The sequence below is a fragment of the Mytilus californianus genome, unplaced genomic scaffold, assembly GCF_021869535.1.
Source record: "Mytilus californianus isolate M0D057914Y unplaced genomic scaffold, xbMytCali1.0.p SCAF_6, whole genome shotgun sequence".
NCBI classification, from domain to species: domain Eukaryota; kingdom Metazoa; phylum Mollusca; class Bivalvia; order Mytilida; family Mytilidae; genus Mytilus; species Mytilus californianus.
The window spans coordinates 3408679-3469626 of NW_026262712.1; the positions used below are offsets into that span (position 1 = coordinate 3408679).

General features: G+C 32.7%; 2 long non-coding RNA genes across 2 annotated transcripts; one reads left to right on the top strand and one right to left on the bottom strand.

Annotated features, from left to right (window-relative positions):
- Nucleotides 1-24447: 24447 nt before the first annotated feature.
- Nucleotides 24448-25351, bottom strand: LOC127705645 (uncharacterized). Its single transcript, XR_007983925.1, has 2 exons — nucleotides 25201-25351; nucleotides 24448-24604 (listed from the first exon to the last, which is right to left on the bottom strand). It is a non-coding gene; the product is annotated as an uncharacterized LOC127705645 (long non-coding RNA).
- A 29599-nt stretch (nucleotides 25352-54950) lies between these two features.
- LOC127705139 (uncharacterized) lies at nucleotides 54951-56534 on the top strand. The gene is made up of 2 exons (XR_007983707.1): nucleotides 54951-55696; nucleotides 56472-56534. It is a non-coding gene; the product is annotated as an uncharacterized LOC127705139 (long non-coding RNA).
- Nucleotides 56535-60948: the final 4414 nt, after the last annotated feature.

The following is a 60948-nucleotide window of genomic DNA, read 5'->3' on the forward strand; positions in this document are numbered from 1 at the left end:
ACATTGATGCCATGTTTGGTTTCATTCCATTCATTGTTTCTTTAAAAGAAGACATTTGTATGTATTGTCCTTAGGGTCCTATGTTAAATGAAGTCCCCCGCTGGCGGCCATCTTGGATGATGGATCAGCTTCAAAGTAACAACACTTGGTCAACACCTCATAAGGAACATTGATGCCATGTTTGGTTTCATTCCATTCAGTGCATCTCTAGAAGAAGTTCAAAATGTAAAAAGTTAACGACGACGACGACGACGGACGACGGACGCCAAGTGATGAGAAAAGCTCACTTGGCCCTTCGGGCCAGATGACCTAAAAAGAAATACTGTTTCATCAGTCAAAAAAGAAAAACTGTAACATCAGTCAAAAAGAAAAATATGTTACATCAATCAAAAAGAAATACTTTTACATCAATCAAAAAGAAATACTTTTACATCAGTCAAACAGAAAAACTGCAACATCAGGCAAAAAGAAAAAAAATCTGACATCTGACATAAAAAAAAATACTATTACATCAGACAAAAAGAAATATTGTACATCAGGCAAAAAGAAAAACTGCTAAGCTAGTAAAAGAAAAACTGTATCATCAGGCATAAAACTATTACATCAGACAAAAAGAAATATTGTACATCATGCAAAAAGAAAAACTGCTAAGCTAGTCAAAAGAAAAACTGTAACATCAGTCAAAAAACTATTACATCAGACAAAAAGAAATATTGTACATCAGGCATAAAGAAAAACTGCTAAGCTAGTCAAGAGAACAACTTTATCATCAGGCAAAAAGAAAAAAAATCTTACATCTGACATAAAAAAAAATACTATTACATCAGACAAAAAGAAATATTGTACATCAGGCAAAAAGAAAAACTGCTAAGCTAGTAAAAGAAAAACTGTATCATCAGGCAAAAAACTATTACATCAGACAAAAAGAAATATTGTACATCATGCAAAAAGAAAAACTGCTAAGCTAGTCAAAAGAAAAACTGTAACATCAGTCAAAAAACTATTACATCAGACAAAAAGAAATATTGTACATCAGGCATAAAGAAAAACTGCTAAGCTAGTCAAGAGAACAACTTTATCATCAGGCAAAAAACTATTACATCAGACAAAAAGAAACATTGTACATCAGGCAAAAAGAAAAACTGCTAAGCTAGTCAAAAGAAAAGCTGTATCATCAGACAAAAAACTGTTACATCAGACAAAAAGAAATATTGTACATCAGGCAAAAAGATTGATTGATTGATTGTTGGTGTTTTAACGCCACTTCTAAGCACCACTTTTGGGCTATTTCGTGGCGGTCAGTTTTTATTGGTGGAGGGAGCCGGAGTGCCCGGAGAACACCACGACCTTCGATAGGAAAACTGACAATCCTAGTCAATTAAGATTGGAGTCAGGTGTACCCGCACGAGCGAGGTTCGAACTCACAACCTCAGTGTTGACTGGCTAGTGATTACAGTAGTAGAACTACTTAGACCACTTGTCCACCGAGGCCCCCAGGCAATAAGAAAAACTGCGAAGGTAGTCAAAAGAAAAACTGTATCATCAGGCAAAAAACTATTACATTAGACAAGAAGAAATATTGTACATCAGGCAAAAAGAAAAACTGCTAAGCTAGTCAAAAGAAAAACTTTATCCTCAGGCAAAAAACTATTACATCAGACAAAAAGAAATATTGTACATCAGGCAAAAAGAAAAAACTGCTAAGCTAGTCAAAAGAAAAACTGTAACATCAGTCAAATAGAAATACTTTTACATCAGTCAAAAAGAAATATTGTAGTAATAGTAAAAAAGAGAAAAATGTTCAATCAGTATAATTTCATTAAATTCTGGTAAGAACTTTACAAATGGTAGCGCTGATAATGCAATTTTTCATATATGTTGTGTTTCCGGGCGCATAACTCTTTTAAAAATAGTTTTTCGGTACTGATTTCCGTACTCAAAAAGAAAAACTGTATCATCATTCAAACAGAAAAACTGTTCCATTAATAAAAAAAAACACTGTAGCATCAGTCAAACAGTAAAACTGTAACATCAGTCAAAAAGAAATACTTTTAGATCAATCAAAAAGAAATATTGTAGTAATGGTAAAAAAGAGAAGAATGTTCAATCAGTCAAAAATAAATATTGTAACATCAGTCAAAAAGAAAAACTGTAACATCAGTCAAAACGAAACAAATATAACATCAGTCAAATAGACAAACTGTAACATCATTCAGAAACTGATTTTCGAACTCGTCCGAGACATTGCTGATATGAACGTATGAAATAAGTTTCATAAAAAATCTGGTACATATTGTGCACATGAGAGCGCTTACAATGCAATTTTTCATAAACTTAATATTTCCAAAGGACATAATTCTTTTAAAAAAAAATTGATCAGCACTGATTTTTGAACTCGTCCAAGACATTGCTCATTTAAACCTACAATATAAGTTTCATTAAATTCTGGTAAGAATTTTACAAATGGTAGCGCTTATAATGCAATTTTTCATATATGTTATGTTTCTTGGCGCATAACTCTCTTAAAAATAGTTTTTCGGAACTGATTTCCGAACTCAAAAAGAAAAACTGTAACATCATTCAAACAGAAAAACTGTTAAATTAATAAAAGAAAAACACTGTAGCATCAGTCAAACAGAAAAACTATTTTATTAGTCATAAAGAAAAACTTTCACATTACATACCCATTTCTAGAATAAAAAATAAACTCCAAGTACTCGCAAAGCGGTTTGTGTTCGTACCGGCAGACAAAGCAGCCAATAATGTAGTGGTGGTGTGACGCATATACTACACGGAAGTTCTCCAAAACGAAATTATCAATTCATCTACATTCAGGTCCGTACGCTCCACAGGGAGTCAAATTGTAAACAAGCATATCACTGCCACTACCCAGCTTAAAGCCTCTTCCGAACATTTGAAAGTCCAGACTATGTACTTGTTACCAAAATTACACAAACAACCATTTAAATTCCGTTTCATCTCTGCATCTAGTAAGTGTTCTGCTACTAATCTGTCAGTGCTTCTAAGGTCCGTGTATATTTGCGTCCATTCGTTTTTTCGTTTTGAAATATCAAAAACAATAAACGAAAAACGAAAGTGTTTTCATTTTTCGTTTTTGATTTCTAAAAAACAAAATTAAAAACAAAAGTGTTTTCGTTTTTCGTTTTTGATTTCTCAAAAACCAAAACGGAAAACGAAAGTGTTTTCATTTTTCGCTTTTGATTACTCAAAAACCAAAATGAAAATCAAAAGTGTTTTTTGTTTTTCGTTTTTGATTTCACTACACAAGAAAAACATCTAAATTTGGATTCAATATCTGTATTTTGTTCTATCTAATTCTCGTTTTACTTTCTACAATGTTTTCCTGTCTTTTTACATAGCCATCGGAACCCCGGTGTATTATCTACTGTAGACACAATAGACCGCCTGATTTATGATTTGAACAAAGGTGATTAATGAATCAAAGACTTTCAAATTTTCTTGATTTTATCTATAATAAAATATAAAATTACTATATTTAAATATAAAATGAATTACAAATTAAAATAATACACTGAAATATTGTATAAAGATGGTAAAAATAAAACGATTGATTACAACATCACATTAACAAGGGAGGTAACTACCTATCTGATAAGAAAACTAGCCCTGTCGTTAAAGTATGCACAGCGGTTATCAGATCAATAGTATTTAAATCGGAGATAATGTCGACGAATTGAAAAGACTTTATCAATCTGAACAATAAGGATGCATACTTTTAAGATTATCAGAATTGCATGATGACTGAGGCCAATCAGCCAATATTACACGAACATTCAAGCTCAGCATTCAAGACGGTAATATGTATACGCTATTTAGATTATTTTTTAAAAAGTTCACACTCGAAGCCGAGGTTTAGGAGGCCATCTTAAGAGTCACCATGAAGCAGTCAAAAAGAAGATGTCTATTACGATGCTTGGCACATTATTGTACTTCCCGCCTTACTTGATTTATATCAAAATATAAAATATGTGATAAAATTGCTACGACTTTTTTTATTAAGTCTCAAATCACAAAACATAAGGTTGTAAGACTAATTGAGTTTGATCATTTTCTTATTATTTTGCCTCAATAATTGGTGGTTTATTTTGTTCGTTTTGACTTTGCGTGATGGCAATAAAGATATTTTTATAATCATTCATAACCGTGAACTTGTTCGACCATTTTTTTTCAAGCAGTAAAGCATCGAAACTTAATTGTTGGCAGCATGTTGGGTCAGCCACAGAAATAGCCAAAAGCACAGGCACTTAAGAAACATGTGGCTTTCCTCCAATTTTCAGGAAAAAGGGGGGGTCTTTGAAAGTGACGAGGCCAATATTCCCTGGACTTATTTCACTCATAGGGTCAAAATCTAAAATTGGTTTGCACATTGTAAATTGAAGATGACGTTATATATTGTAACAATGTTTTACATATTCCCCTGCAATCAAAATACTAGTCAGTGCTATTTGTTTCTGTTGAAGGCAATTGTAATACAAAATGGCAAAGGGTTAGAGCCTAATTCTCAATAACTTTTTTTTCACTCATAGGGTCCAAAGTGTGTTTTTCATATTTTTATCATACTTGAAATGTAATATAAAACGGTTTAAATTATATATTTAAAATATCTTTTTGTAATTTTAGTTCATTTATATGTTTAGGAGTTTAGTGTGACGTCCATTTTCACTGAACTAGTACACATTTGTGTTCATGTGCCAGCTGAAGCCCGTCCGTGTGCGGGATTTTCTCGCTGTGTTTAAAAGTCATTGTTGGCCTTGGTCTTTTTTTTTTTTTTTTTGCTCTTTGGTCGGGTTGTTGTCTCTTTGACACATTCCCAATTTCAATTCTTAATTTTCTTTTAACAATTTTACACATAAATTTCCATAAACTCAAAATGCTATTCAATGTTACATCTTGCATGCTGTTGAAGATACAAATTTGCTTTTACATGTTTTTGTCAAATTTGGCATCGAAGGCCGTCGATTTGGTTTGGTTAACGATGACCTTCTTATACGTTTTAGGAATAAATACTAAAAAGCAAAAATTTGTAAAAATCGCGATTTTGAGCTATCTTTAGGCGTTTATAAGTTGATGATACGTTTAAAATTAAGCGATCATATAGTAAAACCCTTAGAGTTTACACTCTGGGATGTGGTACTATGAATCTAAGTAAACTTTAAGATTGAAAGACTTTTTGTAAATGGCCCTGGTTTGAAATAAATAAAGAGTTTTGGTTTGGTTAACTATTTTATTTTTGTTTATTCATTTTGACGATAACTACTTAAACGTTGCAAAAATCTTTTAAAAATTTTCCGGTTTGGACTATTTGCAGACCATTTAGGCGTTTATAGTTTTGTAATCTGTTTAAGAATTACCATTATATTGTTAGAACCATAGAGAACATACATTGGGTTGCGATACGTGTACTAAGAATTTAGTTAAAGATTGATATACTTTTTAACTAGAAGCTCTAATGAGCCTGTGTCGCTCACCTAGGTTTATGTGCATATTCAACAAAGGACACTCTCCAACATAGAAGACGAGAATAAAATTCATGACAAAAATCTCTGTTTTGTTGGTTTTGTATTGCTGATCATTTAGTCTGCTTCGTTTCTCTATCTTCTCTAGTTTTTGCTCAAAACACAAAAAAGGATATGAAAGTGACTTGTTAGTAGATCTTGCCTTGCTGATCATTTTTGTGATTTAAAGTGTCTATTTATCTATTATAATTTTTATCATGTAAAGCAAAAAACCCCAGAAATGATTAAAAATCGTCATTAAAGGGCAATAATCCCAACGAAAAGTCGGACGATTTCCTCAATATTGTTTTAATTGTAGATATTGTCTTGCTGATCATTTTTGCTTATTAAAGTTTCTATATATCTATTATAATTTTTAAGATATACATTTGTAAGGCAAAAACGCAAAAAAATGGTAAAAATCATCATCCAAGGGCAATAACTCTAATAAGGAGTCGGCTGACGATTTCGACAATTGAACTTATTTGTAGAACTTGTCTTGCTGATCATTTTTGCATTTTAATGTTTCCCTGTATCTATTATAGTTTTCAAGATAATAGGCAAAAATGAAAAAAATGGTAAAATTTGTCATTTAAGGGCAATAACTCCTATAAGAAGTCGTCTAACAATTTTGACATGTATGGACAACAGAGCTCAACATTCTGAACATATTTGCTCATGTCAGATTTTCTCTATTCATAACGGTTTTCGAAATAATAGACAAAACTTGCATTTTTACCCTACGTTCTATTTTAGTCTTCGGACACATTTTTCAAACTAGATACCCCAAAAATGAATGTGGCCAAGTTAGTTTAAATTTGGCAAAGTTGTTTTTGAGGAGACGATTTTTGTAAAGGTTAACGGACAACGACGGACGACAGACGACGACGACGACGACGACGGACGCCAAGTGATGAGAAAAGCTCACTTGGCCCATTGGGCCAGTTTAGCTAAAAATGGCAATGGTGTGAATAAAATACAGGGAGAAATTGGCCATTAGTCTTCCTTTTGTAAAATTATTTACAATTATTTAATGCTTTCTTTTTGTACAGTAGATACGTGTTAAGAACATAGCGACAGCAAATATATACGGAAGTGAATATGGACCTCGTCTTAGCTTAATATGTATCTCGGACAAGTTTAAAAATTTGGCAGATCAACTAAGATTGAGCTGATGAGAGTAAATGCGATTATATAAGTTAATTTAAAATGGAGGAAAAGAGTTTACGTGTGCTATTAGCATTACAGATGAAATATAGTTTAAAGTCTTTTCATTTAACGTAAAATTATTCCTATTCAGCTACATGACAGTGGATATTCTGCACGTATTAGTTTTTTTAAAGCACTTTTTTCTTCGGTGTTCTTTTCACAAGTAAATTGTGCATGGCATGTTCCCTTGGTGCCGCCTGGAGTCAACTCACAATGTAGAGTAACCCCTCTTCATCAGATACGAGGTATCTTAATCAAATTATAAATACTAGTATGTATACAATGTGCGTCTAACTCCCACTTTGCCATGCACCACCGTCCCTTGGAGGCTTTTGCAGTTAAATTACATATCCAATGAATTGAAAATATAAACAAAATGCTCAGCGGGGCGCAGAATGATACGACCGCAGATGTCGAACCTTGAACAGTTTGGACAAGTATGGACACTCAATTCAAGCTTGATACAGCTCTGAATTTGAATTTTGATTAAATATTTGACACAGCATAGGTTTCTGACACAGAATAAAGGTGGTGTAAGACCAGAAAAATTTGAAATTGGACTTTTATAAAATAAGGAGATGAAGTATAATTGCCAATGAAACAACTATCCACCAAGGTTCAAATAAAGTTGATGTAAGCAATGAAAGGTAACCGTAAGGCCTTCAACAATGAGAAAAACACCATACCGTATAGTAGGCTACAAAAGGCCCCAACATGAAAAATATGAAACAGTTCGGTTGAGAAAACTAACGGCCTAATTTTTAACAAAACAATTAACGAAAAACAAATATGACAGACAAGAACCAACGACAACCACTGTACTACAGGCTCCTGACTTGAGACAGGCACGTACAGAATGTGGTCCAATATCCAAAATCTAAATACATTTGTATAAGGTTAGATTCAGTACCAAGAATTTAATCTACTAGTACTTATCAATGGACAAAACAGCTAAGTTTGTCAAGGGGTTAGGTTCATAAAAAAAATTCTATACATGTATATATATATAGCATTCTGAAAATTAATTTATATAGAATAAAAACAAACCTACCACCAAGTTCTTAAAAATATTTACAAAAGAAATGAAAAAAAAAACAATTCACAAAATATCATTCATCATTAATACAATATCTTTAAAAAAAAATCCATAAAACTTACCTTTAATTAAAAAGATCTATTATTGAATAGAAAATTTCAACCTATATTTATACATAATTTCTTCTATAAAATTAAAATTTAATGCGGTATCTATTTTTAACTGTGAATCTACTTATACTTTCTATTAATTGTGCAATACAACTCTGAATTTTGATTGTGATTAAATATTTGACATACCATAGGTTTCTGACACAGAATGAATGTGGCATAACTTAAATCAAAGTACTGAAGTACTGAACATCGGATGACCGCAAGTTCTGGTGGATGGTCACAAGCACTTGTCTCAGAAAAAAAAATCACATCTCTATACATGAAAGTTAGGTTAAGGTATATAGATATATTTTTTTCTGAGACAAGTTCGTGTGTGGATGATGAATAAATGACAGAAAATTCACCCTCACCGTAATAACTATTATATTGTAGTGATATAATCATTTTTTATCAGTATACTCTGGTTTGGTGTTATATATTATATTAATATGTGTATAACAGTTTTATATAATTTTCATCCATTTGTATGTCATTATATTCTACTATTCTAAGGATAGTGCAGTGCAAGTGCATGGTGGACACTCTTATGTAATAATTTGTTTTTTTAATAGATTGGATTTGAGTAGGCATTCATATTTTCCCGCGTTTTTTGCAAAACGTTCTTGAGATATTCTTCCGCATGCGTTAACACAAATTTTCGGTATTCATGATTTGTTATTGAGATATATATTTCTTACGACAAAACATTTTCATATCATTTATCTCTGTTCTTAAAATTATTTTCATGAATATTTATTGATGAAATTAATATATAACAAGCGATAAGGAGTGTTATTTTGCACTTCATGATATCCGCGTAATTATACGAAATACGTTCGGGTAGAAATGTCTGTGGTAACATAACACCGGAATGCTCTCACGGTCATCCGCTGTAGTAAATGAAATTGGATATTTATCTATCATGATCCAATATTCAACATACAAATACATGCGTAGATTAAGCAATTAAAAGACCCCTTGAATTCAATTTTTGTTAAAATCAAACTAAAATTGATTATGAACGCTTTGGACCTTAATGTGGACCAATTTGAAAACCGGGCCCAAAATCAAAAATCTAAATACACGGTTAGATTTATCAAAGCAAAGAACCCTAATAATCTATTTTATTTGTTAAAATCAAGCAAAGTTTAATTTTGGACCCTTTGGACCTTCATGTGGACCAAATTGAAAACGGACCCCAAAATAAGAATCTATGAATACACGGTGAGATTCTGCATATAAAAAACCCAAGAATTCAAGACTTTGAATGAAACCCCATTGAAATTGGTCAAGAAATGAAAAACGTATGAAAAGTATAAGAAAAGTATTGTTTTTAAGTCCTTTTTCCTAAAACGATTCATTTTAGAATTATACTTGTTATTGTCCGGAAACCAGAAAATCCTAGGTTTTTTTTACCGATTTTTTTGTCCGTAATTATTTAACGTTGTGGACTTTAACCCCCAAAATCAGTCACAACATTCCTTATGAAGTATGGAACCTTGTGGCACAAATTCATTGAGATCCATACACTTATAATTAAGTTATTGTCCTGAAACAAGAAAAATGCTTGTTTTCGGTCCTTAATTCCTACAAAGTTGGGACAATAACCCTCAAATCCATTCCAACCTTCCTTATGTCGTATGAAACTTTGTGGTACAATTTCATAAAGATCCATACACTTACATGTATACTCAAGTTATTGTTTGGAAACCAAATGTCTTCGGACGACGACGACAAACATCATACCATTATACGACCGCAAAATCACTCTTTTATGAAAGGTTGTGCCTGAGATGGTAATGATGGATGGCTTTTTAATGTCCAGTGGCAAATTAAATGCATATTCAGGACGAGAACATATTATTGTAAAATGAATTATTTACTCTGCTTTAGATTAGACCAACACGGCCAGTCTCTGCTTTTACTTATTAATGCCGCGTGCTTGTAGAGAAGCAGCAAAAACAATTTTAAAATCTTTAGTTTGACCAGACCGAAGTTCCCATAACCTCCGCAACTTCATGCACATCTTCAAATCAAACTCTAACTGAACAAAGAGACTGTATCCAAGTTGTAGTTATTGCATGAATACTGTCTTAATTTTAATATTTGTTTTGTTTTTACCTTCTTAATTTCTCGATCATTTATACCGAAGTAACTATTTACCAATGTTTTACGTGGTTTCATGTGAAAGACAACTCTGTTCGTATGAACTGATTTTTACACCACCCAGGTATGAGTTGGGGAGTATCACTCGAATATATTGGCCTGTTTGAAGTCAGGAGCCTTTAATTCTGTTGTTGTCGTATCGGTAGCTGTATGCAATCTATGTTTTTTTTTTCAATTATTGTTAATCATAAAGGGGTCACCATTAATAAAATTATATTATTTTGCACGGGGGGGGAGTAGTTGGGGATAGACAGGTTTTGAAAATGAAAAGTCAAACCTGGTGTAAATAAAAAAAAACAGGCACAAGAAAATGAAAGAAGAGTGACGCTACAGTACCAACAGGTGAAATATACTGTTGTTTTTCCCCACATAACCCTCCTGATAAAGATAAAACCAGAAAAGTGCTTTGGACGCAATAAATTAATAATATTTTCCCATTTTGTCACCAGGAGCAAAAGAAGTTAAGTAACTATATATATATATATATGCTCGCGAATTATTGAAGCTCACGTCTTAACTGATAGTCATAAAAATAAAGAGAAAACATATGATTACCAATAACAATCTACTGGGGACAGATAAAGTTGGTATAGGCAACTAGTATAATGGTCTGGATTGGGGTCCTCCATTTCTGTATTCTTTAATGTTTTAGGCCATTTTTTCTCTAATCATTATACTTTTTGCCAATTATTCTCTATTCTTTATATTCTAACACTGCATTATTCTCTTTTCTTTATTTTTTGGTCCATTTTCTCTATTCCTTATATTTTTTGCCCATTATTCTTTATTCCGTAACCTTTAGTATAGGTCACCATATAGCCTCCACAAAGGAGTAAAAGTCATCACGAATAGGCCCCGAATGGCAAAATGATTGAATGCTAATCCCATTTTGAATTATGAACTTTTGGAAATTTGTTTTTCAATCAAACAATCTTAATAAAAAAAAAACAGATTATCGTCGTGAATGTTCGTGTAAAAGTACTAATACTGACAGATGGATCTAGGTCATCAGTTCTAATCATCTTAAATTACTAGCCTTTCAAAACTGAAAAGTAAAGATCATGCATCCTTATTGTTCAGATTGATAAAGTCTTTTCCATTCGTCGACATTATCTCCGATTTAAATACTATTGGTCTGATAACCGCTGTGCAAGGCTAGTTTTCTTATCAGATAACCTCCCTTTTTAATGTGATGTTGTAATCAATCGTTTTATTTTTACCATCTTTATATAATATTTCATTGTATTATCAAAATTTGTGATTCATTTAATATTTAAATATAATAATTTTATATTTTATTATAGATAAAAACAAGGAAATTTGAAAGTCTTTGATTTATTAGTTACCTTTGTTCAAATCATAAGTCAGGCGGTCTATTCTGTCTACATTAAGTAGTAAATTCACCGGGGTATCATTGGCTATCAAAAAGGATAGGAAAACATTGTATGACAGAAAACGAGAATTAAATAGAGCAAAATGCAGAACTTGAATGCAAATGTCAATTCTTTTCTTGTTTAGAGAAATCGAAAAACGAAAAACAAAAACACTTTTGATATTCATTTAGGTTTTTGAAAAATCAAAAACGAAAAATGAAAACACTTCCGTTTTCCGTTTTGGTTTTCGAGAAATCAAAAATGAAAAACGAAAACACTTTTGTTTTTCATTTTGGTTTTTAAGAAATCAAAAACGAAAAATGAAAACACTTTCGTTTTTGTTTTTTGTTTTTCATATTTCAAAACGAAAAACGAATGGACGCAAATATACACGGACCTTCTAGCTCCCTCCCTTACTACTATCAAAGATCTTGTTATTAACTTTTGTAATAAAGCTTATGAAAATAATGGTTTTAGTTATTTTCGGAGTGTTAAAGTTCCTTAGAGGTTTTAGATGAAATACGCGCTTTTGATGGTCCTTTTAGTTCTGTTGACAGTTATATTTTTTCTACTGTCTACACTACACTTCCACACAATCTTATGAAGAAAAAGTTTTCATCTTTAATTAAATGGTCTTTTGAAAAATCTCATTGCAAATGTATTTGCTGTAACTCATTTAAAGCCTTTTTCTGTAACGAAAAAGGAAAGTATGGTAGATACACTTACTGGAAATGTGAAGATATGATTGAAGCTTTAAATTTTATCATAGACAACATATATGTACGTTTCGGCGATAAAGTGTATCGACAGGTAGTAGGTATTCCTATGGGCACTAACTGCGCTCCTTTCATAGAAGATTTATTCCTGTATTGCTATGAATCTCAGTGTATGACCAAACTCAGTAAAGACACGTCATTGTTTCATTTGGTTGATACATTCAACAATACCTACCGTTATCTTGATGACATTTTTTCGTAAAATAATCCAGAGTTCTCTAAATAAACTATCGAAATTTACCCAAAGGAACTAACTTTAAATAAATCTAACATAAACAGCAGTAGTTTTCCTTTCCTAGATTTAGACATTTCAATTTCTAAAGGGAAACTCCATACTAAAATTTACGACAAAAGAGACGATTTTTCATTCCCTGTTGTTAAATAAAATTTTCTTTTTTAAACGGCGATGTTCCTTTGGTTCCATCATACGGTGTTCATATATGCCCGTGTGTGTAGTGATGTCATAGATTTTAACGAACGTAATCAATGCATCACTGGTAAATTATTAAGTCAGTGATTTCGTTACCATAAATTACTTAAAACTTTTACTAAATTCTTTCATAGATACAAAGATGTGATTAGTAAATTTGGCTGTATCTGTAGAAAACTTATTAAAAACGGTATTTCACATCCTAAATTTTACGATAATATTGTACTAAAAGCGCGGAAATCACTATGCGATCCGTGTAAACTTATCGAACCTTTAACATGTTTAAACAAACTTATTAGTAAAGGTTATCTTACCAATGTTGTAATTAGATCTTTGAATATAGTTTACATTAGCACAAATACCGATTTTGTCATCAGAAAATTAAAACATAACTGAATTTATATTCTTTCCAAACGTTTTTTTTTTTACGTTTAAATACACATCTACGTTCTATCTCTATAATTTTATAACATTATACATATTTATTAAAAGGTTAACTTCTTACTATCCAACTGCCTGTCGATACTTTTATTTTGTCATTGCACAGGTCATGTCTTCTTTGACTGTCCATGACGTTAAAACACTAAATCCCTGGGATGTGTTTTAGTTGATTTTAGTTCTGATGCATTATTTTTTATTATTAATTATTTTTGGCTTTTAACTAGCTTTCAGTAACTGTGAGTACTCTCAAATCGTACTTTCGTGTTAATTTGACCTGTTGATACAATTTGTAATGCATTTTTGATATTTAATGTTTACTTATTTATTGTTATATCTCGTTGCACTACTTTTAATATATATGTAACACCTTTGATAAGTGTTTGGTATAACGATAAATTTTCACTTCTGTTCTCGTACTATGAACAACAAAATTAATTATTGGCGCCTATTAAAACGTTTAAACCCGCTGCATTTGTTTGCACCTGTCCTAAGTCAGGAACCTGATGTTCAGTGGTTGTCGTTTGTTGATGTGGTTCATAAGTGTTTCTCGTTTCTCGTTTTTTATATGGATTAGACCTTTGGCTTTCCTGTTTGAATGGTTTTACACTAGTCATTTGTGGGGCCCTTTATAGCTTGCTGTTAGGTGTGAGCCAAGGCTCCGTGTTGAAGGCCGTACTTTGACCTATAATGGTTTACTTTGACAAATTGTGACTTGGATGAAGAGTTTTCTCATTGGCATTTATACAAATGTACCACATAATCTAATAACTATAGAATATAATTCATAACTTAAATCTCTTTGTTTAGTTTTTCTCTTTTGCTCAAAACAAAACAAAATGGATAACAATTGTTATTTAAGGGCAATAACTATTATATTGACAATTTTTGGTCGATTAATGTGCAGTCCTTGTCTTTGCTGAGTACGGTTTATCTTTATCTAAAAAAGTTATCGTCAAAAATGCAAAAATGGGGCAAAATCATCATTAAAGGGCAATAAATCCTATAAGCAGTAGACAGCAATTTCGGCGTGTTGATCTGTATCTGAATCTTGGTAATTTTTTGCTTTTTACAGTTTCTCTCTATCTTCTATATCTTTGATCCATACGTCAAAAACTGGTAAAATCGTCACATAAGGACAATGATTCCCATAACAATCGACTAAAAATTTTGAATAGTTTCAACCATTGTAAATTAAAGTTTTTCAGAACATATTATATTTACAGTTTTTACCTTTCTACTATAGTTTGCCAAAAACTTAAAAATGAGTAAAAATCGTCAATTAAGGGTAAACACTCCTGTAAAGAGTCGACTGACCATTTCGGCTTATTTATAGATTTTATAGATTGTTAATCATTTTTGTTGTTAAAGTTTCTCTCTACCTTTCATAGATTTCAAGATAATAGACCAAAAACAGAAAAATTGGTACGAATCGTCCATTACAAACTCAATCCCAATTTAATATTCGTGTATGTGTCTATAAATAAAACAAAAATCTAATTTATTTTTAGAAATTAACCTGTGATAATACATACGTCACAAAAAGTACGTCACATTTTGTTGCGTTGATCCATTCATGTGTTGTCATTTTAGCGGTATTTTTAACATTGCCATATAAGCGGGAGGTTTGGCTAGCCATAAAACCAGGTTCAACCACACATTTTTTTCTTAAAATGTCCTGTACCAAGTCAGGAATATTGAAGTTGTTATCAAATAGTCCGTCTCTATGTTTGTTGGCGTTTGTTTTTGTTGCAGTTCAGTATTTCTGTTGTTCCGTTGTTTTCCTCTTATAGGTGACGTGTTTCCCTCGGTTTTAGTTTGTAACCGAAACTGTTTTCGCTTAATCGATTTATGACTATTGAACAGCGGTATACTACAGTTGCCTTTATTTATAGGCATCATTAAACTCAATTAAGAAATATATTGACAATTTCTGTCATGCTGTTCTATCTGTAAATCTGGTTTTGTTGATGGTATTTGCTAAAGAAGTTTTTTTTTTCTTTCTATAATAGTTTTTTATGACAATAGACAAACACATCAAACAATGATAAAAAAATCTTCATTAAAGGACAATAACTTATAGTAATTGTTATAAGGAGTTGTTTGACAATTCCGGTCAAAATAGACAATATGTAGATCTTAGGATTTTCTAGTTGAGCGATAAAGTAAGATCCCGTCAAATGATTTAGTCAAATTTGTCTTCTTGACACTGTCTGGTATGATTGAATGGTAAATTATTTGGTAAAAATGAATTTGGTACATCTGGTATAGCGACCGTTACTTTCAGAAATAAAAGGTTTTCAAGGATATTTTTTACCTTCTATTCTTTCTGAATCCTTCGAAACAGAAAAAAAAGATGTGCAAAAATAAAATCTGTCTTACATGGATTGACTAATGTCCCGTTAACATCCACTTCACACAGATATATATTTTCCCCATGTGAAGTAATCTTCAACTCTTTTCCTACTGTTTTGCTAGCACAAGTTATTTCATGGTAAGTATTTCGTGACCCGTGTCTAAATCGACACAAAATTGATTTTGATCCATCAATGACATCGACTGCAAACCTATGCAACGGTTCTGTAAAATAAAGTTGCCAATTAGAAACAACACGTCCAAGAAGGACAGATAACAACATGGCCAAAATTTAAAAAGATAAATTCAAGTAAAAAAAAACCACTGAAAACTAAAGATTGAGCATTTTTAACAGCACTTAAAATATACAAGTTTGAACTTTCTTAAAAGCTGTGGACTGCTTCGCTCTATCCTAATTTAAGGTAATATGTGTGGATGCGGTTGTTGATTTAGTATTGGAAATGTGGTATTTTAGATATTGATTGATATAAAATAGATTTACCTTATAAGTGTGTGTTTTACACCCATTCTTAAATTCTTTTAAAATTGTGTTGACTTTTCTGGTTGAAAATTAAAACATTTACAAATAGGCACGACTACGGAGGTGTGCCTAGATTGGCATAAATTATAAAATACAGATAATGCATTTTTGTAAACATTGTTTAGCAAAACAAATCGTGCAAATTGCAGATAAAAAAGCAAATAAACACGTATAAATAATTGATACTTCAATATTGAATTTAAGTATGCAATATATGGATAATAAATCGACAATGAATAAATGACAGTTGATCGGAACTGAAATACACATAGTTAATTTTCCGGCATTTGATGTCTTATCCTGAGAGGAGAAAAGTCTGTAATTCGTTATCTCATTTAAGCCAATAGCTTTTGCAGTATCTCAGCCGCATCATAAAGCAACCAATCAGAATCTATATGTGATAAGTAATTATTTCAAGATGGCGTGTATTTCGACTGAAACTAATAGCTCCGCACCGTGATGCGAAGCAACAATGACATAAGCAATTATTTCTCCTTGCAAACAGTTACCTGTTAATTAGGAAATAAAAAATCCGGATCAGCGTGTCAAGTAGAAGTTTATTCCAACGCACGGGAAAGCTATTCCCGTATCAATTTAATCTCATATCAATTACAAACATTTCAGGCAAACGTTGCATACATTTCTTCCAGAACTCCCATTAATCATCTTTATAAATGAACCACGATCCAATGATATCTTTAATGATGATATCCCTAAGGTAAATGATTCTATGTTTGTTGACTTGTTATACGAATCTATCCCATCAAACATGAGCAGTAAATGCTGCCTTATGTCTAGACTTACACATAGAAATTGATAGAATAAATCAGGGTCGGTTGAGAACACAACTTTACAACAACAGAGATGATTTCAGTTTCACATTTGCGATTTTTCCATCTCTATATACTGTAACAACATTCCATCAGCACCTGCAGGTGTAGTATATATCGCCCGTTTGATACGATATACTGTAACAACATTCCATCAGCACCTACAGGTGTAGTATATATCGCCCGTTTGATACGATATACTGTAACAACATTCCATCAGCACCTGCAAGTGTAGTATATATCGCCCGTTTGATACGATATACTGTAACAACATTCCATCAGCACCTGCAAGTGTAGTATATATCGCCCGTTTGATACGATATACTGTAACAACATTCCATCAACACCTGCAAGTGTAGTATATATCGCCCGTTTGAAACGACATTCCAGAACTTGAGTTCCCAATCATGATTTTCTTGAAAGAGGGTTGCTGCATAAGAGAAAGATATTAACCCAAGGGTTCCAAGTGCTAAAGTTGAAATTGTCTCTTCGAAAATTTTACGAACGCCATCACGAATTGGTCATATGTGTGTGTGTTTTTGTATAGCAATAAGTGGTTGTACATGACATTAAACACCCCTACACGCTCCTTTATGTTTATCTTATGTCATATTTGTGTGTTTTTTATATAACAATAAGAGGTTGTACATGACATTAAACACCCCTACAAACTCCTGAATGCTTATCTTTTGTCATATTTGTGTGTGGTTTTGTATAGCAACAAGTGGTTGTGCATGACATTAAACACCACTACACACTTCTTAATGTGATCTTTTGTCATATTTGTCTGTGTTTTTATATTGCAATAAGTGGTTGTACATGACATTAAACACCCCAACACACACCTTTATATTTATCTTTTGTCATATGTGTGCGTGTTTTTATATAGCAAAAAGAGGTTGTACATGACATTAAACACCCCTACACACTTCTTAATGGTTATCTTTTGTCATATTTGATTGTGTTTTTATATAGCAACAAGTGGTTGTGCATGACATTAAACACACCTACACACTCCTTAATGTTTATCTTTTGTCATATTTGTGTGTGTTTTTGTATACCAACAAGTGGTTGTACATGACATTAAACATCTCTACACATTCCTTAATGTTTATCTTTTGTCATATTTGTGTGTGTTTTTGTATACCAACAAGTGGTTGTACATGACATTCAACATCCCTACACACACTCCTTAATGGTTATCTTTTGTCATATTTGTGTGTGTTTTTGTATAGCAATAAGTGGTTGTCCATGACATTAAACATCTCTACACACTCCTTAATGGTTATCTTTTGTCATATTTGTGTGTGTTTTTGTATAGCAACAAGAGGTTGTTCATGACATAAAAAAACCCTACACGCTCCTTTATGTTTATCTTTTGTCATAATTTGTGTGTTTTTTTATATAGCAACAAGTGGTTGTACACGACATTCAACATCCCTACACACTCCTTATTGGTTATCTTTTGTCATATTTGTGTGTGTTTTTGTATAGCAACAAGTGGTTGTTCATGACATAAAAAAAAACCTACACGCTCCTTTATGTTTATATTTTGTCATAATTGTGTGTTTATTTATATAGCAACAAGTGGTTGTACACGACATTCAACATACCTACACACTCCTTATTGGTTATCTTTTGTCATATTTGTGTGTGTTTTTGTATAGCAACAAGTGGTTGTTCATGACATAAAAAAAAACCTACACGCTCCTTTATGTTTATATTTTGTCATATTTGTGTGTTTATTTATATAGCAACAAGTGGTTGTACACGACATTCAACATCCCTACACACTCCTTAATGGTTATCTTTTGTCATATTTGTGTGTGTTTTTCTATAGCAATAAGTGATTGTACATGACATTAAACATCTCTACACACTCCTTAATGTTTATCTTTTGTCGTATTCGTGTGTGTTTTTGTATAGCAATAGAGGTTGTACATGACATTAAACACCCCTACACACTCGGTAATGGTTATCTTTTGTCATATTTGTGTGTGTTTTTGTATAGCAATAAGAGGTTGTACATGACATTAAACCCCCTACACACTCCTTAGTGTTATCTATTGTCATATGTGTGTGTGTTTTTGTATAGCAATAAATGGTTGTACATGACATTAAACACCCCCACACACTCGTTAATGGTCATCTGGTTATCTTTTGTCATATTTGTGTGTTTTTTTATATAGCAATAAGTGGTTGTACATGACATTAAACACCCCTACACGCTCCTTAATGGTTATCTTTAATCATATGTGTGTGTGTTTTTGTATAGCAATAAGTGGTTGTACATGACATTAAACACCCCTACACGCTCCTTAATGGTTATCTTTTGTCATATTTGTGTGTGGTTTTGTATAACAAAAAGTGGTTGTACATGACATTAAACACCCCAACACACTTCTTAATGGTTAACTTTTGTCATATTTGTGTGTGGTTTTGTATAGCAATAAGAGGTTGTGCATGACATTAAACACCCCAACACACTTCTTAATGTTATCTTTATTCATATTAGAGGTCGGTCAATTTAAAAAAATATCCAAAGTATTAGATACGTTGACGTATACGCATCGGGAGGTATATGCTAAAATAATTACCCTGGTCGAAAGTATTACTCAATGTACCATGTTTAATATTAGTGGGATAATTATTTGAGCATATTCCCTTAGATGCGTATACGTCAACGTATCGGATACTTTAGATACGTTCTAAATTGACCGACCTCTATTTGTGTGTGTTTTTATATAGCAATAAGTGGTTGTACATGACATTAAACACCCCAACACACTTCTTAATGGTTAACTTTTGTCATATTTATGTGTGTTTTTGTATAGCAATAAGCGGTTGTACATGACATTAAACACCCCAACACACTTCTTAATGGTTAACTTTTGTCATATTTGTGTGTGTTTTTGTATAGCAATAAGAGGTTGTACATGACATTAAACCCCCCTACACACTCCTTAATGGTTAACTTTTGTCATATTTGTGTGTGTTTTTATATAGCAATAAGTGGTTGTACACGACATTCAACATCCCTACACACTCCTTAATGGTTAACTTTTGTCATATTTGTGTGTGTTTTTGTAAAGCAATAATTTTTGCATAAACAAGTCTCCTCCCTTAAGTTAGATGTCTCTAAAGAGTAATCTCCCTTAATTCAAATCTCCTCCTTTAAGTAAAGTATAACTTATGGATGTCTCTAAAGAGTTGTCTCCCTTAATTCAGGTCTCATCCCTTAAGTAAAGTAGAACTTATGAATGTCTCTAAAGAGTTGTCTCTCTTAATTCATGTCTCCTCCCTTAAGTAAAGTCTAACTTATGGATGTCTCTAAAGATTTATCTCGCTTAATTCAGGTACACTCCCCTAAGTAAAGTATAACATATGAATGTCTCTAAAGAATTGTCTCCCTCAGTTCAGGTTTCCTCCCTTAAGTAAAGTATAAGGGAGGAGACGTGAACTGAGGGACATAACTCTTTAGAGACATCCATAAGTTAGACTTTACTTAAGAGAGGAGACATGAATTAAGGGAGACAACTCTTTAGAGACACTTATGGATGTCTCTAAAGAGTTGTCTCGCTTAATTCAGGTCTCCTGCCTTAAGTAAAGTCTAACTTATGGATGTCTCTGAGGAGGTATCTTCCTTAATTCAGGTGTTCTCCCTTAAATAAAGTCTAACTTATGGATGTCTCTAAAGAGTTGTCTCGCTTAATTCAGGTCTCCTTCCTTAAGTAAAGTCTAACTTATGGATGTCTCTAAAGAGGTATCTCCCTTAATGCAGGTCTCCTTCCTTAAGTAAAGTCTAACTTATGGATGTCTCTAAAGAGGTATCTCCCTTAATTCAGGTCTCCTTCCTTAAGTAAAGTCTAACTTATGGATGTCTCTGAGGAGGTATCTCCCTTAATTCGGGTGTTCTCCCTTAAATAAAGTCTCGCTTAATTCAGGTTTTCTCCCTCAATAAAGTCTAACTTATGGATGTCTCTAAAGAGTTATCGCTCTGAATTCAAGGCTCCTCCCTTAAATAAAGTCTAACTTATGGATCTCTCTAAAGAGTTATCTCCCTTAATTCAGGTCTCATCTATTAAGTTAAGTTTAACTTATGGATGTCTCTAAAGAGTTGTCTCCCTTAATTCAGGTCTCCTCCCCTCAGTAAAGTCTAACTTATGGATGTCTCTAAAGAGTTATCTGCTTTATTTCAGGTCTCCTCCCTTAAATAAAGTGTAACTTATTGATGTCTCTAAAGAGTTGTCTGCCTTAATTCAGGTCTCCTCCTTTAAATAAAGTATAAATTATGGATGTCTCTAAAGAGTTATCTCCCTTAATTCAGGTCTCATCTATTAAGTTAATTATAAGTTATTGATGTCTCTAAAGAGTTATGTCCCTCAGTTTAGGTCACCTCCCTTAAGTAAAGTTTAACTTACGGATGTCTCTAAAGAGTTGTCTCTCTTAATTCAGGTCTTCTCCCATCAGTAAAGTCTAACTTATGGATGTCTCTAAAGAGTTGTCTCCCTTAATTCAGGTCTTCTCCCCTCAGTAAAGTCTAACTTATAGATGTCTCTAAACAGTTATGTCCCTCAGTTCAGGTCTCCTCCCTTAAGTAAAGTGTAACTTATGGATGTCTCTAAAGAGTTATCTCCCTTAATTCAGGTCTCCTCCCTTCAGTTTAGAGTTATAACTTATGGATGTTTCTAAAGATTTATCTCGCTTAATTCAGGTACACTCCCCTAAGTAAAGTCTAACTTATGAATGTCTCTAATAACGTTAATACACCTTTTGTACTTACTTAAACTATAAACGAATACCCGATGAATTTCGTAATTAGCTAGTAGATTAACCTTCCACCAGTTGTAAGTCTTAGGTTTGGGTGATGCACATTGTCCAAAATTTTCCCAGTAATTTCCATTATTAGCTCTAGAAGAATACGTTCCATGGTCTGAAGCTTCTGCAGACATTGAGCTAGGCTTCCCTTTTGCAATGTTAACAAAATCTGAAATTCAACATTACTTTATTTATTGAAAAGCCCTTTAGTCAATATGGGCCAATGGCCTAAACAAAACCAACCATGAACAAACACATCACAAATACATATAAATCATGCATTCATATAAATTTTCTTTTGGGTTTAAATTACTTATAACGAGCTTCATCATTTTTCTTCAAATTTAAATTTGGGTCGAGTATCATATAAAATTCCCTCTTTCCTTTTGTTATTAATTGTATGTAAACACAGACAGCTGTCTCTGAAAAAAAATGTACCATATACTTTAATTATACTTTAACTAGAAAATACCCGCGAAATATACTTTGGTTCATAATTTAAAGATATATAGTTTTGGTGTAAGGCGATATTAAGATCTTAAATCTTTTTGAAGCGTGTCACAGACGAAATACCACCACTCAATATGACACCCAAAAGAATAGTCTTCCCATCAGAAACTATTGGCGTTTGTGATCTAATCATAGGATATGTCATTGTAATACCCTGGATGCATTGCACTGATCAAAATAATATGTGTTTATAAATACCTTTAATTGGTGACATATAGATTGAAAACTGACTGGGATTTTTTACAAAAAATATCCTAACCCGTATTTGGTAAAAAAAAAAAAATCTGTCTAGCACTTCTAGCAGTTTTGCCAATCCCCCAAAACATTTTGGAAATAAATTTTGTGTACTGAACACATAGGGAAAACATTGAATGATAAGAAAATCCAGGTGCGCATGACCATCCCAGCCCCATCCCTCGGAAAATCAAATGGTCCGTGCCTAATACAGGATGTGAACGTGAAGTCATTATACCAACCCTCTATTGGGTGAATTCTTTGGTGCTTCTAAATGTGGAAGAGTATAGAAACAAACCAAATAAAAACAATGACAAAATTACAACATTAAAGGACCGCAATTTTTGTGTGGTCGAATAAAATAATGAGTTCTGGGATTTTCCCTTTATTCACCAATGAGTAATGATATTTGTGTGTGGTAAAAAGCGCATGGTCTGGATAAAACAGACATAGGAAACTATTTGGATTTGTTAATTTTGCATATATGCAGTAATATTAACATATTGCCCAGGATCTTGTGCCGGGGCCCACGGGGAGGGGGTTTGGGTATCACTTCCTATATAAAGGTATATATATATATATATATATATATATATATAGAGTCTATAAGAATCTACCAACTAGTAAACTTAATAGGTATTGGATCATCAAAATTGACAATACTACACAAACAGGGAAAATTATATGAGTCTATATGTATATATACAGCCGGAATGGGTCACTTTTTCAACTTGTCAAAAATTTTTGCTAATATATTTCGCAACATGCTCCGCTCCGTTGAACAATATATTTTGCAACCCTAATATTAAATCCTGGATCCGCACCTGATTGAATCCGTCAAAAATTACTGCTGTTATTGCATAGAATAGAAACGAACCAAATAAAAACAATGACAATATTATAACATTAAAAGACCGCAATTTTTGTGTGGTCGTATAAAATAATGAGTTCTGGGATATTCCCTTTTTTCACCAATGAGTAATACATGAGTTCTGGGATATTCCCTTCCCAGCAGGCACAAAACGTTGTATCAACGTTGATCCAATGTCAGACTTCAACGTTGTCACAACGTTGAAACTTGGGTTAGATTTGAAAGTTGTAATGACGTTGAAATCCTGACGTTGAATCAACGTTGCAGTTTCAACGTTATATTGACGCTGATAACATGTTGAAATCGGGTCCAGTGAGGTTAAAATCAGGTCTGGGTTAGGTTGAAATCAGGTCGGGTTTAGGTTGAAATCAGGTCGAATTAGGTTGAAATCAGGTCAATTGTAGGTTGGTTGAAGATTGGTAAAGTGATGGTTCTCAGGTGTAAATTAATCCTTATTGGCACGTGTTCAGATATAATAAGATATCTGAATTATGAAATAACTCACTTTTTTATTTCAAGTTAGAACATCCATCAATAGCTCTTTTCTCAAGAGACAACTCCAAAAAGAGCATAGTAGACAATCACAATCAAACCCGAAGAGGAGAAACAGTTAGAATATCAAGATTTTATTTGAAACCAAGTATTTCAATATTAACAAAGCTCTCTTTTGTAGCACATCAATTTCTCAAACAAAGGAACACATGCATCAACTTACTACAGCACATTGTTTTGTTCTGGTTGATTAAGTTTTCCAACTTATCCAAAATCATGTAAATGAAGCAAGTTTGACACAGTGACACAAAATGCCTCCTTTGTTTAATGTGAATACATAGCAGGACCATTTAAAAATAACTTCGCATTCTAAGTTTTTGTTATCCAATATTTAGTTCTATTTTGTGTCTTTTTTTCATTTTTATTGATATCTTGTCAATCTCAATTGTAACTTTTTGTGGGTATACCGGATATGTGTTTTTTACATTTATCTTTAAGGCTTTTGGAACAAACCATTATAATACATCACCAAGCTGTTTACTCATTCAATCATTATCTATACACCCGATACAATTAAGTAAACCAAACAAAAAGATGAAGAACATCAAATAATGTATTTCTTAATTTCACTTCCTTTTTTTACTAGCAACTATGTTAATTATAGAAATAAAAAAAAAAGAGGTTTTTAAAATGAAAAATTTATTTTGTTTTAAAGATCTATTCTTTTGGCCAAGCAACTCATTCTGCCCTCTTCACACTTCAAATGTCTTGAACACTGCTAAGATATTTTGGATTCTGTTGTCTCTTTGTGGCAGTCTAGAACAGCGTCTGAAGGCCTGGAAGAGAAAGAACATAAATTTGAATTACATAATAAAAGTTGTGTACTAAAGCCGGAAATATTATCAAATTCTACCAATAACAAAAAAAAATATTTAAATCATAGAAGGCAACATGTCCATTTGAAACTATTGTCCCAGCTTGCATCAATAACAAGTCAAAGCATGAATTCTAACCAGATCTGTGTTTTGTAATAACCATAATGTTCAGATACAGTTGAAACTGTCAAAGACGACTGATATTTTTCGAAAATATCAAAAAGACCAAAACAGTATTTTAGAGTAGACCATTTCTATGTGGTATCGAGTTGTATTTGAACGAATTGGCTAGTATTCGATGACCACCTCCCCCTTTTCTGATATGACTGATTCTGTACATCATAACATGCCTAGATATTTTAATGTTAGTTCGCTGATTGGATATTATATGCAAACAAATCATTAAACTGTAATGACACGAAAATGAATCAGATTCAGTAAGATGAGACCTTGTCATAATTTCTGTGAACGTAAACATGCAAACAAATAATTTGTTCATTTGAATGTGTTTGTTTATTTTATGATTCTTTGTTAATCTAACTGTAAAATATACTTACGCTAACATCAAGAGGTTTACACAGAAAGGTCTTCTCTTGTCTGTATATTCTTTAGACACAGTTGTTCACTATTTGTTTATCAGTATGGTGCGATAATTTGTCGAGGATAATTTTCAAAATTTTCAAAACGGATGTTGAATGGAGGTGCGCGTGCTAGCGTGCGCATCCGAAAGAAAATTTTCAGAACTCAACTTAAAATACCGCGAAAATTTAAAAACTACTCAATTATTATACTGAAAACATGGTACATCGATGATATTTTAAGATCGTTTATATATGTTTAATATTAAACGGTAAAAATAATTAAAATAAATATATCAAAAAATTTCTCTTATATATTTAAATGAAAGAAAGCAACTTAAAAATCGATTTGATTTAAAAATTTAAATAACAAAATATATCATATTCATATAGATATACATATGATTAAAATAGCATGAACAGGTTTTGAGATCTTCCCCAAAAAATAGAGAATCATCAAACACAAATTACTGAATAATGGTTTTGAATTGGTTTATTTAAAGATACTTAAAAAATAAACACAACTTGAAAAAAAATTAAATGGAAAAAGCTGTGTTATTTGTGAAGTCTACTGACCCCTTGTTCTTGCACAAAACAACAGTCCGGTCCCCCCCCCCTTTTTTGTGGGAAAAATTTGGTTGATTATAAAGGGATCATGGAAGCATGACAGCAGGAAGCCCCCTCTGAGCTCATGCTTATGACAGTCAGTGGACCCCCTTATAAGTATGATGAAAAGTTCTGGATTAGCCACTGATTATCCAATCGTGTATAATACTGAACTGCCCCTTGTCCTATCTGCTCATCAAATATATCTGTACACCTCAATTTTGACAATTAGATTTTTCTGTCGCGAATGACAGACGTTAACCCAAAGTTGAACCAACGTTGTTGTTTAAACGTTGATTTTAACGACGTAAAACAAAACGTTGTAACAAAGTTGTAAAGTCAACGTTGAATACCATGACGTTAGATTAACGTTGAAATTTCATTCAAATTTCAACGTTGTTACAACGTCAAGTGCCCACTGGGTGATTTCACCAATGAGTGATACAGCCGGAATGGGTCACTTTTTCAAATTGTCAAATAATTTTTGCTAATATATTTCGCAACATGCTCCGCTCCGCAGAACAGTATTTTTTGCATTGTTGAATTGATGCGGTTTCCCCCGGAAGGAAAAGCTTTTGACGTATAAAAATCTGTTGTTAAATTGCTGAGAGCGTCAAGAGAATGTGTATCACAAAGTGTTTCAGTGTAAGGTCAATATTTACCGTATCTGCTACGAAATCAAATTTAATTTTGCCGGGCAGACGTGCAATGACAGGAAATGATGACGGCACGTAAATTTCAGAGCCGAACGTCGTGAAGGACGGTCGATCCGAACTGGCTTTTTTCCGATTTTAACCCCCAAATACCCCCAAAAAGATCTTGAAATGAATACATAATAAACCACGCTCGTCATTACCCCTTTGTGGTATAAAACAATATTCGTGGATTTTATATGAAAGAACAAAACGCGACACCCAATTTCAACTCTATTCATTTAGTAATATAGATATGTAGTTAAAAAAATTCAGAAACAAGTGCCTGTTGTTTGGTCTCAGTTCTTCATTGGTCAAAATTCAATTATGACGTTAAAGAGAGGCGAAAGATTCCAAAGGGACATTCAAACTCATAAGTCGAAAATAAACTGACATTGCTATGGCTAAAAAAGAAAAGACAAACAGACCAACACAAATCGTACAACAAACACAACATGGAAAACTAAAGACTGAGCGAAATGAACCCCGCCAAAAACTGGGGGTGATCTCAGGTGCACCGAAAGGGTAAAAGATACTGCTTAAATTTTCTTGCTTTAATCTGGATTTCCTATTCTGACGTCATGAAAAAGTAAACCATATTTGATGACGTCAAGAACACATCTTTTTGCAGATCATTGAAAAGAAAGAAAAATGTTTGTCTGCATATCGTCTAAAAATAATTAGAGAAACAGATTCCACCACCGTATCTCGTTCTAAACTCTTGAAAGATAAATTCCAATTACTTAAAAAAAAACAAAGAAAATCAGATTATATCTCCGATTATCATGTTATACGACATTTCTCGACAATAAAGTTATTATAGATAATGCATCTTTTAAGTTTTTCTTGTCGTATAACACACCGAGGATTGCTAATCACAAAAGAAAAGAATATCTCATTTGACCGATCAAATTAAAGTGGGATATTCTTTTCTATTGTGATTAGATATAACCACGCCCAACGGCTCAAATATAAGGTGGAATATGGCAAGCCGTTCTCGTCAAAACTATGTTTAAACCATTTTTTCGAAAAAATTACACACTGAGAATTTAAAAAAAAAATCACACTGAGATTTAAGAACCTTAAATAACACACTGATAAATTGAAATTACACTCTGAGAAATCGAAATTACACACTGAGATTTTATAATTACACACTGAGATTTAAAAATATGAAAAACACACACTGAGAATTTAAAATTACACACTGAGATTTTAAACAGACACACTGAGATGAAATAAATTGAAAAACACACACTGAGAATTATTAATTTCACGATGAGATTTCAAAAATACACACTGAGATTAATATGCAAATTACTAATGAATATTCTTGAGATGAATAATTCAACAGATTAATATCTTGGTCTCCCGAACTCTTGTCATTATAATGAAATGCGGTTCCTACAGCCAACATTCGTAATAAATTTCAAGACTTAACAATTTTTTTTGCTAACTCGTATTCATAAGTTTGTTTGCCTATAATTCAGATTATTACTAACAGTATATCGGGATTTTTGCTTAAAACTGTTTAAGCATGGTCCCTTTTCAAAAGTCTTTCAACTGTTACCCTGATTTCGCAAGGTAATTTTTTACGTATATATGCTACAATAGGCACTTGGGGAAAAAATCACTGCATTGTTTGTATTTTTTGCAGATTATTCCAATGTTTTCACTAAATTTTAATAAAGTTTTTCACCATTTGGTTATATTTTGTAATGAGAGTAAGTGGGTATTTTTCTTGTTCTATTGGTCTTTAATAACGTAGTTTTTCTATACGTTATATTTTTAATGTTTTTTATAAAACATTTAGCGCCAAATTGAAGGACTAAAGAGTTCTGTCCCCTAGTTGTTTTAAGCTTGTAATAGATTCAGATTAATTATGCTAATTAGATATGTGCGCATAAAAAGTGCGCACAAATCTCAGTGTGTAATTTTAAATTCTCAGTGTGTAATTTCAAATTCTCAGTGTGTGTTTTTCATTTATTTCATCTCAGTGTGTCTTTTGGAAATCTCATTGTGTAATTTTCAATTCTCAGTGTGTGTTTTTAATTTTTTGTAATCTCAGTTCGTTTTTATGAAATCTCAGTGTGTAAATTTTAATTCTCAGTGTGTGTTTTTAGGTTTTTTAATCTCAGTGTGTTTTTTTTTTTAATTCTCAGTGTGTAAATTTTTCGAAAAATGGTTTAAACATAGTTTTGACGAGAACGGCTTGCCATAGTGGAATGATAATAATTACTCTAGATATAAACGTTAGTAATCACTGTCCAGTTACATTTAAAAATGTTGCTGTAAATGCATGAAGCAAGAAATAAATGAACTGTTATAATACGGTGAATAAAAAATACTAGTGACTAGGAAAGTACAATGCTATGGGTGTTTTTTTTTTCTCTTTCTCTTGGTTCATGACATTTTTACCACAGAAAAGTAGATTATTTTTTACAATTTTATATGAATTATTCAAAAAAAAGTTTTTATCCTTTTGTCTGGTAATAGTTTTCTTTTTTTAATTAAGAATCAGGATAACATATAATACTACCTCCTCCTCATTAATTAAATTACGTGACTAGATATAGGAAGATGTGGTATGAGTGCCAATGAGACAATCCAAGTCACAATTTATAAAAGTAAACCATTATAGGTTAAAGTACGGTCTTCAACATGGAGCCTTAGCTCACACCGGACAGTAAGCTATAAAGGGCCCCAAAAAATTACTTGTGTAAAACCATTCAAACGTGAAAACCAACGGTCTAATCTATATAAAAAAAAACAAAAACGAGAAACACTTATGAACCACATCAACAAACGACAACTACTGAACATCAGATTCCTGACTTAGGACAGGTGCAAACAACTGCAGCGAGTTAAACGTTTTAATGGTATTAAACCTTCTCCCTTATCTGAAACAATAGTGTAACATCACAACATAGAAAGACACACTATAAAGTATCAATTGGAATGGCTTAACTCAATCAAAAGACGTAGTGACACAAATGAACATACACTGAACGAATAAATTTAATCTATGATACAATGTAAATACAAAGTTAATAAAAATAAGGGATGAATAATTAAAGTAAAAGTATCATACCGCTGTGAAATGCTAAACAATTTCAAAAAAACATCAACTTTGAAAAAAAATTACGCCATTTGCAATATCAAAATTATACACAGGTAAATGAAAATAATTTTGTTGTTTAGTATACTTCTACTTCTGTCTGTATAACCTTCCGTTAAAGAACACCAAGAAATGTCTTGTATAGCAATAAAACTATTCTAAAACTTGGTACATGTGGGGTGAATATCAACAATAAAACTATAAAAGGAGAAAGGAAATAATTTTGATGTTCAGGTGCATGGATTTCTAAATGATGCAGCAGTTACATGTGCTTCAAACAAGCCAAGATACAAGGCAAATTTAACCAAAATTTAATGTATGGTCTCCAGATATAAAGTTAGCCCTAGATGAGATGCGTAAATATTATGCGCAGTGGGTCAAGCAAGGAAAAATAAAGGACCCTGAAAATAATATATACTAACAAATACTGAGAACTAAAAAGGAATTTAGGCGACAGGTGCGAATTGAAAATGCTAAAGACAAAGATTGTGAGAAACAACGCATATATTGGAAACAAGAACAAAGGATGCAAAACTGTTCCATCATCTAGTAAAAGGCAATAGAAAGACCAGGGGTAATGCTATCATGGATTTGCATGTAGGAAACATATGTATGTGTAGTGAGCAAAATGTTATGGAAGGCTTCAAACTGCACTTTAGAAACTTTGCAACTCCAGAGGATTCTACAGTCTTAGAGAATAGACAATATCAACAGGAAGTAGAATATGAAACAGGATTAATTACAGAGATAGTGAAAGATAAGAATATACCACCGGCCACACTAGAAGAACTACAAAAGGCCATCAAATCAATTTATAAAGGAAAATCAGCTGATATCTATGGAATCACTGTCGAACATATACTACATGCAGGGAAAAATGTGGAATGGGTGTTATTGAACTTCATCAACATAATATCCAAAGAAGGCAAAGTACCAGGCATGCTAAAGGAGGGATTACTCACTCCTGTGTTTAAGAATAAAGGCGAGAAAAACATAGCAACTAATTACAGAGGAATCACTGTACTACCTGTGTTAAACAAAGTGATAGAAACAATCGTAAAAGTAAGAATCAACCCAGCAGTACTTGTAACCCATAATGTAAAGCAACGAGGATTTACGGCAGGCTCAGGACCAGCAAATGCAGCCTTACCGGTTGAAGAAATATACCGTGAAGCAGAAAATAACAATCATTGACAAGAGTATGAACTTGTACTGCTGGACGAAAAATCAGCCTTTGATGTAGTTATACATTCCCATCTCATGAAGCGACTCTATCATGCAGGAATCGATGATAAACACTGGATAATCATTAAGAGTATGCACAAAAATGCAACAAGTGCAGTTAAATAGAATGGCCAATTTTCTTAGCTATTTAATGTACTACAAGGAGTACGCCAGGGAGGGATCCTTAGTACCGACCTATACAAGCTTTACATCAATCCACTACTCAAAATGCTGGAAACATCAAATTTAGGATGTAGAATTGGAAATATACTCTGCAATACTAGCGCATGTGCAGATGATATCGCACTCATGAGCAAAAGGACAACTGATATGCAAGTACAAATCAATATGGTAAACACTTTTGCCGGCATGGAGGGATATAAACTACAGCCCAAAAAAGCGTGGCTATAAACATAAAAAATAAGCCAACAAGGAAAGAAACGCTACTGGAAGAATATACAATGAATGAAGCTACTATGCCAAATGTTGACTCAGCTATGCATTTAGGAATAATTAGAACCAACTCTATGAAGCAAAATATCATAGCAAATATTGAGGAGAATATAAAAGAAATCAAGGAGAAGTGCTTATGCTCTACTTGGAAGTGGCTTTTATGGTGAAAATGGACTGGATGTGGAAACAATAATACACCTGTATAAAATCTACATCTTGCCAGTGTTATTATATGGAATGGATCTATTAATACCACCATCTCTTAATCTGGAGAAGTTGGAAAAATTTCAAAAGAAACTGCTTAAACAACTAATGTCACTACCAACAAACACACTAGATCCCGCAATTAACATCTTGACGGGAATACTACCAGTTGAGGCACAAATACACTTAAAGGTAATGACCCTCTTCATAAATGTATGTACCCAACCCAATGAGATACAAGAAAAGCAGAACTATCACTAAGCCAACTGACATCTGGAGATAAGTATTGAGTTAAGTCGTGTGCTTTGTCACCCGCGAAAAACTGGATTTTAAGATAAGTTTAATCTCTCAAAAAGGTAAATCTATCTTGTACTGAAATATTAGAGTGAGATCATTGTCTTTCTAAAAAGGAACAAAGTGACTTACGTTTGTCAAAAATAACGGTTTAGCCTGTTTCTTGGCGACATGAGATTTTGCTTCATCTAGAAAAATGTTAGTTAAGTACCTTACAAGTATTATATTAAGGTGGTAGACTTAGGTTAAGGGAAATAACTCTTAAAATCATCAGTACGTTTGTGTCAACCATTTTCATAAATACATTTTAAGCTTCTAGGTTACATAGATTATTTTCAATCCGTTTCAGGCAAATGCTTAAAATACATTGATGAAACTTGACTTTTACAAACACATAACTGATTTAAAGAGTAATCTCCCTGAACCAAGGTCTACCACCTTAAGGTATATAGGAAAATTGTTTTTCAGAGACAGGATTATTTATGGTATATGTTTGTCTGTCACCGGTCTTATAGTGTCTCAATAACCACGAGTTTGGGAATAAAAATAATATACGTTTGGATGGATGTACATGTCAAAAAGACTGTATATCTTCTCTTGGTAATTTATCACGTCCCAATGAACATTGCCTTTATTGCTTTTATTGCTTTTTTTATCTTTATTTCACAAAGGGTATACGACTGTTTTGTGCTATTCTCATATCCCAAACGAGATCTCGCGAGAAGTGAATAACAATCATCCTTAGTCTAGTCGTGGATTTCGGTTTCTGCTTGGACTTAGGAGGTTTGTCACAGAAATCTTAGGCTTGTTACAGTGTACATTGTAATGTTGTATTATGGCTGTGTTGACAAAATGTTCCCTCCTACTCGCCTATATCCAAGTAGGTGCTACTCTCATTGGGACTCAGATTTCAATATGTAATCTTTGTCACTCACCTTGAGTGTAGTATCGCTTGGGATATTCTAATAATCACTGGATGAAATTTTAAAAAAAAAAGGATAGGAGTTTTGAGTAAAAAAAAAGGCAAGATGAGCCCCGCCCCTCTAAAAATCAAATGGTAGCTCTCTTAGTTAAGTATATATTCATTCATGTGTTAAATACTTTCGGTTATAAAAAAAATCGTTTCTATGACTTTGATGATCCGGATCAATATAATGGAACTTGATGCGACTGTCATACAAGTGAGAGGTTTAGCTAGCTATAAAACAAGGTTCAATCCACCATTTTCTACATAAGAAAATGCCTGTACCAAGTCAGCAATATGACAGTTGTTATCCATTCGTTTGATGTGTTTGTTTTTTTGATTTTGCCATTTGATTGGGGACTTTCCTTTTTGAATTTTCCTCGGAGTTCAGTATTTTTGTGATTTTACTTTTTATCGTAACATTTGGCTAGCGAAAATGAAGGGTTTTTTTTTTTTGGTTTATTTTGTGAAAACTTCTCATCAAACTGAAAGAAAAAAAAGCCACAAATAAAAATTGTAGGGTGCACCTGAAATAAATCTGGGGAGGGGTTGGGGGTATTGGAATATTTTCATAATGGACTATAAACAGTTACTTACCTCTTGGTTCACAAATTTGGTCTTTTGCATTAAAATATTTGATATGGTGCTCTGGACAAAAACATTTACCACCAGCACAAAAAAGAGAAGAATGACAAGGTGGAAGAGCATACCCACAACGATTTGAAAAACCTACAAAAAAACAATAAACTTTGAGTTTCAAAATGTATGGTCTCTTCATTGTATACGAGTAAAGTGCCAACAGACATCTTTACCGTAAAATGCATGCATAGAAGTTTCACGAAGGGTAAAAATTGGCCCGCGTATTTTGATTTTTTGCAAAAAATTTCCTAGTAAAATTAAAAACCAATTGTTCTGGGAAACAATTGAAGGTCTTTCCACATCAATTTTTAAAATTATTGAAAAGAAGCAAGTTCCTGTTTACTCAAAGTTAAAATTGGCATCCAATCATAAGTTTTTTCATACTGATACGATAAATAAGTGGTTTCTATTTACTTTTGAGTGAAATAAGGAAGATAATTAACTACTTCCGGTGAAGTAAATATCACTTCCGGTCTCATATGATAGCTTCTTTCACACTGATTCCAAAAATATATAGTTTCTATATACTTTTGCCTGTAAACCAGGAGATAATTGGCCACTTCCGGTTTATCGAAAGTCACTTCTAGTCTTTAGTGATAAGTTAATGTATCTAAATTACAAAATATATGGATTCCAAGTACTTTTCATGAAAAAAGTGCAAAAATGGCTACTTCTGGTTTTCTCAAGGTCACTTCTGGTTGTCATTTTTCATGATCATATGTCACCCAACCTTTTGTTAAAGGTCATATGGCTTAAAAATGAACCAAGTTGAAGTAATAATCAATTAACCTGATAATTAGACATTTCAGGGGCACATATAAGATGCCATTAGATTGTATCAGACCAAATGTAACATATCGTCATTACAATGAAGCAATCATTTTGAAGGTCTTTCCTCATCAATTTTCAAAGTTCTTGAATAGAAGCTAATTCCTGTTTACTCAAAGTTAAAATTGGCATCCCATCATAAGTTTCCTCATACTGATGCGTTATATAAGAGGTTTCTATATACTTTTGATTGAAATAAGGGAGATAATGTGCTACTTCCGAAAGTAAATGTCACTTCCGGTCTCATATAATAGCTTCTTTCACACTGATTCCAAAAATATATAGTTTATATATACTTTTGCCTGTAAACAAGGAGATAATTGGCCACTTCCGGTTTATCAAAAGTCACTTCTTGACTTTAGTGATAAGTTAATGTATTTAAATTACAAAATATATGAATTTCTAGTTCTTTTCCATGAAAAAAGTGCAAAAATGGCTACTTCCGGTTTTCTCAAGGTCACTTCCGGTTGTCATTTGTCAAGGTCATATGTCATCCAACCTTTTGTAACAGGTCATATGGCTTTATAATGATTGATTGATTGATTTTTGGTGTTTTAACGCCACTTTTAAGCACCGCTTTTGGGCTAATTCGTGGCGGCCAGTTTTTATTGGTGGAGGAAGCCGGAGTGCCCGGCGAAAACCACCGACCTTCGATAGGAAAACTGACAATCCTAGTCAATTAAGATTGGAGTCGAGTGCACCCGCACGAGCGGGGTTCGAACTCACAACCTCAGTGTTGACTGGCTAGTGATTACAGTAGTAACTACTTAGACCACTCGGCCACCGAGGCCCCGGCTTTATAATGAACCATGTTGAAGTAATAATCAATTAACCTTATAATTGGACATTTCAGGGGCACTAACTCCTATTAGGTGCCATTAGATTATTTCAGACCAAATATAACATATCTTCATTACAATAAAGCAAACATTTTGCACTTGTTCTTTTCTAGATATATTAAAAAGTGTTAGAGAAAATGCAAAAACAAGGAAATATCAAAATTGAGAACTTGACCTTGACATTTGACCTTGACTTCATTTTCTAAGTTAGGACCTAGGGGCCTCAAATGAAAACATTCTAGGGTTATACGGTTAACGGTTTATGAGTTAAAAAAAACATACTAACAAATTTATTTGGTAAAGGTAGATAACTCCTATAAAATTTTATCGAATCGCTTCGATCCAAATTAGCCAAAAATTCCTGAGGATGTAACGAACAATTTAAAAAAGAATTTTGTCGATATCTTTTTTTTTTTTTGTTACAAAGGAGATGCACACACTTGATAAACAGTGAATAGGGAGATAACTCTTACAAAGAAAATGGTTTGGCTTAGAAGGGTAAAATTTAAAAGCGCATAAACTATACGATACAATATGAGAAATATCTAAGCGACATATTGCGAAAAAAACATTTATAGCAAGAACAAAATTTGGCGGAAGAAAAAAAAAAAATAATAATAATCAGAAAAAATACAATAGGTCTTTCGACAGAAAAGTGGACAGACCTCATAATAATAATAATCAGAACAATTACAATAGGTCTTTCCACGGAAAAGTGGAAAGACCTAATAATAATAATAATCAGAACAAATACAATAGGTCTTTCCTTCGAAAATGGAAAGACCTAATAATCAGAACAAATACAATAGGTCTTTCCACCGAAAAGTGGAAAGACCTAATAATAATAATAATAATAATAATAATAATAATAATAATCAGAACAAATACAATAGGTCTTTTCTTCGAAAAATGGAAAGACCTAATAATAATAATAATAATAATCAGAACAAATACAATAGGTCTTTCCACCGAAAAGTGGAAAGACCTAATTAAACACCAATTGTTCAGAGAACAATTGAAGGTCTTTCCACATGATAGTTATTGAAAAGAATCTAGTTGCGGTTTACTCAATGTTTAAATTGGCATCCAATCACAAGTTTCCTTATACTGACAGGATAAATAAATGGTTTCTATATATTTTTGAGTGAAATAATGGATGTAATTAGCTACTTCCGGTGAAATAAATGTTACTTCCGGTCTCATATGATAGCTTCTTTCACACTGATTCCAAAAATATATAGTTTCTATATACTTTTGTGTGTAGGACCGGAAATAATTGGCCACTTCTAGTTTATCGGAAGTCATTTCTAGTCTTGATTGATAAGTTTATGTATCTATATCACAAAATATAAGGATTCCGAGTACTTTTATATGAAAAAAGTGTAAAAATAGCTACTTCCGGTGTTCTCAATGTCACTTCCGGTTGTCATTTTTTAAGGTCACATGTCACCTAACCTTTTGTAAAAGGTCATATGGCTTTATAATTAACCAAGTTGAAGTTATATTCAAATAACCTTATATAAAGACATTTCAGGGGCACTAACTCCTATAAGATGCCATTAAATTGTATCAGACCAAATGTAACATTTCCTCATTACAATAAAGCAAACATTATGCACTTGATCTTTATACTTGATACTTGTATATTTCAAAGTGTCGGAGAAAATGCAAAAACAAGCAAAAGTCACAATTTAGAACTTGACCTTGACCTTTGACCTTGACCTCATTTTCTAAGTTAGGACCTAGGAGCCTCAAATAAAAACATTCCAGGGTTATACGGTTAACGGTTTATGAGTTTAAAAAACATACCAACAAATTTATTTGGTAAAGGTAGATAACTCCTATAAAATTTCATCGAATCGCTTCCATCCAAATTAGCCAAACATTCCTGAGGATGTAAAGAACAATTTAGAAAAAAAATTTTTGTTGATATCTTTTTTTGTTACAAAGGAGATGCACACATTTGATAAACAGTGAATAGGGAGATAACTCTTATAAAGAAAAGTGTTCGTCTTAGCAGGGTGAAATTTAAAAGCGCATAACCTATAAGATACAACATGAGAAATATCTAAGCGACATATTGCCAAACAAATATTTATCGCATGAACAAAATTAGGCGGGAAAAAAAAAAATAATAATCAGAACAAATACAATAGGTCTTTCCACAGAAAAGTGGAAAGACCTAATAATAATCAGAACAAATACAATAGGTCTTTCCACAGAAAAGTGGAAAGACCTAATTACGGTATGGGCAAGAAAAAGTTCTGATAGGATAAGTAATTGGTGAAGAATAACTAATTAATTTTTTGGTTTGTATATCACATTATCAATTATGAAGCTATAACATCTTAATTATTTATTAAAATCATTTATATTGTAACGTCAGTTTTGGTCATACTTTTCACAACCCCTTATCCAGAAAAAGGTTGCGTCTAGTGATTCAATATCAACTTTGGCACATTTTTGGTTACAGGACGTTTTTGGACGTTGGTTGTATAAAATCATGCCACTGGATACGATTGCGTTTAAACGTAACAATAAAAGAAAAGTTATTGTTACGTTGGACACTCATTGCCGGAATGCTAGGTTGGATTAGGAACCTATTATTCCGGCAATTAGTGTCAAACATAACAATTACCTTTTTGTTATTGTTAAGTTTTCAACGTAATCGTAGCCAGTGCCTAAAATTATTGTGCTTTGACAATATCTTTTTAAATGTGCTGACTTTGGAGCATACAATGTACTCAAGTGTATATTTGTTTACGTAGCATTACGGCTTATGAAATGGATGCATTAAAAAGGTGTGTGATTTTTTTAAAATATTAAATGATTTAGTGAAAATGAACTTGATCCTTTTACGATCAGGGATTTTGAATGTTCCTAAATTTATTTCAAACTGTTGATTCTTGATAGCACACTTTCGTTATGTATACGTTAGTTACCCAATTAATTAGAATACCGTATAGCGTGTTATTTTCGCGGGGTGTAAATTTTCGCTTATTTTCGCGGATAGAACAAAATCGCCAAAATAAATTCCGTCAATTTAAAAGTGTACATGCAAAGGTATTGATGAAAGTTTTGAATCCTCCAAAATAATAACCGCCAAAATATTTCGTATACCTTATTCAAGGTAAATCGCGAAATTTTACACCCGCGAAAATAACCCGCTATACGGTACTTATTCAACCAATTATCTGTAAAATGTTGTCGGGTCAGTGTAATTTTCCAGAAAAAGAAGTCCCACAAGAAAAATAGATTTAAAGAAATTTTGTTAAAATCTTATTTTCGGCCCGTCATTCAAAATAAATTTCGTGAAGACTGCAAAAAAGACAAAAGACACACAGTACCGATCTGAGAGTACTCACAATTACTGAAAGCTAGTTCAAACCCAATTACAACTTTAAAAAAAATCTTCCTGCTTTCCCATGATAAAGAAGCGGATAATTTCGGACGGACGGATGGGAGGACAAACAGACGGACGGACGGACAGACAAGTTGAATGAGGTATATATCCAATCCGTGAGTATGGCCTGAATAGGGGTCTTAATTTTTTTTGTATTTTTCCGCCAATTTTCTTTATTCATAATTTTTTGGCTCAATGGTCTTTTTATAGTTTACTAGTCTTCCCATAAATGGCATTATTCTCTTCATTTTTCATTCATTTTTTCTCTTTTTTTTTTTATTTTTTTTTTTTTACTTATTATTATCTATTCTCAAAAAACTCATCCAGACTCTATAACCTTTAAATTCAAAACTTTATTGTTATATTGTCATGGAAATCAGCTTATAACATGTATAAGTATTCGTCAAAAAATTTGTTTAGCCGTTTTCTGTCTTCTTCTGATGTTTACAAGTATTGGTACTCATTAACGATTTTTTGTTTATCTTAAGGTTGAATTCATAGCAAATTTCCTGACAAAATGTTACTTGTGTTTAAATGAACAAAAATGAAAATGCTTCACATAAAATTAAGACAAAAGTTAGCATTTGAAAACTCTCCTTTTATTATTTTAATTTGATTAACACCCGAATAGAAATCAGCCCACAACATCCTTTTTTCATCGTGGTTCTGAAACAGCGTTAAAATTGAAGGTGACGAATATTTGGATCAATGCACTGTATCAATTTTTGATCCATCTTATCTAGAACCCATACTCGAAAATCCTCGCGATCTCTAACTTAATTCTAAGACAAGCATAACTCGGACGTTGATTAAAAATTAAAAACTTGAAATTTAAACTTACGTCATTCTTGAATACTTTATCATAAATGCCTATGTAATGTCGTTACAAACTCACAGACATCTGTGGCATATACATGTATAATCTGTATTCATATAGACACAGACATCTGTGTTATATGCATGTAGAATCTGTATTCATATAGACACTGACAACTGTGTCATGTACATGTATAATCTGTAATCATAATGACACTGACAACTGTGTCATATACATGTATAATCTGTTTTAATAAAGACACAAACATCTGTGTCATTTACATGTATGATCTGTAATCATTAAGACACAGACATCTATGTCATATACATGTATAATCTGTATTCATATAGACACTGACAACTGTGTCATGTACTAGTATAATCTGTAATCATAATGACACTGACAACTGTGTCATATACATGTATAATCTGTTTTAATAAAGACACAAACATCTGTGTCATTTACATGTATGATCTGTAATCATTAAGACACAGACATCTGTGTCATATACATGTATAATCTTTATTAATCATAAAGACACATACATCTGTGTCATATACATCTATAATCTGCTTTCATTAAGACACAAACATCTGTGTCATATACGTGTATAATCTGATTTCAGAACGACACAGACATCATTGTCATATATATAAATGTGTAATCTAAATTCATTAAGACATGGACATGTGTGTCATATACATGTATATTCTGTATTCATCATAAAAACACAGACATCTGTGTCATATACATGTATAATCTGTAATCATAAAGACACAGACATCAGTGTAATATACATGTATCATCTGTGTTCATACAGACACAGACATTTGTGTCATATACATTTGTACATGTTTAATCTGTAATCATAAAGACACAAACATCTGTGCCATGTATATATGTATAATCTGTATTCATTAAGACACATACTTCAGTGTCATATACATGTATACTCTCTATTCATCAACACAAAGACATCATTGTCATATACATGTATAATCTGTACTCATGAAGACACAGACATCAGTGTCATATACATGTATAATCTGTAATCATAAAGACACAGACATCAGTGTCATATACATGTATAATCTGTATTTATATAGACACAGACATCTGTGTCATATACATGTATAATCTGTATTCATAAAGACACAGACATCTGTGTCATATACATGTATAATCTGTATTCATATAGACACAGACTTCTGTGTCATATACATGTATAATCTGTAATCATAAAGACACAGACATCTGTTCCATGTATATGCATAATCTGTATTCATTAAGACACAGACTTCAGTGTCATATACATGTATACTCTCAATTCATAAACACAAAGACATCATTGTCATATATGTATAATCTGTACTTATGAAGACACAGACATCAGTGTCATATACATGTATAATTTGTATTCATATAGACACAGACATCTGTGTCATATACATGTATAATCTGTATTCATCATAAAAACACAAACATCTGTGTCATGTACATGTATAATCTGTATTTATAAAGACACAAACATCTGTGTCATATACATGTATAATCTGTATTGATAAAGACACAGACATCTGTGTCAAATACATGTATAATCTGTATTGATAAAGACACAGACATCTGTGTTGTATACATGTATAATCTGTATTCATCATAAAAACACAAACATCTGTGTCATGTACATGTATAATCTGTATTCATATAGACACAGACATCTGTGTCATATACATGTATAATCTGTATTTTTAAAGACACAGACATCTATGTCATATACATGTATGATCTGTATTCATATAGACACAAACATCTGTGTCATATACATGTATAATCTGTATTGATAAAGACACAGACATCTGTGTTGTGTACATGTATAATCTGTATTCATCATAGAAACACAAACATCTGTGTCAAGTACATGTATCATCTGTATTCATATAGACACAGACACCTGTGTCATATACATGTATAATATGTATTCATAAAGACACAGACATCTGTGTCATGTACATGTATAATCTGTATTTATGAAGACACAGATATCTGTGTCATATACATGTATAATCTGTATTCATCATAAACACACAGACAACAGTATCCTATACATGTATAATCTGTATTCATAAAGACTAGACTAAATGAAATTCGTCGGACCGTCGGACAAATCCGGTTAATAATGGATCGGTCTGGTAAAATTTTGTTGAATTCCGGTCCGAATGTCTGGTGTTGTTTTTTTCATGGATTTTTCTAGCATTCTAACAAAATTCTCGTTCAACCGCTAGCTTTATGCCGAAAATCGCCAACAAGTTATGTGACAATCCGAGTAAAAACATATCTGACTGACAAAAACAACAGACAATGGCTGCCATCAACCGGAAATGTAGACAATACCGGATCAGATTCCGGGAACGGATAAGGCTTATTCAGGGTTTGCCGATCAAATACAATAAATAAATTTAAGAAATCCAAGCAGCTCACAAAAGACAGCTTTGAAATATAAACACTATAATTGAAAACCAAAGGATATATGAAAAAGAAAGAAGAAACAGGAAATATTTCATACAGAAACTCTAAATTATTTTTAGTTCACAAATAATTTTCATGTCATGTGACATTACATTTCTTTATCACTGAAATGAATTCAAGCAATTGTGAACAACTTTCACCAAAATATACACTCTTGTCACATGATTTTGTTTTTGAGCATTTGGAGGTGAGAAATAAGATGTAAAAAAAATGGTCTGGTAAAATTTCATTCGGTCTGGTAAAGCTAGGTTGTTTACCAGACTGAATGTCCTGTAAAAATATAATTCATTCTTGTAGTCTGTAAAAATTAAAAATTAAAAATAAATATAAATAATAAAATAAATAAATCATAAACACACAGACATCTGTGTCATGTACATGTATAATCTGTATTCATAAACACACAGACATCTGTGTCATGTACATGTATAATCTGTATTCATAAACACACAGACATCAGTGTAATATACATGTATAATCTGTATTCATAAACACACAGACATCAGTGTAATATACATGTACAATCTGTATTCATAAACACACAGACATCTGTGTCATATACATGTATAATCTGTATTCATCATAAAAACACAAGCATCTGTGTCATATACATGTATCATCTGTATTCATATAGACACAGACTTCTGTGTCATGTACATGTATAATCTGTATTTATATAGCCAGACATCTGTGTCATATACATGTATAATCTGTATTCATATAGCCACAGACATCTATGTCATTTACATGTATAATCTGTATTCATAAACACACAGACATCTGTGTCATATAAATGTATCATCTGTATTCATATAGACACAGCTTCTGTGTCATATTCCTGTATAATCTGTAATCATAAACACACAGACATCTGTGTCATATACTTGTATAATCTGTATTCATATAGACACAGACATCTGTGTCATATACATGTATAATCTGTAATCATAAAGACACAGACATCTGTGTCTTATACATGTATCATCTGTATTCATATAGACACAGACATCTGTGTCATATACATGTATACTCTGTAATCATATAGACACAGACATCTGTGCCATGTACATGTATAATCTGTATTCATCATAAAAACACAGACAACAGTATCCTATACATGTATAATCTGTATTCATAAACACACAGACATCTGTGTCATATACATGTATAATCTGTATTGATCATAAAAATACAGACATGAGTGTCATATACATGTAAAATCTGTATTCATATAGCCACAGACATCCGTGTCATATACATGTTTAATCTGTATTCATATAGACACAGACATCTGTGTCATATACATGTATAATCTGTATTCATCATAAAAACACAGACATCAGTGTCATATAAATGTTTAATCTCTATTCAAAACCACAAAGACATCTGTGTCATATAAATATATTACCTGTATTCATATAGACACAGAAATCTGTGTTATATACATGTATTATTTGTATTCATCATAAAGACAGACATCAGTGTCATATACATGTACAATATGTATTCATAAACACACATACATTTGTGTCATATACATGTATAATCTATATTCATAAAGACACAGACATCTGTGTCATATAGATGTATAATCTGTATTCATATAGAAGGACATCTGTGCCATGTACATGTATAATCTGTATTCATACACACACAGACATCTGTTTCATGTACATGTATAATCTGTATTCATTTAGACATAGACAACTGTGTCATATACATGTATAATCTGTATTCATCATAAAAACACAAACAATAGTATCTTATACATGTATAATCTGTATTCATAAACACACAGACATCTGTGTCATGTACATGTATAATCTGTATTCAGAAACACACAAACATCAGTACCATGTACATGTATAATCTGTGTTCATAAACACACAGACATCTGTGTCATATACATGTATAATCTGTATTCATCATAAAAACACAGACATCAGTGTCATATAAATGTATAATCTCTATTCAAAACCACACAGACATCTGTATCATATAAATATATTACCTGTATTCATATAGACACAGAAATCTGTGTTATATACATGTATAATTTGTATTCATCATAAAGACAGACATCAGTGTCATATACATGTACAATATGTATTCATAAACACACATACATTTGTGTCATATACATGTATAATCTATATTCATAAAGACACAGACATCTGTGTCATATAGATGTATAATCTGTATTCATATAGAAGGACATCTGTGCCATGTACATGTATAATCTGTATTCATACACACATAGACATCCGTTTCATGTACATGTATAATCTGTATTCATTTAGACATAGACAACTGTGTCATATACATGTATAATCTGTATTCATCATAAAAACACAAACAGCAGTATCCTATACATGTATAATCTGTATTCATAAACACTCAGACATCTGTGTCATGTACATGTATAAACTGTATTCAGAAACACACAAACATCAGTACCATGTACATGTATAATCTGTGTTCATAAACACACAGACATCTGTACCATGTACATGTATAATCTGTATACATCATAAAAACGTAAACATCTGTGTCATGTACATGTATAATCTGTAATCATATAAAGTTATAAACACAGACATCTGTGTCATATATATGTATCATCTGTATTCATATAGACACAGACATCACTGTCATATACATGTATAATCTGTAATCATAAAGACACAGACATCTATGTCATATACATATATAATCTGTATTCATATAGACACAGACATTGGTGTCATATACATGTATAATCTGTATTCATAAACACACAGACATCTGTGTCATTTACATGTATAATCTGTATTCATAAACACACAGACATCTGTGTCACATACATGTATAATCTGTATTAATAAAGACACAGACATCTGTGTCATGTACATGTGTAATCTGTATTCAAATAGACACAGACATCTGTGTCATATACATGTATAATCATCTGTATTCATAAACACACAGACATCTGTCACATTCTGTGTCCTTTACATGTATAATCCCTATTCATAAACACAGACATCTGTGTCATATACATGTTTAATCTGTATTAATAAAGACACAGACATTTGTGTCATGTACATGTGTAATCTGTATTCATATAGACACAGACATCTGTGTCATATACATGTATAATCTGTATTCATATAGACACAGACATCTGTGTCATGTACATGTGTAATCTGTATTCATAAAGACACAGACATCAGTGTCATATACATCTGTATTCATAAAGATCATTCAAAACTTCATAACCGTTTTCGGCAAAAGTCGATAAATTTACAACACTTTTTCGTAAATAAAGATGTCGTTATCGTATGACTACAGTTAAAATCATAACTCGAAGTCGTATGTTACTCGAACTCTGAAGGAGAAAAATAAATCCATTTTTCGCCACTACCAGTACCGGAAATTGATGCACAATATTGAAATGGAATCTAATTCGCTTGAAATGACATTGCTGTGATAGTTTCAGACATTTAGAATTTTTCTGATTGTTCATAGTATATTGTTGTCGTTGGTTTGCTATCTGCTATATAAGTTTTTCATTTATTATTTTAGCTTAAGGCAGGATATTGGTTTTCTCTTTTCAATTGTCACACATTTTGTCATGTCGGAGCCTTTTATAGCTTCATGTACGGTATGGTTTTTACTCATTGTTGAAGGCCGTACATTGACAATAGTTGTTAACATTCTCAGCATTTATTGAGTGATGGAGATTTGTGTCGTTGGCAATCATATCACGTCTCTTCATTTTTACATTTGGCCAAATAAAATAGTATGTGTGGTTCCAGTTACATCTAAAAAAAAAGTAAGGGCAGGTAGGTAGGGATTTTTTTTTTTATTTTATGTTTTTTTTTTACATTGAGTCTATGGGAGCAACATTCTGACTTTAACAGTGCTTAATGAAAAATGACAAAAATTCTTTAGGGTAGGCTATTATTAAGACTAAAAAGAGGGTAGGTGGGGTAACTGGAACCACACATATATTTTTATTTGGCCTTATAACTCTACATTACAAACTTACCAACTTGCGCCATGGATCCTTGTAGATAAAGAATGGTCAGCAGAATGGTATGTATAAATGTTCTCATTCTTGCAACCTGAAAAATGAAAGAAAGATTTTCTTTAAAACCTGTTCCGTAACTAAGTGCAATCTTACGTCTAGAAATAGGTGCTGGCTTAACTTCCGGTGTGAAAGTAAATACAAACCTGTTGTTTGAATGTACACAACAGCAAGCAACTGGCATAAACGAGGGTAAGGATGGGGTTTTACAGAATAGAGAATAATGGGCAAAAAAAGAAAAGAGAAAAATGGGTAAAAAAATAAAAAAATAGAGAATAATGTTGTGCTAAAATATAAAGAATATAACTGAAAAAAAACCCCAAGAATTGGGTAAAAATATACTGATTACAGAAAATAACAATGTGCAGTTATCAAGTAATTTCAGAATAGCCATTATTTTTACAGATAAAGAATGAGCAAAAAAATTAAAGAATACAGAAATGTGATATGATCTTGCCTTGGACGGGGACTAACAAGACAACACTAACATAAACTGCACTTCTTTATTCTCAAATCATCTTACATCAACTCCAAAACAAAAACAGTAAACGGGTCCGACCTTACACCCTAATAACCTGGAATAGCCCGACCTCGAACCGGATTCAACCGTACTACATAACATTCCCCCCGCGAAACAAAAAATAGACATTTTTTTTCTTTCCACAGGTTGAATTCAGTTCGGTACTTTTACATATATTTGAAACAATAAAAAAACCTTTCTTATATAATGTTACTTAATGTGAAAAATTCAATTAAAACATATTACTAGTAATCTTCAACTTTCTCTCCTTCCTTGATCTTAAAATGTCTGAACTTTCTGACTGAATTTTGACTTTTCATTATATTATTGACTTTCGGAAATCCTTGTTCATTTACATCAGTACTTTCGGAATCCACAAAATTTGGAAAGTCAACGCGTTTGCCTTCAAATTGTATATCTCCGACTTGTTCTGGTACATAAGGGAAAAATGGGTCCTCTTGATCGGGACTCTCAATATTGTCCTGGTTAGGTGATCGACTTAACCGAGATGAAGCGTCTGCAACCTGCATATCTTTGGCTGGCTTATAACGGAGCTCAAAATTGAACTGTTGCAAAATTGCCACCCATCGTTCATATATAGCCCCTTTAAGCTGTTTTTGAAATATAGGCCTAATGATGGCATTCAACGATGAATTTTCGACCTCGCAAATACATGGCACAATCTAGAATCGCCGTTACCATCCCTAATAACTCTAATTTTGTACGTCAGTATGATCTTTGCCATTTGCTTAAATACTTAGACCCAAAACGAATAACACGCACCTCCTTGGTATCGTAAGCTTGCTCCTGATATTGATACAACATGTATCCTATACCTTTAGAACTAGTATATCCACTGCTTAATAAAATTCAGTATTAAAATTTGGAAATGCTAAGATAGGAGAGTTTGTTAACAACAATTTTAACTTGCAAAAACATTTTCTTGTTCAGGCGTCCACTTAAATTTGACATTTTTACGCAGTAGTTTGGTTAGTGCTTCAACTTCAGCGCTAAAATTTGGAATAAACTTCTTGAACAAATTCAACAAACCTATAGTACGACGAAGTTTTCGTACAGAACGAGGTGACGGATATTCCTGAATTGCAGTAATTCTATCGGGCGGAGGCTGTATTCCATCTTTAGATGTCCCAGAAATAAACACGATTTTTGTGCAAATTGACTTCCTCGGGCCCAATTTTACACCAGCGGCTTGTAAGCGATTAAATACCTCGCGCAAATCACTAATGTGTTGATCAAAAGTTTCCGATGTTATAAGAACATCATCTAAATAGCATAGACAAGAATTAAACGTAAATCTGTCCATTAAAAGTTGAAATGACCCTGGCGATAAACTCAAACCCATTGGTAATCGGAGGAATTTATACGTTCCGTAGCAAGTATTAAAAACGGTATAACGCTGACTTTCTGAATTTATAGGCATTTGAAAAAATCCTGAACTCAAATCAATATGCGTTATTAAATTCGGTGTTCTGTTTGAGAAAGACTCCGTTAAATCCTATAATTCAGGAAGTCCATAAAAAAACGTCCATAAAAAAATAGCTGAGTTTGGGAATTCAAATAACGAAAATCGCAACAAAATCTGAACTGTATAAGACTTTTTGAAGATTGAGAATCACTTTTATTATGTTTTGTGTTTTTAGTTCGCCTTGAAACTAACACAATGGGACTTGTGATAGGTATATCCTCGGTTTCACCGACCGGGGCAATTATTCCCTATTTTAGCAAATGATCTAAATGATCCCGAAGTACTTGTTTTTTTTATATAGAGTAAGACCACGGGTGTCATTCGGTATATCGAGAAAAAAGATCGTGAAAGAATACCTAACGGTGGTCAAGTATTACGATTGGATCGTGAAAGCTTATGTACGGGATCGTGAATTCAATCTTATCGAGAAGACATATGCAAGGTCAATTACTAATGTAATTTAAGGAGTTATACGGACAAATTTGCAAAAAAATAAAACTGTCTGTCAAAATTGTTCAACATAATGAGCTGTATCTGAAAAAAATCATGGTTTAAAAGTAAACCGTTCTTACAAAACTATATACAAAAGGCAGATTGCTCCTCGACATTCCAATGACATTAAATATGTAAACAAACAAGATTTTTTTCATAATTCGAATGACTAAACAACTTTTCTTTGAAAAATGTCATTCCATTTAAATGATTAAAACTGTTCTTACAATTATTTTGTGTTATCATAATTAGAAAATTGGCAAAAAATGGAAATATTTACAAAAAATGACTTTTTGGATCGTGAAAGATCGCGTACCGCTTTTTGAAGATCGTGAATAGGATCGTGAAAGAATTGATGCTACGAAAACGTTCAACTCATTATTTAATTATATGGTAATTAATATCTTTAATTGGTATAGCAAATATTGGATTTGCGTGACTCATTACGGTTCTCTTTTGTTGGTGAATAGGGCTATAATCGTTCAATGCGATTGGATATGATTATCTTAAAATACCAAACCTACTAGATGCCTTATAGCAATATCAGTCCTATTTTCCGTTCCTCATAAGTTTTGATTTCTTATACAAATTTAAGATTGAGAATAGAACCTAATCAGCTAATTTAAAATTACAGTTCAAGCTGGGCATCATGCACAATCGATCGCGAGGAACTTTGATTGGTAATTTCCCCCACTAAGTTGGTACATTTACAATGACGTAAAGCTATTGTGAACAGACTGATCAAACGATCGAGTATAAATAACGTTATTATACTTCATGATAAAATGCCATATTTTGCTTGGCTAATACGAGGGAGATAATTTACTCTATCCCATGGCTCCGCGGGAGACAATTTTTTGAATGTCACCCTCTCGTGCAGACCAATCAAAAATCGATAATTTAAAGGACAATGAAGTGAACTTATAATAAGTTTAAAGGAAATGCATCAATTCTACGTTTTGGCCTCCTATCTTTTTTATAGACTGTCAAAATAACAAAAATCGATCTTGCTTCAAATTGTTGTTTTTCTATATTTAAGAATGTTCGCTACTCTGTTTCAAAATAACAAGCTTTTTCAAAGACTGTTATAAATTAAACGTATAAATAAAGGAACTAAAAAGCAGAAAAAAATGAAGGGGATGTGTTTGTTTTCGAAATATAAGCCATTGAAAATTTGGCGGGAAATAATTCTTTCTAGACTTTTCATACATTTTAAACAGGCATCCTTTTTCTTTAAAAAATTATGAAAAATGACAAGGATTTCATAGCATTTTCAAATATGGCTTTTTAAACTATATGTAATAAAGGTATGAAAAGAAAGTTAGGGGTAAGCAGGCAAAATTTTTCAATGGCACTACATGGTTATAAAACCAGAGGATTCCGAATATCTGTCAAAAATCCAAAAACAAGTGGAGCGAATATCCTTAACGTTGTTATGTACATGACGTCATAGTTAAGTATTTCCAATTTAAATTTAAAATGTAAGAGACAATAATGATAGAACATTCAGTATAATAAATTTAATAACACATAGCTTAGAGGGTGATAGAGCAGATTAATACCCCACGAAAAAACATTGTCAACCTTAGCTTCGCCTCGGTTGACATTGTTTTCTCGGGGTAACAATCTGCTCTCTCACCCTCTCACCTGTGTGATATTTTTATATTATAGCGGTACCTTTTTAGTTTATGTTAGCGCAGCCACAAAATAAACAATAAATTAGCCAATATTGTCATACATGTACAATGTACGCATGAACGATACTCCTCAAAACTAAAGGTAACATCCCTTACACAAAAAAAAAAACAAAAAAAGACGTACACATGCATATATTCCCAGGCCAGATCCATTAAGCATTATGCCTAGGTCACACATTCACGGATCACCTCGCGGATTAAATCTCACGGATGATCCCGGAAATGCAGTTTCCGTAGTCCGATACGGATCCGATACGGATGCACAACGGTATGACTACGGGTTTTGACGTAACTACCACGGGTAATGAAGGAAAGGGGTCATTTTGTGACATGAGTGATACGGGTTCTTACGGTAAGACACGGTTTAATACGAAAATGACACGGTTTAGTACGCAACGACACGTGACGGGGCGTATGTACTGCGGATAAACAGCGGTTTGCTACGGTATAAGTAAGGGTAAGTAAGAATTAAAACGGTCTGATACGAAATAGTACGAATCGCCACATTTTCTAAAAGCCGTTAATCATTTCTAATTAAGCTTGTGATTTATCATTTCTTTATGGCAGTGAATCGTAGATTTTTTTGTTTTGTTTAATAAATTATTTATCTGTCTGTATGTACCAGGTGGTGTTCTTCGTAATCCTCGGACCAACGACATTTAGCATCTCTTGAAGCATATTTGGGACTATTCTAACAAAGTTCTTAAATGCATCTTGATTTTCTGCACAAAATTCAGTCATGAGAGTCTCATACTGGCCATGGATAGGCCTTCGGAGAAGCCAATCCCTAGTCCACCATCTCCTCTGCCTCCGGTCACTTCTACGTCTGTCATCAAGTAGCTCGACCACTGCCCTGGCTTTTTGTGCCATATCAATATCGAATTCCAGCTAATTAATTGCAAACATCAGTTGTTGATTATTCATTTTGGATAATGTTATGTATACCTCTGCGGCAAGACACAGAAACGTTGGGTCCTATAAGTAGGGATAAAATTGAGAATGGAAATGGGCAATGTGTCAAACAACAACCCGACCATAGAGCAGACAACAGCTGAAGGCCACCAATAGGTCTTCAATGCAGCGAGAAACTCCCGCACCCGGAGGCGTCCTTCAGCTGGCCCCTAAACAAAAATGTATACTAGTTCAGTGATAATGGACGTCATACTAAACTCCAAATTATAAACAGGAAACTAAAATTTAAAATGATACAAGACTAACAAAGGCCAGAGGCTCCTGACTTGGGACAGGCGCAAAAATGCGGCGGGGTTAAACATGTTTTTTGAGATCTCAACCGTCCCCCTATACCTCTAGCCAATGTAGAAAAAACAAACGCACAACAGTACGCACAGTAAAACTCAGTATAAGAGAAGTAAGAGTCCGATGTCAGAATAGGTAACAACAGAAAATAAACAAAATGACAATAATACATAAATAACAACAGACTACTAGCAGTTACTGACATGCCAGCTCCAGACCTCAATTAAACTGATTGAAAGATTATGTCTTCATCATATGAATATCAGGCACAATACCTCCTGTTAGGGGTTTAGTATTATACTGTCATAAAATATATGAGACGAACATAACCCGCGTGTCATGCCAACAACTGGTTTTAGAATAAATGTGTTTAATTCCGATGCAAAGACCCTATAAGTGAATCAATATTAAAGCCAAAATATGCAATCTTTAATGAGTAGGGAGTATTTATACAGAAGCCTTATGTCAGTTTGTCGTGGACCGTAATATTCCATATTTTGTCGTGTTGTAACGTAGTAAACCGTAACAGACTGTCAGAACCCTGGCTGATCCCTATAGCTATCCGTATTGCAACGTAATGAAATCGTGCCGTTCCGTGACAAATTCGTAATAAATCGTATTGTATCCTTAACAAATACGTGGTGTAACCGTACTAGTAAATAGTTCTCCGGAACTAACTGTAGAAATTCTTTTGGCCTACGAATAAGTACGGATTAATACGGTTTTGATAGGGACTAAAACGGATCAGTAAGTTCTTATACCGTTTAGTAAGGATATACTACGGTTGCTTGATCCGTGGTCAAATTTTGCGCATGTTCAAAAATTGTCAAGGATATACAAGTACTACTACGTAGGACCGCGGCTACAATACGGAAATCTACGGACTATTACAGATTGCCACGAATGATGCCGGATCGTATCCGTAGCTCATCCGGTGTCAAATCCGTGAATGTGTGACCTAGGCATTACAGAAACATATATACTTTTACTTTTTCAAAAATAAAGGGCCTTTTATCTTGGAGATCTACTTATCTAGACACGTTTTTATTTATTTTAATAACTTTGAAGGAAAAGTGATTTAAAAAGAGTGAAAAAAGGGAAAGCATTGATGAGGGGGGTCGGACCTTTATCGGGACTCCGGAATTGTCCATTTTTAATTTCGGGATTTCGGGAACGAGCTATATTATCAACGGGATTTCGGGATTTAATTTAATCGAGACACGGGATTGACGTGTATTTACGTCCGGGAATTCGGGATTTTTATCTATCGGGACTCTTGTTTGAAAAAGAAATAGCGTTAGCTTACCCTTCCGGACGGTGGGAGCACCCGGGTTTACTAATGGTTTTTGTAGGAGTTCGTGCATGTTTTCAAGTGTTCGGTGTTCTGTTTGTGATTCAATGTTCCTTTTGTATCCGAATTTATTTGTTCAACTGTTTATTTTTTTTTAATACTACTTGCATATATTTGCACATTGTTTGTTCTATGGTTTTAAGTCTTCGGATTTTGTCTGAAGTTAAATAACTTCATCTTAGTCAAAATTATAAATGTAAGAGTATTAAAAATTAATAAACCTGAGGACACGATTACACACAGAAACAAAACAGGATTTTAACAAGGTGCGTCAGCACAAGATAAGTATTCAAAGAAAAAGTTACCATGCCAAGAAATTCTCGCTCAAAACTCAGGTGGACCTCCTACGTACGGCACCCATTAGTAGATAAAGATTTGTTAATTTATGACCTGCATGTACGTGTCGCTTAGAACAAGGCATGTACCAAATGGTCAATAGTAATCATCCGTTTAATTTGCTCTATGGGATGTTTGCAAACTTTCAATTTCTTGGCATGAATTCCAAAGCGTCTAATTTTGATCCCCAAAAAATTGTTTAAGTTTCGTGTTACACAATCTTTAGTTTCGAAGCATTCTACAAAGTTATTTACAGAATAATGTCAGTCACCGCGGCAGTGATCACCCGTACTACAGAGCAAAATAGGGCTCACATTGAATTTAAAAAAAAAAAGATGTCGGACAAATTAAATGGCAAGACACAAATAAAGAATTACCCGGAAAAAACATTGAATTCAGTGTATACGCACAACTACTTGACACTGTATCCTGGATTCGGACTAGCACACAAAAAAGTTGCACAGTAAAGAAGAGTGATAACGTATACAATTGTACTATATCATACTCCAAGTAACTGACGAAAACTTACCTCCTTTTTTGAGCTCAAACTAGTCAACTTATTTATATATGTGTCTTTTAAGATTTGGAATGTTGCAGTCTCCATGTATATATAATCTGTTTTAAACTAAGCTCACTATATTATATTAATAAGATAATGGAATCTGCACAACAGACTGATTGATTGCTTTGAACAGTATATACAATCATTAATTAATGTATTTTGCCAAATGAGCATATGTAATCGGGATTTCGGGATATTATCAAATAAGGCCCGGGAAATCGGGATTTTAGGATTGGACCCCCTCCGACCCCCCTCATTATGTCCCTTATCATTAAAATAATTACACGCTTCAACTAGTTGCAAGTGTGTGAGTTTATCTAAGAGACACCTGTGTCAACTACCCTCTCCACAAATTATATCAAAATACGGCAAAACCAATTCTTTTGTTTTTGGTACATGTATGTGAAACCCCTCCCCGTAATAAATCAGCAACGATAGTTTTGATGCCAAACATCGAGAAATATATCAACTTCGTTTCCCATCTATAGAAGAATCATTGCAAGTTTCTGGGAATTCCGTCAATTCATTTTCAAGAAGTCGCGACAATCTGTATTCATAAGCCACTGGACATGAACTATACTGCATTGTCCCTTTTATTCCTACTTCCTTCTGTCTGTTACATGTATAAAAGCAACAAAACAACTTCATTTTATTTTGGATTAGTACATGTAGTCCTTTGATAATTTATGTATCATTCATTCATTGTCATTTTGCTTAGTTTCTTCTGTTACCTATTCTGACATCGGACTCGGACATCTTTTAAACGGAGTTTTACTGTGCGTATTGCTGTGTGTTTGTTTATTCTACATTGGCTAGAGGTATAAGGGGATGGTTGAGATCTCACAAAACATGTTTAACCCCACCGCATTTTTGCGCCTGTTTCAAGTCAGGAGCCTCTGACCTTTGTTAGTCTGTTATGTTTTTTTAAATTTACGTTCATTTATATGTTTCGGAATTTAGTGTGACGTCCATTTTCACTGAACTAATACACATATTTGTTTAGGGGCAAGCTGAAGCCCGCCTCCGGGTGCGGGATTTTCTCGCTGTGTTGAAGACCCATTGGTTGCCTTGGGCTGTTTTCTGCTCTTTGTTTGGGTTGTTGTCTCTTTGACACAATCCCTATTTCCATTCTCAATTTTATTATTTACAAAAGGACAAGCTAGAAATGAAAAAGTGAAATTTGTTTGAACAAGTATAAAGTTGAGGACTCCAAATAGATATAAGAAGATGTGGTATGAGTGCCAATGAGACAACTCTACATCCAAGTCACAATTTGTAAAAGAAAAACCATTATAGGTCAAAGTACGGTCTTCAACACGGAGCCTTGGCTCACACCGAACAGTAGCTATATATGGCAGATTTTACAATAAAAAGGAAGTATTGCTTTTTTGTATCCATCAAAAAAGGTATTGCTGAAACTGTGAAACAGAGTGTGAAATGAAGTAATGCATTATTTTATTTAATAAAAGGTGTCTTTCTAAGTAAATAAAAATAAAAATCACCCTGTGTTTATGTTTTTTGTTAGAATTAGTGGGTTTTCAATTTCAAAATATTGGACATTGAATAGACATTGTGACCTACTTGACTGACATCTAGCTTATTTGGAGTGGAATTTTAAAGTATTATTTTTAAGTGGAGCCTAATAACATGGACTTATATTTTAATAAAAAGTATTCTTTTGTGTTTTAATTATAATTCTAAGGCACATTTTTATTGGTAAAGGCTAAAAAAGGTAATTTAATAATATTATTGCGAACGTCACATCTTTTTCGTCCATTGTGGTATGTTACGATCGCAATTTATTTGTTGGTTCTCAGACGGCCCGTTGTTATTTTTAACTCGGGTTTTATAAATAATTGATATAAATAGCAATCACATTAAATTTTGATGACGAAAGGGGGTCAAAGGACTTTCTGAATCAATATCATTGGCTGTTTTAGTTTTTGCGAACGTTACTGCTCTACGTTTCCGTCCAAATCAATGTCACGTTAGCAATATATATTTAGATCTGTAACTCTCCTGTATAGGAGTTACGATATCGCCCTTTGCAGAAATGGATGCGGAGCCGGTTCCCTCACATAATGGGAAAGCAAAGAAGGTAAGTTGTCTGTTATATCGTTACACGAGGTCCTTTATTGTATTCCGTCCATCAAAAAGACATTCGCAACAAAACGTTGAATCAAGTAATGTCATTTAAATGTCACATTAAGAAACTTTTGTTTTGGTTTTTCATCTCCCAATGAGATTTGACCATATTTTACGTACAGTTGAGTCTTCTAGTTCATCAAAATACATTTCTTTTAATAATTTGATGCGAACGGTATAACATGGACAGATTTTTATGTAGCGATCGTTACTTTGGGACAGTATATTGTTGATGTGATGTTATATAAGAAAATTAAAACAGTCTAATATAGTAATGAAGGGGCGCTCATTACTATATATATATTTGAAGGTAATAGTCTTTCCTTTTCGAAGAGCTTCATACCACATCTTCTATTTTTATAATAACAACTTAGTATATTAATTGCCAAAATTAGTCCAGTTCTTAAAATTGTCAAAATTGGCATAAAAGTCATTGCTCACAGACAAATTTACCAAATGGTAAACATACATTTGATTTTCAGGGGTATCTTAGCATAATCTCGGGTAATCATTAAAAGAAGATGGTAACTTGAACTGTTCTAGCTATAATTAATGATGACAACATATCTTTAATTACCATATATACTGAAAGCATTCGGCAAAAAACTATGTCTTGATTGAAGTAAATTTGAAGGCAGTACTTCAATACATTTTAAAATTTTTAATAGTTGTTCATTTTTTAAATTGTATTCATATACCAGTAATATTTTCAATTTATTTTCTTTCAGATGAAGTCCTCCAGAACTAACAGAGACGATAAATTTTTCAAACATTAAAATATTTTTAAGCTTCTTAGTCTAGGCAGTATTTTCGACTTTTGAATGCAAATGCATCATGAATTAAATGGGCAAAGCAAGGTGTTCTGAAGACTACAAAAGACTTTCTTTACCAAAATCCATGGTGAAAGTCATTGAGGCATTGATCACTATGGTATTTCCATCTTCACTGCGAATTGATTTGAAATTGTTCATTCTTCTGTTGTTTGATGTTTCTTGGTAGACATTACATGGGCATTTTGGCTTGTGCTTCATAAATAATCCATATCCCCCTTCTGTTTTGAGTGCCAAAGGTTGCAGGTTAAATTCGTAGCCAGATAAAATAAGACATTAAAATTGGGTCTTTGCTGCTTCTCATCCAAGCCAAAAGCATCTAGGAGTAAAAGCAAAGGTCAGCTTACAGAGGCAACAGAGTCTGTATAATGTGTCTTTGTGGAAAATCCATCTAAGCGTGTCGGTCTAGTACAAAGCAGAGATCATATTACATCAACTTGTTCTCGTTCTGATGTGCACATACTAGGTTGACACTGGACGTTAAACAATACTTAATCCATCCATCCATAAAATCTGGTGTGTCAGTCTGGTACAAAGTACAGTTCTTATTGCATTTGGTACTCATATCATATCAACATCTCAGTTCACGACTAAAGATATGAACAGATCTAGAAGAATCATTCAGTTACATCTGAAAACTTTTTCGATAAAGATATCATGAATCTTATTTTTCACCTCCTGTAACAATTTTGGCCCTATTTAGTGCGACCCATCTAGATAGCAAATTTTCTTAATGTATTACTGAAGAAGATGTTGCTAATGTTACTATTACAAATTGGTTTCTTGTGTATTCATTTGATACAAAGTACACCTGCCAATGACATTCTGTATATTTAGATATTCTAAACCAGACTGTACAATTTAATTACTCAAAGCATTTATAAAGCACGACTGTGTGCATACATTTTATTTTTTAAAGATGCTGTTGCTAATGTGACATGTCCAAATGTCGCTAACGTTACTCATTTTTGTCTCCGTCACATTAGCAACAGCCTTAATTCAAAACATGTTTTCTTTTAAGAATCTGGCACAAATTAAACTAGTAAAAAGTAAATATTGGCAACACATGCAACTTTATACTTATTCAGTTCTTTTTACTGTGTATTAGATGTCATTTACTTTGAAAAACATAAACTTTTGTCCCATTTTCCATATGTCACATGTCCATCATCTTAAACATATTTTTTTTCCACTAATATATTAGAAATAGTAATGTGAAAGATGCTGAATATCTTCCTAAACCCTTTACCTTTCAGAATTTATTTTGGTTTTATTGCTGGTTAAAGGCTTTAAACCAAAATTAATGAAATTTTGGACCAGGGTGCAAAAGGAGAAAATGTGGGTATCCTGTTTCCTTGGCAACCATTCAATAATCTCTTACATTATTTACTCCTTTTTTGAAGAATTATGATCTACTGATAATAAATTTTCAGAAAATATAATTTTTTTTCGTGTAATGCCTTCTTTAATTATTTATCATGGAAGTAGGAGGCAGAACACAATACTGTAAAATCTGCCTTATGCCACCAACAACTAGGCTTTAAGGTAGTCCATCCCTGGCCTCAGGGACTTTTTTTTTTTTTTTTTTTTTTTTTTTTTTTGTTGTCACTGACAACAACAACAAAATAAGTGACTGAGGCCAGGGTTGGACTAGGCTTTAAGGGCATATGATACAGTTAAAGGGGAGGTAATGACGTTGCTAACGTAAAATGTTATTTTTCACGTCGTCAAACTGCGACATATCAGGAAAAGATGCATTTTTCGATTGATTTTTATCATTCAGACTGATTTAACTTGAAAACAAGTTCATGGACCCCTCTTTTTAAAATGACATAAGTTTTTCTTACGTAATTATGAAGATTATTTGTACCAGTTTTTATGAAAAAGTCAACAACATTTTTTTTTTAAATTAGATAAACATACAGCAAAAAAAACAGTTTTTTTTTCTAAAATCCTGAAACTTTGATAAAAATTAATTATTTCAAAAGAATGGTTATACAATTTTAGAGCATTCTTGTGTTGAGAAGATATTCCAAATGTTTTAACAAAAATCCGCTTGTGTTTATCTTTTGAAACAAAAAAGTTTCGTATGTTTATCCAAAGGATAGAAATTTTGAGTAAATGTCTAAAATTTTGACCCCATTTATCTCTTAAAGAAGCACATGAATGTATATTTTTTATTACATATTTGAATTTACTATGTGAAAAATAGCTTGTATGCAAATTTTCGTAAAAAAATCAACATGGGATCAAAATTGTATCGTATGCCCTTAAGAAGAACAGTAGGACTTCAGATGGCGTGTTTATTGTAAATACTGATCTGTTTAATATACAAACCTTAAAAAGAAAAAGATTTATGGATTTTTTGTAGACCTAAACAAGGGCATTTGATTCAGTGCGGAGGTTAGGTCTTTTGTATTAAATAACAAAATATGAGAACATTGGTATGAACTTTATAAAAAGCATGTATACAAATACTGAAGCTTCAGCGAAATCAAAGGAAAATTTATCTGAATATGTCTCTATTGATAGAGGAGTGAAAAACAAGGGGATAATATGAGTCCAAACTTATTTAATGTATACATAAATGAGCTACCAGAAATATTTGATTTTTTGATTTTTTTTTTTGGTGTTTTAGCGCCACTTTTAAACACCGCTTTTGGGCTATTTCGTGGCGGCCAGTTTTTATTGGTGGAGGAAGCCGGAGTGCCCGGAGAAAACCACAGACCTTCGATAGGAAAACTGACAATCCTAGTCAATTAAGATTGCAGTCGAGTGCACCCGCACGAGCGGGGTTCGAACTCATAACATCAGTGTTGACTGGCCAGTGATTACAGTAGTAACTACTTAGACCACTCGGCCACCGAGGCCCCTAGGAATATTTGATGAAAACCGTAAACCAGTAACTTTGAGAAAAATGTCATTGAACTGCCTTATATTTGCAGATTATATTCTGTTATTATCTGAAACTACTGAAGGTTTACAGAACTCTATAGAATAGAATATATTTTTTTTCTATAGATAAATGACAGCTCAAAGTCACAATAAATACACAAAAAAATTAAATAATGGTCTTTCGACAGAAGAATATATGTTATGTAATAAATATAATTTTTACTTAAATGGTGAAAAACTAGAAAAGGTTTTAAAATATAAATATCTTGGAAATCCAATTGAAGCCTCTTGGAAATTAACTTCATCCCACATTGAATTGGCTCTATAAGAAAGGTACTAAAGTTTTTACAATTTTTTAATATCTTTCTCCAATAGAAAATGTGTCTTTAACAAAAACCAAACTAAAAATGTTTGAATCCCTACTCAGTATGGAAGGGATTATCCGCGATAATTATACATAATGCAATTTCTTAATTTGTAACAATAGTTACATGTATGGAAAGCCGTTGTGGAATTTATTCCCTATTTATTGATATTAATAAATCATTTATTAATATTAAAAATTATTTTTTAATATTAATAAATCAAATTTTTAATATTAAAAAATATTTTTTGATATTAAAAACTAGTCATTTTTTTTATATTAATAAATAGGTTTTATTTTCTAATATTAAAAAATCATTTTCTAATATTAATATATGGTCTTATTTTTTAATATTAAATAATAAATATGTAATATTAAATATTCAGGTTGATATTGTAATATTAAAAAATCATTTTCTTATATTAATAAATACGCCACCTATATATATAAGAGTTGTTTGAGCGCTTTTATATACAATGAGCATACGTTACAGCAAGCTTGTAGGTGAATTAGATTAGTGGAAAATATCAATAACAAAAATAACTACGAAACACCAGGCCTGCTTTTATACTGCTATCAACCAAATATTGTATAAATAACAAGTTCACCAAATAAAGTTTTGTTTATTTTTACTTGTACAAATAAAGTCTCTTGTCACTCCACCTCCATATTGAGCAAACGGTAATTTCCCGTACCAGGAAGAAGAAGTAATGAAAATATTTCTGTTTCTGCCGTGACAGTTCAATTTAGGGTCCACTTCGCGGTCCGCGTTTAAACCAGGTAGATTTTATTTTTAAAAATGTTAAAAATCAGAGACTTGGATTCAATAACAGGGACTTTCTATAGTATAGACTGTCCCTGGATTTAAAAACTAAACCTTAAAGCGCCAGTTGTAAATTGTAGGATAAAAACAATGAATATACATTGTCGGAAATACTAAATGTATGTGTACTCGCTAAGAAACAGGAGAAAACCTCGGCAAGAGTTGCTTTTCGTTCTGTTTCTAAATCTTGAACAAAAAAAGTTTCATTTTTACAGGTAAATGTAATTACAGGTGACCAGATTATCAAAGCTTTACCTGTTATATTGTTAATATGTGACAGAAGTTTAATTTCT